The 50576-nt window shown below is 37.1% G+C and overlaps 1 protein-coding gene and 1 long non-coding RNA gene across 2 annotated transcripts; both read right to left on the bottom strand.

Moving 5' to 3' along the window:
• Positions 1-14253: 14253 nt before the first annotated feature.
• Positions 14254-28587, bottom strand: cd82b (CD82 molecule b). Its single transcript, XM_044124712.1, has 8 exons — positions 28573-28587; positions 26026-26119; positions 25572-25696; positions 23182-23256; positions 17064-17162; positions 16146-16319; positions 15744-15827; positions 14254-14450 (listed from the first exon to the last, which is right to left on the bottom strand). The coding sequence occupies exons 1-8, from the start codon at positions 28585-28587 to the stop codon at positions 14373-14375; spliced, it is 744 nt and encodes a 247-aa protein (XP_043980647.1). The 3' UTR covers positions 14254-14372.
• Positions 28588-33345: 4758 nt separating this feature from the next.
• LOC122836222 lies at positions 33346-50126 on the bottom strand. Its single transcript, XR_006371426.1, has 3 exons — positions 49926-50126; positions 37492-37595; positions 33346-33355 (listed from the first exon to the last, which is right to left on the bottom strand). It is a non-coding gene; the product is annotated as an uncharacterized LOC122836222 (long non-coding RNA).
• Between the last annotated feature and the right edge of the window lie 450 nt (positions 50127-50576).

Here is a 50576-nt window from a genome sequence, read left to right as displayed (position 1 = left end):
TCCTTACAAAGTTTTCTAAATTAGCGCCACAAAATCTGTTATTTTGTTAGAAAAAAAAAACACAAATATGATCATAAAATCCTGGATGGACTGATCAGTGTGAAAAAATGTTCAATATTTTATTTGACAAAACACTTACTGAATGCTGAAACAGCTGTTTGTTGATATTTTAACAATTTAATGGGTGTTTAATTTATGTGTACTAATATATTTGAACAAGAAACTACATAAAAATACTTGATTTTTGTGTTTTTGCAGTGTGATTCTACATATGCTTAATGCTACCAGCTGACCGACAAACCTTGACTAAATAATTTTTACATTTCTTTGAGGTCTTCAGATCACAAGGAAGTTGGTTTGTAGGTCTAATGGTTGACGCATTCCTTCTCGGTGTTTTAGTCAGAAGAAAGCTTTCCATTTTCGGTTACAACCTAAGCCACTGACCACAGGGAGAGATTATGAATTTACCAGCCAACAAATGAGACTCTCAAAAGGCTTATGTTGTCTGAAAGCGCACACAGTTGCCACCACATTTATATTCCACACACAAACACAGCCATGAAGGCTGGAACAGTTGATCCAGTATCAACCCTGGTCCCAGTAGGTTAGCCGGAGAAAGATCCTATTAAACCGTGTAACTGCTGCAGCAGCGAGCAGAGGAGGGGGAATACACCGCTGACCTCCATCTGCTGTGGTCAGCGGAGTCGGAGCTTATCCAGTGTCTGATAAAGAACCTGAGTTCAGAACAAATTGAGAGAGAAAAGGGAAAAGAAGAAGTGGACGGTGAGCGGCGAGAACAGCCGTCCGCAACAAATGCGCTGTGAGGCTTTCGTGTCAGGGTGACAGGTGCATTATCACGGGTTAATGAGAAGCCCGGTGCTGCCTGTAGCTGCAATCAGGGGAGCGCTGCCTCCGCTGGCACCGCCATCAATCAGACCAGACAGGAACCCTCACTCAAGTGTACGGAGCCGCAGACCCAGAGGTGGAGGCTGCCCGCACAAACAGCGCGAATATGCCGTCAGAGTACATGCAGTGAGTACGCATGCGCACTAAGAGGTCCGCGGCAGTTAAGAGGAGCTGTCAGTTCAGCATACGCGACAAGATACCAAAAAACACAAGTCAATAAATTGTTTTTAATGATTACTAGATGGATATACATGCATTGTTGTTGTATCAATGCGTATTTAAAGCAGAGTCTAGCTGCTGCTGCACTCAACAACAAAACACGGCTCCGTCTGTCGACGTATGACTGGTTAACTGCAAAGTCATGACGTCATACAGCTATGTGTAATAACAAAGTGTGTGACGTGTTTATTGAACTGAGCGACTGAAATTGTTTTCCCAAGTTGTTTTTGCCAGAATATTCATGGCTTCTACTTGTTCCAGACTAATTAGTCTGTGAATGTAACACATGGTTGGGGCTCATGGACGGCGGTATATACAAAAGGTGGAAACAGCTAGCTTAGAAACCGACCCATACCTCCTCCCTCCTGATCAAATTACCACTTTGCCTGAATTCAAAACACAATTTATATCACCATGCCATAAACAATGTTTCTCCAGAGCAGCTTTAAAAACGTACAAAAGACGAGATGCTAACCAGTTTTTTTCCATACATGCTAGGCTACATGACGGCGCGGCACTGTTTCCATGGTTACTAATGGTTAGACCGTACCTTCTCCAGGTATCTTTCTAATCACATTTACTCAAAGCATATTAACGTTCTTACAAATGGTTACCTTCTCCATAATGCAATATTTGATTGCATATTTCTAATCACACTTATAAAGTATATGAACCTTAATCTTCTTACCTTGTAGAAAGTGTTCGCTGCAAATCCGTGATTACACCGAGGGCTGACAGTCATTACGATGACTGTCATAACTTGTCATTAAATAAAATGACAAGTTTGGTTTCTATCCTTGTCTGTTTCTGCAACCGACTGCGCAGCAACCTATTACTATTCTTAAAGTGAAATCAACTAAATAAAAGCGATATTAGCTTACAGATGTCTGTCTTTAGACTAGCGCACTAGTCCGTCATGGCGGAGTTTCGAAGTGACGTCACATGCAAACGGTCGATAGCCGTCAGGTTTTCTGTGTGTATGTCAGTCTGACAATGTTTGCTGACCTGACAGAACACCGGCCCGCATATGAGCTCAGCATCGGCTCATTTCAGCCCAAAGTGCTCTGATGGAGCAGCATTACCGCGTTAATTTGGTACGAAGATTGCGGAGTGATTATGAGGTATTTACGGACACAATGAGGGATAATTAGCACTTCAAGCACAGATCTCAGGTGTGATCATCAAACCGGGTTAACTGTACCGCAGCACATAATACAGTGCTGGATGTATTCAGAGTTTAACTAGAGGCCTTGAAAGGCTTTTTTTTTTTCTCCCTCCAGCTGGAGATCTTATTATAAATAATAACACAATACATTGTGCTGAGCCAAATAACAGCTTTTCACTACAAGGATTTTGGCTTTTCTGGTTTGTTTGTCCTTTTTCCCTCTTTAAGGTTTACTCTGATGAGAAAGGTTATGCAGAATTTGCTTTTACTTTCATTGCTATGGAGACAACAAACCTGACCAAACCACTCCTACTCAATAATAAATGTTAGAATCCCAAAGTTAATTTGCACAATACAAATTATACAGCTTGTTTAAAAAGTATTTGCACTCTTGGATGTTTTACACTTTTTACTACTTTTACAAATCAAACATGATCAAAAATATGGACTCGCTTTAAAGTGACTGTAGTCGAGGTCTGGAAGGTTGCTATGACAACAGCAGATCTTTAATGTGATGTGGTGCTACTAAACCATTCAGTGATTTATAAACTAACAGTATTTTAAAGTTCATTCTCTGAGCTACAGGGAGCCAGTGGAAGGACTTTAGAACTGGATGATATGCTCCGTCTTCCTGGTTTTAGTCAGAACACCAGCAGCAGCGTTCTGGATCAGCTGCAGGTGGAGGATTTTTTAGGTTGACCTGTGAAGACACTGTTGCAGTTATTGATGCGACTAAAGATAAATGTATGGATGAGTTTCTCTAGATCTTGCTGAAACATTAATCCTTGAAATGAAATTTGTAATAGAAATCTACAAATAGAAAATAAAATGAAATCATCAGAATCTCAAATCCTGAGGACAATTTGTTTCCATCGGCAAGGGAACATTTATTATCCTGCAAGATAACGACCTGGAGTATCCAGCTAATGCAGAAATGGTTTGAAGACAAGAAGGTGCCCGTTCTGGAGTGGCCTAGTCAAAGTCCAGACCTGTTCACACAACTTGACAGAGCTGGAACAGTTTAGCAGGAAGAATAGAAGAAAACCGCAGCGTGTAGACTCCCTCCTGTGACTGAATTCAAAGATGCATCTTCTAAATACTGGCTGGGAGGAGATGAATATTTATGCAAATATTCATTTTATGTCACTATGTAGTTGACATTTAGATTTTTTTTTTAATTTTTTTGTCAACAAAGTCAAAACTGTAGCTTTAAAGGGTGAAACATCAAAGGGCATGTATATGCTTCATAAGCACTGTAAACAAAAGTCAATTTTTTCAAGAAATGCTTCAATTCTAAACAAAAATAAACATTTTAAAGGAAACCTCAGCTAAATATTCACATTTTAACCTCAGGATTATTTGTTCATTATGACTTAATGTGAAACATTTGGCTGCCAACTATTATCAGATTCAAATACTAGGAAGAGCTAATTAAACAAGCCATCAAGACAAATGATTCATCTGGTTGAAGCTAATTTGGTTTCATGGGCGGATAAACAAGCTGCAGGGCCTGAGGGCAGTGATTTGTTGTAGCCCCCCCCCAACTATTTTTGACCTGGCAACCAGTGAACAACCAGCAACTGAAGGCTAAATTAATTTAAAAAATAATAATAATATTATGAATGAAACAGGGCTGCACAGTAGCGCAGTTGGTAGAGCTGTTGCCTTGCAGCAAGAAGGTCCTGGGTTCGATTCCCGGCCGGGGGTCTTTCTGCATGGAGTTTGCATGTTCTCCCTGTGCATGCGTGGGTTCTCTCCGGGTTCTCCGGCTTCCTCCCACAGTCCAAAAACATGACTGTCAGGTTAATTGGTTTCTCTAAATTCTCCCTAGGTGTGAGTCTGTGTGTGAATGGTTGTTTGTCTTGTATGTCTTTGTGTTGCCCTGCGACAGACTGGCGACCTGTCCAGGGTGTACCCACCTCTCGCCCGGGACGCAGCTGGAGAGGAACCAGCAACCCTCCCGACCCCTTTTAGGGAAGAAGGGTGTAAAGAAAATGGATGGATGGATGGATGAATGAAACAGCAAAAATATTTAAAAATATGGGAATACCCTAGACAAATATTCATAGTTCTTGTATATTTTGTATGAGGGAATATTAAGGCGATACTAAGAACAAGTTTTAAAAAAAAGAAAAAAAAGAGAATGAAGTTATAATAATTTGAGAAATCAATATTATGAGAACAAAATTGCAATATTGTGGTTTTTGTAAAACACAGACATAAATGAAAACAATGTGGAGGAAAAAGTAACAATGCAATAATGAAAAAAAGCTGAAAGTCATAAGAATTCAAGAATTAAGTCACAATTTCAAGGATAATGTTGTAATATTACCAGAATAAAATCATAATATTATGAAAAATAAAGTCATAACATTCTGACTTTATTCTCATATAATTTTCATATGACTTTATTCTCGTAATCTTATTTAATTGTATTTTTTCTTAGCATGGTCTTATTAAATGTAATATTGACAAAAATATTTGCTTTCTAGTTATAGTTCCATTAACAGTAAGCTTTTCCCATTGTGGATTATGCTTTTGCCAGAATCCCCTCTGACGTCCAGACCCGTAATTTATACAGTAAGCACAGTGTGCAAAAACCAAATATAGCAGATATTTAAATAAAAATCAGTGTGCTGGCAAACAGACTGCAGATGGCAGGGAGAAAACTGCTTAAATACACGTTATTGTTGATTTCATGCATAATTTATGAAACAAAAATTACATTTTATCCACTGAAATCACAAAAAATTTAAGAGGAGTTTGTGTCTTAGTAAAAATACAGCCTCAGCGTGAGAAGGGAAGGCTGGACCAGCTTTATGCTCTGTTTTATACACTCACTGCTTTAAATAAAAAGTATTTGCCCAGGGCGTGCTGTGGTGGCGTAGGGGGTAGCACAACCCACATTTGGAGGCCTTCAGTCCTCGACGCGGCCGTCGCGGGTTCGAATCCCAGACCCGGCGACATTTGCCGCATGTATTCCCCTCTCTCCTTCCCCCTTTCCTGTCAGCCTACTTTCGAATAAGGGACACTAGAGCCCACAAAAGACCCCTGGTGGGGGAAAAAAAATAAAAAATAAAGTATTTGCCCACCTTCACATTTCAGGTGTTAAGGCACACGTGTCAAACTCGGCATCCGGGGGCCAAATCTGGCCCACCGTAGCTGTATATGTGGCCCTCTAGACTCCAAATTACATCAATAAGTCCCTCCAGTTTTACATAAATCCGCAACATTCACACAGAATCAACAAATTCTGATTTCTGTGGGCCGACTCGTCCTGGAAAGAATCCCCGTTCCAACTTTTCATCACTTTGAATTTTCACTGTGGTTCACTGCAATCCTGAAGGTTTATGAAATGGCTTCATAAACTTTTCCAGACTGGAAATCAGTGACTTTGTTTTCATCTGTTCCTAAATTTCTTCAGATTGGGTCATGATGTGTTGCTTTTTGAGATCTTCTAGCCAACTTAGCGCTGAAGATTAAGTTCTATTTAGTCATTTCTTGGTTGGTACTGATGTGACTAGTGGAAATTACCTTATCTATCCAAAACAAATATGGTTAATTAACAGAAAACATGTGATTTAAGAAGTGGAGCATCTGACATGCTGTCGGCTCTGCCGCCATGCAGAAGTAGTTTATAAAATGGGAAAAATGTCTTGTTATAAAGTGACATAATCTGCCAATGAAACTAGTATTTTTCATCAATATTAAGGAATTATTTAGTAAAACAAGTCTCTGTCTTGCTAAAAAGTTACTTGTCAGTTAGTTTTGTCTTATTTAAAGTGTACTAGGATATATTCACCAGAAACTAGACCATAAATACTTGTTAAGGTTTTGTGTTTTTGCAGTGTGTGCATAAGGAAGATAACTGCACTATCAGGCAATATTTTCTTTTCTTTCTTCATCACTCGTCACTTTATGGCGTTTCTTTCATACCCAACCCTCCTCCTCTTCCTCTCACCTCGGTCTCACTGGACTTTAGTGGAAACCATGAGTTTTCACAGACTCTGCTGATGCTCCCTGGTGTTTGGTGAGGTAGTGGAGCAACACCAGAGTGATCTCAGCAGCCTTTCTTCTGCAGAGGTCAAAGAGGCCACGTGAAAACGAGAGCTTGCCCTTATCGAGCTGTATTTACCCACAAGGGGAAGCGTGGAAATATAAAGAGCTGGGGACAGGAGGAAAGGAAGAAAGGAAAGAGGATCTGTCCATCATCCTCCTGGATCCTCCAAGCCAGTGGGCAGGAAATGAGGCGGAGGACACCCACTGACCTGAAGCCACTTGCCGGCTCTCCGCCTATCTCCGAAACAATTTAAACTGCTAATGGAACTGGACTGATCCTCTTTCTGTGGCACACACAGGGCCGCTGTGACTCACACTGCTCATTTCTGATTAGAGCTCCTCGGGCTTCAGGGGTAATCTGCACCAGACTCCGGATAGAGCCAGACGGTTATGTTATTATACATATCTGCCAGACAGACGGATACGTGGAGCAGACCGAGTGCACTTTGTTTGTGTATGAGGGATAGGAAAGGTTGTGAACAGGAAAGGACCAACCAGAGGGAGGTCAGCCTGCAGGTGGAAGCTGCGGGTGATGACTGAACACATGCAGCCGGGGACAGGATGCTGGGGGCGGGGGCTGCTGCAGCTGCAGCGAGACCGCCACCATCATCAGATCGCCACCGCAGGAGCAGAAAATATTACGAGTACACCGAATGCAGTTTTCTGGTTGATCGTCGATTACCAATATTTAAAAAGCCTGACCTGCTGACTCCGATTTTGGCCGGTACTAATTTTTTTTTTTTTCAGAAATGTTGCTAATTTTAGGGATGCTCCCATCAGGATTGTTGCTGCCGATTCCAATACCGATCATCCATGAGGCCGATCTCTGCCGATCGCCTGGAATGGCTGTTAATTTTTCGCTTTGAGTATAAATAAAACTATGTTATCTAGGAAAATGGAAAAATTATCTGGCAATAGATCCACCTAATTTAGACATAATAGAAATTTTAATACATATGTAAAAAATGTTTAAGTTATATGCTGCAGCTTCAAGCAGCTGTTCAGTGTGAGAGTTCAGTCTGGTGGAGGTTGAGTGGCGCTCCGTCTGTGAATATTACTACCAGTAGCACGTAGTGACGGTGCAAGAGCAGAACCAGCCTCTGACACCGCCAGCTCGAAGACTTGAATTATTTATCGGTTATTTGGTTAGCTTTCTGACCGTCATGCTAATCCAGGTGAGAGTTTGTATTTGTGCGCTGCTTAGAGGTCAGTGGATGATTTTTAGACCTTTGCTGAGGTAGATAAGATCAGCTTCACATGTCAGTATTGGCCGATCACCGATCTCCCAAAATTAAGAAAACTGGTGCCAATAAATTGGTGCAGCCCCAGAGAACACATTTTAATTAGCAGTAAAACGCAGGATAGCAGCTCTTTTAAATTCCTTCCACAATTAGAAAGTGGAAGGAAAATATATTGCTGTTTTCTTTTTTTTGTTGTATAGAAATATAAATCTAGAAGATACTTAAAAAAATTAAAAGTTGATTAAAAGTGCTTTTTAGCATGTCTTTTGCGGTTTGTATCTAGCATCTGTTTTCAAGTTTCTTCACTGATTATCAAGGTTTGGGCTTTGACTAGGCTCTTCAAACATGAATGTCAACAGCTTTGATTGGAACCATTTCATTGCAGCTCTAGTTTTATATTTGGGGTTGTTTTTGCTCAACGGAGAAACTTCACCAAGTCTTTTGAAGCCTCTAAAATGTGTCCAGGCTCAGGGGCCAAATTTGGCCCGCCATAACATTTTAGAATCTGGAGAGACATAAACCTTCAAGTTTTTATCAATCATATTAAAGTAGTTTTGATTTGCATTCTGTCAAATTACACTAATGTGTAAAAGAGTTTCATGTTATTTAACTTTAAGGAAAACTCGTTAAATGCAGACACCTATTTATTCTTAGTCTAACAGCTTAATCTGTAGTTTTATTGATAAATCTTTGCATTCCTCAAGCAAAAAAATCTGTTCTGATTAAATACTTGCAGGCAAACGTCTATAAAATATAAACATCAACTCAACATCTTCATCACTCATCTGTCATTGTATTTGGTCTCAGTGGGACCATTGCAAAACTCACTTCCCCTGCCTTGAACTGGCCGACCGACAGATGGAGCATCCTTCCTCATGTTGTTTGACCTCAGCGATTTATTTCAGTTTGTCAGCTGTCAGGTCAGTCTACACCAGCAGCAGAAAAATATCCTGCATTACAGAGAAAAACATCAAACTACCTGTAAACAGTTGCTTTATGAATCTGTTAATCTCCTACTTACTCCTTGAATTGATGCATTTTTTTCTCTTTAGATTTGGTTTTACATATCAATCTGATATGATGAAAAATAACATTTTAAAAAATTGCAAATATTAGAATTAATTCTTTAGACTCCTATTTTTTTTATCACGATAACATCAAAAACAATTTAGTAATTAATCAGAATCATCAAACCGAATAAAATTCATCAATATGCTGAAAGCAGCAGCTAATTAACAGCAGACATGTTTGATGCGGAAGTACCGGCCCATTACTGATCCGAATCATTTATGAAGACACAGTTATTGGTACCAAGTGGCTGTTTTTGGTAAAGCAACATGAAACCCTTCTATTTCCTGTAATGCACTGGAAGAAAAAAGGGAATCTTTTCAATGCGGTTGGCGCTAAAAACACCTGGAAACCTGAGCTGAATTAGCTAATGAGTTTATTTTTACGTTTTTCAATTTTTTGATTCGTGAAATGATTAATTTACTGGTAAAACAATAATAAAAAGTGAATCTGCTGCAAAAGGGACAGACTTACTGTTTCTAGGGATGTCGCCTGTCGGATTTGTTGTCAAAGAACCCAGGAGGTTCTGAGAAGTCGCTAAATATAGGCAACGTTGCCAATAATGCCCCCGCTTTCAGCTAATGCCGTGTTCTGCTTCGTTTTACGGCAATCACTGCTGCAAAATGCCGCGCATATGTTGTTTCGTGGAGTCTCTGTACTGCCGCATAATGGCAGATGGTAAATTAGAATAAAAACACATATCCGAGTCCTGATCGGGATGTAACGCCAGATTCCGATCGATTCTGAAATCACGTAACTGGCCCGATTTCCGATCACGTGATCACATTGTTCGCCTTCAGTAAACAGAAGGCGAACTTCGGAATGTCCCAATCCGACATTCTGTACTTTGACCGTACGGTCAAAGTACAGAATGTCATTCTGAACTATGAGTTCTGAACATTATGGTTAAAATTAATTGACAAGCATAAAATAACACCATATGTCGTCCACATTAAATGGTTCAAATTAGTATTGTAATTGTCTCCTTCTTATTAACTAAGAACGTTCTAGAAACTGGAGTATTGTTTGTTTTCTTACAGTGACAAACATTTTGACACAATTTAGCAAGTTTCAGCAGGACTTGATTTTGTTATTAAAAGATATAACTGACAAACTCATAGCGTACGGCTAAAACTTGCAAAGTTTTCTTCCTGTTTTGATGTTACTCATTGAATATACGTCTTGCATCGTATTTCAGTATATTTCTAGTTAATTATGAAGGGACAAACCGTCTCGAAAATTTAGCATTTTGCTCTAAATTTGTAATAAATTAAGTTTTAGCATAGGGGCTAAGCAGCCAGTACAGTTTCTCTACTGCTTTGAGTGTCTTTGTAAATGATTAAAAACACTAAAGTTGTTGGGTTAACGCCAAAATCTGTTAGAGCACATCATACAATATGAAGACAGTGAACACCAAAAACATGTTACATCTTTAATTAACTGGTGTGTAAAGTATAGACATCTTGTCCAGATGACATAAAACAAGACATAAGTAAAATTGAGACTTTACTGGAACCCCAGTCTGATTCCTGGGACTGGATCAGGACATTATTATATTGTCAAGAGTTTTTCTCTTTAAATTAAAGCGAGAAGCTAACTCCACATCTTTCCTTGTTTATCCCATCACTCATGCTAACTGGTTTAAGCGGTTCAATCCGTCTGCATCCTTTCTTATTCACAAGATCAGACTTGTGATCTTAATCAGAGGCTGACATCTCTAAGCTCTGTGTTGCAACAGCCAGCTCCTGCTACTGAATACAATTGTTTGGTTTTATATTAAAATATGTGTTAACAAGTGCTTCGTAAAAGTTATGACAGTGTTACTAAATTTGCCAGGAGAAGCAAATAACAGGGTCGTAACTGAACATGTTCTCACAACGCCGCAGTGGATCAGTGTGAGGTTCAGTGGGAGTTTGTTGTTTGGTTTAAGAGCAGCAGCCTGCGCCGAGGAATTTGCTTCTGGCACGACACCATGCGATTCCCTGTTTCCTGTAAAAACAGTCAGGCACTCAGGATATCTGGAGATCTTTTCTGCACTACTACAGAGGAACAATCTCATAATACGGGGAGCTTTTTGTTCAGTTGAGCCACAGGAGCAGTTAGTTTCAATCTGCAGAAAGCATCACTTAGACAACAGGAAGAGAAACGGAAAAGCTCAGATGCTGAAATGTTGTAAAATCACTGATTTTCTACGCAGGATTACAAAACATAATTTTTCCTCTTGCACTTTAAAGAGCCACGGTGCAAACAGTAATGGGTGCATACTGCCATCTACTGGCTGTTTAGGTGCAAAACCCACAAAAGAATACAAATACAGATAGAAAACTGGCAATTAATCTAAGTATTGTATATACAGCTAAGGAAAAAAATATAGATACTACTTAAAATGATCAGTTTCTCTGATTTTAGTCTTTATAGGTATATGTTTGAGTAAAATGAATATCGTTATTTTACTCTATGAACTACTGACATGTCTCGGAAATTCCAAGCAAATATTTATTATTTATTAGCAGAAAATGAGAAATTATCAAAATAACGAAAAAGATGCAGAGCTTTCAGACCTCAAATCAAGTAAAGAAAATAAGTTAATATCCATTTAAAAACAACAATGCTAATGTTTTAACTCAGGAAGAGTTCAGAAATCAATATTTGGTGGAATAACCGGGAGGTTTTTAATGGGTTCAGTGCAGAGGGCTCTTCATTTTTTCCCCCGCAGCTGGATATTTTATTTCCTTTATTTAACTGGATAAAACCCCCACTGAGATCCACATCTGCACAGGTCGAAAGGGACCTGTGCAGAAATCTGCAACACACATCATCCTGGTTACACACAAGTAAATATTTGGCTAATCTAATGTTCAGAAATGTACATTTTCATAATTTTTCACCCTTTTCTAGTTTTGGTTCAGGAAATCGAACTATATTTATCAACTATATGCAAAAGTACAAACATAAAATGCTGTTAACACATAAATGTTGTAAATCTTTTTTTTTTATTTATCTTTATATCTGTTTTCTGTTTTGTTTTTATACCAATGTATTTACTGTGAAAACATAGAAACCATTGGCATGTTTATTTCATATTCAGTGTTTTGTTAGTTTTTTATTTGATTTCTCAATTAAAAAATAAATTGATTCTTAAAAGTAGAAAACAACTTTCAATATGTTCCAAAGAAAAACATCTACATCTCCGTTCTTCCTCATTTCTGCTCCTGGAGTTTCAGCCAATCAGCACCAGGGAAAATAAACGGTGCGCCTGGATTGGCTGCTTGGCAAACACCAGCCTATAATGTGTCAAGTTGTATTTTTCTGAGCTTGCAGAGCTGCATTTTCTTTAAATGTTTTAGATAAACTATGATATAAATCTGTTTAAAGAAAAACATGTTTAATAAAATTATTACCTGTAAAACATCAAAATGAGAGAAAGAAACAGATTCAAAATTCATAATAGTTTAGGTTTATTCATCATAATAATAAAAAAAACATAGAAACGTTCTAATGGCTTTCCAATCCACATTTTTTCCCTCTACCAAATGAAATCCTTACACAAAACACTTTATACAAAAAGCCTTCATTTTCCATCAAGTTAAATTAATGTGGATGTTTACAGGGCTAAAAAAATGAAAATAACTGTTTCATGTTGATGAGCTTAATAAAAAAAAATAAAAATGCAGTCTGGTCACTTATGTACCCTAAAAACCTTATTATTTAATTTTAAATGAAATGGATTAATCAAAGCAACATTTTTCAGTCAGTGATGCTCTAAGAAATTTGAAATCACCTTTATTTTAAGTTTTTTCTTTCCCCCGTGTTTCTGGGTGTGTCTAAGTAAAGTTGAATCAAATTTATAAAGGTTTATTTAGATTTATTTCACATATAATGATATATTTTAAATAGTTATTTCTGTTCATTTACATAATTCAAGGGAAACCTGAAATTCAGTTTATCAGAATATTTCAATATTTCATTCAAACAAATAAGAAAAGAATTTTTATTACAGAATGTAGTTGTAACATTCAAAACAAAAACTCTCCACATGGTGAGTAACCCATAAAAGAGTTTTAGTGGAAGGTTAAGTGGAAAGAAAAAGTGCTTCTCAAGCAAAACTAATTCAAAGGTTTGTGGGACCACCAGATACTTTTCAGAGCTGTGTGAAACGAATTCATAAATTTTACTGATTTAATTTTTGACATAATTCATTGTCATGTATAATCTAGGCCAGACTGAACAACAATGGCTGTCCTATTAAAAATAAAAAAGAGCTTAAAAAAATACTTCCAACAGATTCAACATTAAAGAAATAACAGTGTGGGTTCATGAGTGAAGACAGATTAACTTCAGGGACTCCAATTTCTCAGATTCAGACTGAATAAATGCTGACGAGGCGCAACGGGAGCCACATCCTGAACAACAGAGAGGAAACAAGAACAGTAGGACTCTTAAAACAAGAGCATGTGGGTGAAAAACCTTCCCATATGAAATGCTGACCAAGCACCAACGTGCCTTAATCCCTTAGTGAACATATTTACAAGATGACATGAAAACATATAAAATATAAAACAGAAAGTCACACACACAGCTGAGAGGAAGATTCAGAGGATGATGAATGACACTGCACTGTAAAACATTTATAGGTGGTTTAACCTGAAAATGAAAGTCCACCTGCTGCCTCACTTACTGCTGTAAGTTTTTATCTTTCACAAACTCACATTTAGGTTCAAAATCTAAAACTGGATAAATTTATTTGACTTAGACATTTGAGGCACATTTAGTTGTCTACTGTTCTTTACAGTGTAGGGAGTAGGATGAAGTGGAGGCAGGGTCAGCAGGGGTCAGCAGGGGTCAGCGGGTGTCAGGGTTACCGGGTCAGAGCTGATTTTCAACCAAACCAAAAACTTCCACCACTGCAGCGCCGAGCAGAACGCTTACTCAGCATTGAAGCACCAGGTGCAGGATCAGAGGGTGACGGTAATCCTTAAGACGAACACACACGCGCACACACACACACACACACACACACACACACACACGCACGCACACACACGCACACACTGGTTTCCCTCCCATCTGCCAGCCTAGAAATCTACTGATCTGTTTCTCAGATCGCTAAATCTCACTAAAGTGCTCGCTCTAACGCCGCGCCGCGTTTGCCGAGGTCGGCTGAGAAACGACTAAAATCTAAATGGACATTTGCACAGAAGCAAATTATTATGACAGAGTATTAGGGCCGCAATTAGAAAATAAAAACAATTAAATTACAAGATTTATAGTGATAAGCCAACACTTATCATAACGCTTATATTTATAGTATTGTAAGCCTGGGGGGCAAATGAAGCCTGGCAGACTGCCAGGCTTATAATACACAGGGGGAAGCCTGAATTTGGCCCCAATACTCCGTCATAAATAATAAATTCTTAACCTTAAAAAAAAAAATCCCATCAAACGAGTCCATCGTGTGTGTCGAGGATGATTGACAGCTGAGTGTGAATTAGTGAGTGTGGGACATGTTGGGTGAGTGTGTGAGAAATCTGCACAGCTGTCGAGACACGAGAACCTCAAATGGTGAAGACAGCTGTCTTAATTTCTTCGTGTGTGTGTGTGTGTGTGTGTGTGTGTGTGTGTGTGTGTGTGTGTGTGTGTGTGTGTGTGTGTGTGGAGGAGAGGCGGAGGGGAGTCGGTCCATCTGTGTTGAACTGGCTGGCTTCGTGCTCGGCTCAGTACTTCGGTACTTTGGTGTAATCCTCCTGGACGACGCTCTTGCACAGACACATGGAGAGGATCATCCCCAGGAGCTGCAGCAAACAGAGTCATCAGAAATTAAACTCACCAACAAATTATCGAAAAGTCACTGAAAAGTCACCCGAAACTGGGAATATTTCCTCAGAAGTGAAAAAACTTCATTTTAAATATTTGTATTCAAATAATTCACATTTTTCCATGTTTTCTGTAAATAATATCCACTGTGAAACCAGGAGCTGTGAGAATAATCTGACATGTTCTCCACCTCGGTTAGGTTGAATGGGGAGCATCTGTTTTGCCACAGAATATTAAATGCACTTTAACTAGACCATTGTAACACACGAATCTGTTTTGCAGCTCTAGCTTTATGTTTGGGGTCAATAACCTGCCATCGTCCTAAACACACTGTAAAAAATGTCTCTCATTCCAGTAAATACCACCAGCTGTGGTTGCCAGAATTTATACAGTGAAATCTGTATAAACATTCTGTAAAATCTGCATTTATATAATCCATAAATGTAATATACAAATTTTACAGTAAAATCCATATAAATACAGTAAAATTCTCTGGTTACCAGAATTTTACCATACAGGTACAGTAAAATTTAGAGATTTTAGAAATACAATTTTTTTTTAATGGTAAAATCTGTACAAATATACAATAAAATCCATATAAATAGATTTTACCGAATTTATATGGATTTTAATGTATTTATTTAAATGGTAAAACTCTGTGGTTGCCAGAATTTTATCATATTAATAAGAGATTTTACCATATTTATTTACAGTAAAATCCAGATAAATACAGATTTTACCGTATATTTCTAAATCTATAAATCATGCTGTATTTATACAGCAAAATGTAACTTTCACTTCCAATAAAATTTTGGCAATTCTACCGTATAAATAAGTATGTAATTATATGGTAAAATTCTGTTGTTGCCAGAATTTTACCATATAAATGTGGCAAAATCTGCATAAATACAAATTTCATCGCATTTGTACGGTAAAATCTGTATTTATACGGTAATATTCTGGCGACCACAGCTGTCAGTATTTTACTGTAAATTAGAGATGTTTATTTTTACAGTGCACTCAGCAGCTTCCCTGTTCCTGCTAAAGAAAAGTATCCCCACAGCATGATTCTGCCACCACCTCCACTATGTTTTACCATGGAGATAAGCAGGGTGGCATTTAACCAAAACAGAAAACAATGCTTACATTTCTTTGTGTTGAATACAGTGATGTTTGTTTCTGTTACATAAACAATGTGGGAATGCTCACTGGGTCAGAACATTTTCACATCTTTACAGAACATGACAGGAAGTTAGAAATGAACATCCTACCTCCACAACAGCCACCCCAACACAGATCCCCAGGATAATCCCACAGTTATCCAGCAGCCATTTTTCCACGCTGTTTATACAGCCCTGAGAGAGAAAAGCAGAAGTGTAAGAGGAGGAGGGGGTGAGAGGCTGAGAGACCGCAGCAGGACGAGCTCAGAGGCTTTTAACGGCAGAACTGTTGGCTTTGGGTCGGCTCTGTTGGGGGAAAGGAAAACAGGAGAAGCTGCCTGTGACCTTCCTGAAGCACGCAGACCAAACAGCAAACAGCAGAAGCTTCCTGGAGCTCAACAAATGGCGCAGAATAAACAGTGGTCAGTGAGTCCAGCTCTGATTGTGTTCTGCAGAAATGTCACGCTGGAGTCACGCAGCAAACCAAGAGAGGTGAAGAGTTGAGGCACGTACCATTTGAAAGACAGGTGGCTGTGCTGACAGGTGCTCACACAGGCCAAACTCCTTCACGTCGGTTCCCGGGATGGTGTCGTTACGACAGGAGCAGGAGTACAGGTTCTGCGTGCTGTTCTTGATCAAAGTGTTCTCGGACCAGTTACCTGGACCAGTCCACCCACAGCATTTCATCTGGTGACACGGAAGACAAGGAGGTCGAGAGCAATGAGGAGATGGAATTTAAAAAAAGACATGAGAGAGAAGAGAAACGTTTTAAACAGAGTTACTAAACTCCTCATTGATATGATTCTTACCAGACAGAAATTATACACTGTAAAACATTTACAGGTGGTTTAACCTGAAAATGAAATCCACCTGCTGACCTGAAAATGCAATTTAAGTCAAACGAGAAAATAGTTTTGGTTTTAACTCAGAAATTAAAGTTTATGAAGTTGATTTAACAACAAGAGACAAGTTGTCTAAACATTGTTTTTTAACTTCATTAATCTTGAATTGTGAGTTTTAACTTAATGCTGCAATTTAAACAAATAATTAATTCACAATATGCAAGAAAAAAAACTGGATAAATTTATTTGACTTGAAGAGTAAAAGATAATAGACAACTAAATGCAGCTTTAATGTTTTACAGTGTGGGAGATAAATTCAATCTGAGGTACCTGGGAAGCAGATAACAAGTTTTGTTTTCTATGAGATTAAAAAAGGTTTTTAATACTAAAATTTGCCTCTATAATATTAAAGCTTGTTGCAGCTGAGCCATAGATAAATGTATTATCAGTATAAAAATGTATATTTGCATTTACTGAATCAATGTTTTTTTGCTTTTTCATCCTGTATAAAGACACACCTGTATTGTTCCTTTCCCATCAAATGAAGCGTGTTTTATTTATTTTGATCCGGTTGGACTCATTGACTCACCGTCCTCTGAACGAAGTCCCAGGCGTGCTCTGTGGTTTTGTTCTGACCCGTGTAGTTCACTATCAATCCTCTAATGATGACGGACATCTCATGTTTCAGCTGGAGAAAAACAGTCAACAGTTATAGAAAACAGTCAGCATGAGATGAGATAAAACCACACGGGTTCATGTTTACTAACACTGAAATAATGAACAAAGTCAATCATTTCTGTTCATTACCAACCAGAAAAGGATCCATAAGTCTAGATTTTCAGCCTAATTTTTACATTGTATTCAAGTAAGAGTAGCACTACTTCAACATGTTTCACTCAAATAAAAGTAAAAAGTAGCCATCCAAGAAATTACTCAAGTAAAGAGTAAAAACGTTTTAGGTAAAAAGTCAACTTGAGTATTGAGTAACTCAACAAATTATCATTTAACATTTAAAAATGACAACCAGATGGACTACATGTCAAGTTTTAGTAGAAATTTTGGTATTTTAAGGATAGAAATTACAATAATTCATTTGATTAACAAAAAATAACAAAATTAGGAAAAAAGAAAATGTTTCCAAATCAGTGTCTTTTAATAAAAAACTTAAAAACTTTAACAAAAACTGCGGATGTGTGTGTGTGTCTGGTGAATTTTTGATTAAAATTAGGGATGCACCGATTTATCGCCTAGCCAATTTATCGCCCAGCCGATTTCCCTAATTTTGGGAAATTGTTGATAAGACGATTTTTAACCACCAATTTTATATAATATAATTCAACTGCCATCTTCTTCTGCTCTGCTGTGAGACAGGTTTGGCTAGCAGACCGGCCCAGCAGATCAAGTCTATCTGTTTGCTGTTAACAATAGTCATCTCTCTGTTGGCTACTCATCAACTTTATATTTTTTATAAACAAAGAAAATTGGTATCGGACAAAATCGGCAGGTCAGGTTTCTTCTAATATATCGGTAATCGGTTACTGGACAGAAAACTGCAATTGGTGCACCCCTAGTTAAAATATGTTTGTTTTTTATTCAGTGGGTATAAAATCCAGAAATTTTGCTCAGTAAAGAATAGTGATACTTTCAGTGACGTGCGGTGAGGTTCATAGCTGGTGAGGCACTGACGTCATCAGAATCAGATTTGCAAATAGATGCATAGATTGACAGCAGTTTACAGGTTATGTTTCACTTCTGCATCCTTACACATACAAACTGTAGCTCATAAAACACACATTTCGACATGGATGACTACATTACAACAGTTGTAATCGTTTAGCCTAGCTCGCTGTCACTTACTCGGCAGTTGAGGAGTGAACAAGACGAACGTCTGGGATCTTGAGCGCCCCCTGCCATGAGGCAAGAGAACTGCCTGCCTCACCTCGAACCTGTTCTCTGCCGTTTATAATCGCTCATTACACGAAACACGTTACACAAACACAGTTGGTGACAAAAAGCACTGTACATTATATACATAAGCTAAATTATTGGAAATAAGTTCACATATTAAATTTGTTTAAACCAGGGGTTTTCAAAGTATGAAAGGGTGAGCCCCCCTCCAAGGAGCACAATGCCTGCTGCGCCTCCCAAAAAAAAACGTGAAGGTGGAGTTGTAAAAACTCCACCTTCAGCCCCGCTCTGGCCAAAACCAGTGATGGCATAGTTACTTTGAAAAAGTAACTTTAATCGGACTACTGATTACTCCTTGAAAAAGTAACTTAGTTATATTACTGACTACTTGACTTGGAAAGTAACTAAGTTACATTAAAAGTAACTGTTTAGTTACTTTCAGCAGCTGCTAACAACAACGCTCTGCCTCCTGTGAAAATTACATTGAGCTTTGTACTTGTACTTAATTGTAAGCTATTTTATAATGGTAACATCAACAATGTGTCTCCACTGATAAGGTTGAACTGAAGAGGAGATTGTACAAAAAATAAAAAACGTGAATAATTTGTGTGGTCCTCTGTTGTCTGGAAAACTCTAAGAAGGATTTTAAAGCCCCCCCTCCCCCAGCCTCCAGATTCTGCGTTACGGCCCTGCGTTTGGTGTCACAGCACAGAGCTCCTCCTGCAGCTCCACAGCTCAGATGGCTGCACAGATTTGTGACACTTACAGTAATATTAATAATTATAATGATGTTAAGTTGCCATTATAACTATTGGAAACTACGGACACGTTCATTCGTGGCTGTTTTCCCGTTTATTGCGCTGTTCATATTGGTCTCGATGTTTGCAGTTTTCTGGAGCGCAACGCGAAACTCGACGTCATTCAGGGGTAATATATTAACTTGACATCAACAAAGACACAGCGGGACGAATCCTCCGGGAAATGATGGACAGGGAGAGACTGACTAAAACTACCTTAATGACGGACAAATTCTGGGATTTATTATGAGTCTCTGCTTATTTCCAAGCCCAAATGAGTAACTTCACGTTCAAAAACGAGCCCAAAAAGGAGCAACCAGCAACTCGTAAAATTTTCAAACGACTTTAAAAAAAAATGAAGCCCAAAGCCGTTTATAATAATCGGACTTGGCGACAGAAACTCAAAATAGTTCCAGTTTTTCCACCAACAAAATGCGCATCTCCCTCCATTGTTTACATTTCTGTCGCATAGAGACGTCGGTCACTCGACAAGACGAGTAGAGGAAATACGATTAAATAACAAAAGAAGATAGTAACGCAAAAATGATTTTGATAAGTAACTGTAGTCTGACTACTGGATTTGAAATAGCAACGCGTTAGATTACTCGTTACTGAAAAAAGTGGTCCGACGTCAGTAACGTTACTGACATCACTGGCCAAAACATCCTCTAAGGGGGGAAACATTTCCACTGATCCCCGCTCCACACGCGCACCCCACAGTACCAACTTTTTCCTAAATCCACAGAGTTGATCGTGCGTAAAAGACGTTTCTCTCACATCAGTAGACAGCAAGCAGATAGCTTTTCCGGTTTATTTTTTCCCTCGCACCGCGCCTCCCCTAAAGTGCTCTGGCGCCCCCCAGGGGAGGCGCGCCTCACACTTTGAAAACCGCCGGTTTAAACCATTTTATTGACGCCGTACAGCAACATGCTCTCTCCGCTTAGCAGCCAGCGCAGAGCCAGGCGTTGCGCAATCCAAGGTGAGGCAGAGCTCGCTGCTGCCTCACCGGCATCGCTTCCAAGCATTTGAATGGGAAAATAAGAAAATTCAGCGATTTTGAACAAATAAAAATCGAAATTGGTGAAGCTACATGAAAAATAAATATTTTTTAGTACAAACCACCGGATGAATATAACAATTTAAATTACTTTATGATTATATATTTTCTTTCTTTCCATGATGGCTGGTGAGGCACTGCCTCACCTGCCTCCCCTGACCGCACGTCACTGGATACTTTATAATAAATTTAGTAAATTTAACTGAGTAAATGTATCTAGTTATTACCAACTCTGCATTTTTTTTTACCGCCTTTTACAGACTAAAGTGTTAATTATTCAAAATCTAGGCCCTGCATGTCAGCAAATCTCTTCCCACAGTGAATCATCAACATTCATGTCTCATGTTTCTCAGCAGAACGCTGCAGTTCACACACATGTAGCTCCATGTTGAAGCTTCGCAGAACTGCAGCTGAGGTCGGGACCGGCTCCATGTTTATGTGTGTGCGACCGCAGAGAGGAGCAGCGGCGATGCAGATTCATGACAAGCGAGAGCCGCGCCCGTTTCTGGGAAGGAGCAGCGCCCTGCCCTGCCCTGCGGCGAGCCCTAAACACAGGGAGTGTGTCGGAGGCTGCAGACCCACATGTGACCAACACACACACACACGCACACGCACACACACACACACACACACACACACACACACACACACACACACACGCACACACACACACACACACACACACACACACACACACACACACACACACACACACACACACACACACACACACACACACACACACACACACACACACACGCACACACACAGCTGGAAGCGCATCCACCTATCCCGCTGTTCAGAGAATAAAACATGGCCGAGACTCTGATGTGGTCAAACAAAACACTCCCCCGGAAACAAACACCAAAGAATGGATCCTGAAATAATCCATTATTTCTGTGTAATCTGATAGGATCAGTTCAGCTTTTTGTCTTCTATTTTATCTCTGCTTTATACAATCGAACATGGAGAAGCAACGTTTAGTTTCATCAGAACAAGAATCCAGAGGAAGTCCTACTAGTTTATAAGTTACAGACTATTTATTCTTAAACATGAGGAACTAACATGTAGTTTTACACTCTTTTGTTTACTTTTTTCCTTTTGCTCTTTCCTTTGGTTTGTTGTTTTTTATTTCCTTCTAATTCACGTAAAGCACTGAAATTGTGCAATATAAATACATCTACAATACCTTAAATAAACTGCCTCAGTTTTAAAGGCACAACCAGTCATGGTGTAATGATAAAATAATAATTATTATTATTATAATTATAACTGAGATATTAATAATAAAGAAATTGCACTGGTTTCTCTAACGTCTGCAGCCGGGTTATGCCACAACATCTGGATACACCAAAATTATTAATATTATAGTTTGGCTTAAGGAACAAAGAACATTTATTAGAATATTTGTGAATTATTTTCCCTTAATTTTTACAGCTTTTTTTTTTTACTGCCTTAAGTTTTTTAAATATTTACTCTTAAATTTGAGTAAAAATCATTTGGAGTTTTTGTTGTTTTCCCCAACAGAATCGGGCAAATTTTATTTAAAAATAAATGTATTTACCACTATATTCAATAACACAAACTCATTCAATAAATTAGAATAACTTTCAAAAGTCTGTTTATTTCAGACGCTCCATTGCATTATATAGATTAATAAGACAAAGAGTGAAGAAAAACATTTTATTATGACAATTATCATGATAATTTTCTGCTAACGAATATAAACACAATGTTTAAATAAAACCTATTTTTAAAGACAAAAATGTGGGCTTAATTAAAAGTATATCAGATACTTTTAATTAAAAGTACTTTTAGTCTGCCAAACATTTCCAGACGTATTTTCTTATTTATTGAAAAAGACTTTAGTTAATCCTATGGCACTTTACAAGAGAAATGGGTCTAATTCAGAAAGAAATATAGGATACATCTATTTATTTAACTCTGCGTCCTAATTAAAGTAATTCTAAAGTAAATATACTGGAATGTCTGATCATTTTGAGTGCTGTTAATCTAAATCTAAATAGTCCTACAGTTTATTTTTTATTCATAATTCAGCAGAAGTGTTTACTGACCCTAAAGTAATCATTTCTGGGGTAACATTTGTCGTTATTAACATAACAAACCCAAAGACGTCCTGCAGGGGGAACAGAGAGGACAATGAAAACAATCCCTTCTCTACTTCCTGCATTGTTTTTCTTCTACCCGGATCTGAAGTCATTTCAGTTACAAACTGACTTCCTGTGGGTTTCCGTTCGATCATCTGCACCGTGTTTCATCACAGGATGCAGCAGGTTCCCTTGCGGGTTTTAACGCGACACCTACATTGACTGCAAAAACACTCCAATACAAAGTATTTTTCTTCTAGTTTCTAATTTAAATATCTTCGTTGACTTGGAATAATACAAAACTAACTTACAAGTAACTTCTCAGAAAGAAATGTGAGCTTGTTTTGGGTAAATAATTTCTTAATATTGATGACAAAAAGAACATGGGAAAAATGTTTTGTTTTAAGTGAAATAATCTGCCAGTGGAACTAGAACTTGGTTGCTAGGTGACGTCCTTGGCTTGGCTGTGGTTGCTAGGTAACGACAAACTGCCAGTAGATAGTAACAGTCCACTGCCAGTGGAACTAGTATTTTTCATTAATATTTAGGAATTATTAACTTGAAACAAGCTCCTATATCTGCTGAAAATTTACTTGTAAATTACTTTAGTCCTATTTTAAGTAAACTAAGATATTTGCACTAGAAGCTAGAAAAATAAAATACTTGGTAAGACTTTTTGCAGTGTTCAGCCGGTTCCAGCTGTGCCCACAGTAGGAAATGCGGTGAATGAGAAACGCAGGTTTCAGGGTAGCTCTAGGCCCAACAATTCACAGAAATTTTATTTTTTTTTAAATCAAAAGTTTAAGGAGGAGAAGAAGAAAGTGAAGCGTGTCTCACCGGATCTCTCTGTATGTAAATGAGAACAGCAGCAGTGACCTGAGCGATGAGGATGAGCAGAAGGCAGGTGAAGTACTGCGGAAATAAACAGGAAATAATATTTAACAGAAAATACAGAAGGCATTTCAATAGTAACACAAAAGATTTATGCCTCAAACCTGTCACATTTAATAAAAAAAAGAAGTAGCACGGAGTCACGTTTATAAAAAAGCAAAAGCTTTCACTTCCTCTTTTAGCTGGAAGTGAAAGCTTTATCATGTTGGATTTATCATGTTGGATTTACAAAATAAATTGAAGAGATTTCAGAACCCTCCGTAGTTAAGAATGCCTGCACTGTAAAACATTTGAGCCGGATTTAGTTGTGTCTACTATCTTCTACTCTTTAAGTCAAATAAATTTATCCAGTTTCAGATTTTGAACCTAAATGTGAGTTTGTGAAAGATAAACTTACAGCAGTAAGTTGTGTTAACTTTTTATTAATTTAGTCAAACCTCCAAGAGTTGAATAAACCAGAGTTTTTAGGTTAACACTTAAAAAAATTGAAAGAAGAAAAAGACAGCAGTGGGAACTATTTCCCAGAATGCTTAGCGGCATGTTTTTGTCTCCTGAGATGGAAGTGCGTTACATTGATCTGACTCTTGTGTTTTATGAAGGCAAATGTTCATTTTAATGCAATTCTCAGTTAGCAAAGCTTGAGGATAATGTCCTGTTCACACTAAATGTTTCTGAGCTGAATTCATTGGGATGTTTAATAAAATTCATTATCAGATCACAAATTTTGTTCCTGCAGTTTGAAACAAGAATTTAAATTATTGTAAAGTAAAATAAGTATTTATTTTAACTTGATATTGTGAGTAAAATAATAGAGAAATGTGGCTCTTTAACTATTGTTTTCTTGCATATTGTGAAATAATTATTTGGTTTAAATTGCAGCATTAAGTTAAAACTCACAATTCAAGATGAATTATGTTAAAAAACAATGTTTAGACAACTTGTCTCTTGTTGTTAAATCAACTTCATGAACTTTAATTCCATGAAGTTGAAATTAAAACCAAAACAGGTTTTAACACAGTCAAACTTATCAGGGTTTAACTTGTTAAGTCAACAAGTTTTCTTGTTGACATAAATTGCATTTTGAAGGCAGCAGGTGGACTTTCATTCATCTAAATGTTTTACAGTGTGTGGGTTGAGGCGGTTTGTTCGCCGCCAGCTGGTCTCTGTCACTCAGAGAAGTAGGTCACGTCGGTTCTTTAGTTAACCCCCAGCAGGTTTAATGCTGCTGAGGTCACCCACTCCTCCCCACTCTGGTGGAAGCCGCCCCCCACATCCCTGCGTTTATCTCCAGCACCTCCCTCCTCTCAGCCTCACACAGGAGGAGGAGCGTTCAGAGGCTTTGCTGTCAGCAGGAATGCATCACATAATATTAACCAGGCAGGTGGAAATTAAAAATTACAAAATGCCATGAGGGGTTTTGTATTGATATACGAGGATTACAATCTGTAGATCGCCGGTTCGATTCCCGGTCCCTGGACTCTTCACCCACGTTTCCTGCTGGTTTTGGTCAGATGAGCTGATGGTGCAAAATTTGCAACCTCTGCCAATAAATATGTTTTTATTGAAAGAAACTGATTTGGTAAAATTTTATTTTACCTTATTTTGTTGTGAATTCTGAATTATTGTAATTTTTGTGCCTAAAATACCAAAATTTCCACGTAATTTTATGTCATTCTCTGTCTGATTATGCATTTTTTTAATTTTAAAAATTACACTTTTTACATTTCTTTTTACTTTTACCTGAGAAAATTTTTACTATGAAGCATCACAAAATTTATGAATTTTCTACCCACTGAATGAAAAACAAACATGTTCAAACAAAAAATCAAAAGACACAAAGCTGCAGTTTTTATGAAAGTTTCATAAGTCTTTTATTGAAAGAAACAGATTTGGAAAAATTTTCTTTTTGCCCGATTTTATTGTTTGTCATCAATATGAATTATTGTCATTTTTGTTCTTAAAATACCAAAATTTCCACTTAACTTTACATTTTGATTTATTTGATGATGCAATTTTTAAATATTACATAATCGATCATTTGATCAGTTACTTGAGTAGACTTTTTACCAAATACTTTTTTTCTTTTACTTGAATAATATTTTGGGTGCTACTTTTTACTTTCACTTGTGTAAAAATATGTTGAAGTAGTGATTCTCTTACTTGAATATCATTTTCAGATACTCTACCCACCTCTGCAAGTGAGAGTAGCAATAATTCATAATGATATTCTCAAGTAAAAGTAAAAATACTTGCAAAAGTACATTTATTCTTTAGTGCTAGTTAGTGCTGATCTGATCAGCGGTGATGAAACAGGCTCTGTGTGTGTTTCTCCTCACCAGTCCCAGCAGGCAGCGGATTTCATAGATGGCTCCGATGCAGCCGAAGAAGCCCATGGCCATCGTCAGAGATCCGACTCCGATGAGGATATACGAAGCCACCTTCACCGTGTCAGAAGATTCTTCTGCAGAAGACGGAGAAAACGCAGACAACACTAAATAAACAGCAAAATGCAGCTTTAACTCAGCTAACCCTTAATTTGGTCTTGCACTGTTTACCCTGAGTTATAATTGTTCACAGACTAAACACTTTTTTATTCAAATCAAAGCATTTCTCTGTGACAGATTATTTTATTTTGCCACCAGGGGGAGTTGGACTGGGACAACTGGGACTGATTAATTGATTTCAGTTGTTGGTATGTGGAGAGGGAGAGATGCAGGAGGAGCAGGAGTCTAAAAACAGAGATGCAGAGTTGAAGAGGAGATGAACGGGAGCCATTATGTGGCTCTGTACTGTCTGTGCCGGAGGAGGTCCAGAGACGGAAAACTCTGTCTGAAGATGGAGCCAGAATCTGCCTTGCTGAAGAAAACGAGGAGGACTCGTCAATCTGAAATATAAAAACTGTCACAGAATCTCCTCTACAGGAGCTAAAATTCAGAAATGCACCTTTTAAAGGTCAACAACGATCTCTGGGTTTCTTTACGGGTCTGACCTGCTGATTCAAATTGTCGTTCTAAAAAAATAAAGTCCATAATCTGGCACTGCATTGTGGGAGATCTAGACAGAAGAAAGGCTTTAGCTCAGTGGGGCCAAACTCATTTTCCTCTTGGGCCAAATCAAGTCCATGAATGTTCTTAAAGGGCCGGTTGTGCCAGAATGTATTGATAAAATCTGTTAAACTGTTAAAATATAAATAAATTCTTAAAATTAAATAATACTGAACATTTTTTCAGTCCCTCCACGATTTCGAGATTGTTTTTGTGATTTTGTTTTTTTATTTGTAATACAAAAAAAATATCTGGTAGTAATTTAGAAATATTTTTGCTTATTTATGATGTAAATGTGACTTTTTATTACTCATTACGGATCATTATGGATTATAACTTGACATTAAGTGAGGCTGAGGCAGCTGTTTAGTAGAAGTAATAAATACTGCCACCTGCAGGTGGGAGTAAATCATCACTTAGATCCAAAGTTTTTCATCACTTTTGCAAAAAATCTGCAACAAACTAAAGTGCAAGGATTTGGTGACTGAGTGAATTTCCACAATAACTCACAAGAAACTGGAGGGACTAATTGATGCAATTTGGCAGTAAACGGATAAAAACTGCTTTGAATTGAATGATAAAATAATACTTAAACGCAGGTTATCTTGACGGTTTAATTTATGTGTCACTTTAGAGTGCAGAGGGCCACATAACAAAGAGAGAAATGGTCAATTTTGAACCCTGGAACTGATTGATGCATTAATAGTTTTAATATCTATTGAATTTAAAGTAACAAGAACTTGGAATAAGAACTTTTGTGCATCTTTTACTTCTGAATGTGAATAAAGAACAAAAACAATTTGATCAAAGTTGAAATACATTGCAAAAACACAAAATCTTAAGTATTTTTGGTCTAGTTTCTAGAGCAAATATCTTAGTACACTTGAAATAAGACAAAACTAACAAGTAACTTTTCAGCAAGATAAAGGAGCTTGTTTTACGTGAATAATCCTTTATTCTGATGAAAAACACTAGCTCCACTGGTAGATTATTTCACTTCAAATAAGGGAAAAGTGTCTTGTTATAAGTGAAGAAATCTGCCAAATGACAAGCATTTTTTCAAAATTATTGTATTAAAACAAGCTCATATTTCTTGCTGAAATGTTACTTGTTAGTTAGTTTTGTCTTATTTCAAGTCAACTAAGATATTTACACTAAAAACTACACCAAATTTACTCGTTAAGATTTTGTTTTTGCACTGTAGAAAAATAAAAATAATCTCCTCAGTCTTTTTATGTTAGCTTGCCTACTTGTTATCTCAGGATGCAGACTGTATTCTCATGCGAAAGGCAAATAAGCTTTCTGCCTTGCTGCGGGACATTATCCTATCATGTACCAGCTTTTCTATACATCAAAACAGGAAAATCCTGTTTCTTCAAATGTTGTAAAGTGAAACAGTGAAGAAAAAGCTTTTAAAAAATTCATATGATGTTACACCAAAGAAGTGCTGACTTTACACGGGCTACCGCAGCGGCTCATGTTGGGTCGGTTTGAGATGTAATTTAAGGCCGAACACACTCGGGTGAACATATGCTAACCGTTTATGTGGCTGCAGGGTAGCATTCAAAGGAAGGGAGAAATCTTGTATATGAAACACACAGCTGAAACATGTCATTTAGGATCTCCAAACACACACACCGCTTCCCAAACACAACCAGACTGCAAAAGCAACATATGTCCTTATGTTTCTTTAGCAATATAATTACATGAAAGATTTAGGGTGTGAAAGAAAAACATTCAAGAGGAAGCGTCAGAAGAGGCGGTAAAGTGAGATTAATAAAAAAGGGTAATGCTACGTTCACACTGCACACTAATTCAGATTTTTTTTGTTTAATGCGACATGTACATATCAAACTTTATCGAGTGCGACCCAGACAGACTACTTGGATATCTGATCTTTTCAAATGTGACCCGAGTCTGAACGGCTTGAACGGCTCGTCCTAACTGAACGTCATCGATTCTCGACAAACGTCACCATTCTGCGTCCTGATACGAGCAAGCGAGAAGAAAAACAACAACCATGGCGGACGATAATTAGAATTAAGTTGTTATTGTGCTGGTTCCGGTTGGATAATAACTTGAAAATTGTAAACTATGGTCCACCGTTAGCATCCATGTTTACTTCCGCAAACACTGAGCAATACTTCTTCTTCTTTTTTCTTCTTCTTCTTTTTTATGGCAGTTGGCAAGCAACTTTTAGATGTGCATTACCGCCATCCACTACTTCTTCTTCTGCTGCTTTTCTATTATGGCGGCTCGCAACAAACATTCATGTGCATTTACCGCCACCTACCGTGGGCGTCAACATGGAGCGTTACTTCTCAGTGTTGACTTCTACTTTTTTAGGTCGGTTGGCAAAACGCTCTCAATGTGTGACGTGTTGCGCCCTCTACTGCACATGCGGGAACTTTCAGGTCGTTTGCAGTTTACATTGGTGATCCTATATAAGTCGCATATGTGAAATACGAAGCCAAAAAATTTAATATATAAATAAATAATTTCACAAAGAATCGGATTTGCATCACTTCAGGCTGCAGTGTGAACAAAGCCTATGTGAAATTTTGGTTTGTGTCAATTTCCTGTAAACAAGTCCTAATGTAACAGTTTATAAAGTGTAACAAGATATCTGACTGCTGGATTAATCCTTAATCTCAGACCTAATCAGCAAGTTTTTTTTATCTTTTTACTTGTGTAATCTCAAACAAGTCTTGCATCATCTCTGTCAATCTGCTGGCTGAATGACAGCTGCAGGGCACCAGATACTTCCTCTTGCTTTGGTGCATTTCTCTGTGGTAAAACCAAAACAACTAATGCACTCAACACAGAGCATTTGCAAAAATATTCACACCACTGCAGCTCCGTAACACTGAGTCGCAATTAAGAGGATTTTCTGTGGTAGGCCAGCATGAAGTAGTGGATTACAGGGAAGTGGGAAGCTTTAAAAGAATATAATTTTTGAAAAGGCCCAGATCCTAGTGATGGATCGCGCCATTTTTTTCCCCTTCCAATATCGTAGGTTTAATACCTATTTGATATGATACAGAAACCAGGTGCTGAAGTGACTAAAAGTGTTTCTTATTTTAGATACAGACATTAATTAACTAAATTATTCTTACGGTATGTAAGTAATTGTCAATAACAATGACTTGCATACCGTAATAAAAACAATTAATAACTAAAAATTTAAATAATGTTACATTTGAATTCAGCTCCACCAATTTTGAGCTTTTCTTCCTTCCAAATTTGCTCCAGGTCAGTTTTATAAAGTCTGTTCCTGGTCTCCCCACAGCATGATGCCTCCACCTGTATGGCATACTCAGGGTGCTGCGCACGGTTTGTTTTCTGTCGCATAATGTTTTTCACACATGTACCCTCACCTGACCACAGAACTTTCTAAGTGTTTGTTGTGCTCTCATGGCCTACTTTAAGCTGCAAACAGGGACTTCCAGCGCGACGTTGATAATAAACCAAATCTATTTTCCTCCTACAGCAGGTAAATACAGTGGAGGTTTCCTAACAGCTCAAAGCTAAGAGTCAGGCTGACTGGTTAGGAGTCTGTCCGTGGCTTAAACAAAAGTGCTTTTTATGGAAGTTTCCGTTCAAGTTAGAAAAACTTAGGTTGACTTTTCAGCCAGTTTCAGTAGCTCCCACTCAGACCTGAGCTCCCCAGCTGTGGCACAATAAAGGATATTTATATTCTGCCAACCTGAACATGACCAGAGCCACATGTTTAGCTTGCATACAGCCGGTATCAAACCACAGTTCACATTGTGACCAGATTTTAAAAGTAAACACCAGCGAACCGGCGCTGCGCTGAGTTTTAAGTTTATGCTGGGTTTAAACAGTCTGAAGAAGAGCGATTTCAGCCCCCAGCTCCCTGCTGGTCTCTCTAAACGAACTCTACTTTGGAGCACGCCCTGGTTCACATTCCTCCTCTCCAAGGCTGACGTCTGTTTAAGCACATGGCAAGCAGTGTTTTGGCAAACGCCGCTGACACAGATTTATATTACCCCAGCACTGGAGGAAAACATCGACTTCACTGTGTCAATGTAGAAACCTCCACTAAAAAGAGAAGTTCTGTTCGTTGAAAGAGAAATACCACAATATTCACATAGTTTCCCTGCCTGAGGTCAGTCAGACAGCTGCAGAAGACTCTGCTGGTAGAAATCATAAAGAATAGCACATTGAAAACACAGAGATCCTGTTTATGGCCAGGCAGTGGTACAATGTTTGAGGGGAACATTTAGAGTCAATAAACAGAGCTGAGTTCAGCTTTTGCTCCTCCACACAGTGGGAAAGATTTCCAGTGAAGTTAACTAAGGCTAAGTTCTGGAGGAATCAGGCACAAAAATACGTGCTGGAGAGGCGGCCATTACAAGTGGCCTATCTTTAACAGGTTAGGATGGGTCTATGGGCGATACAAAACATGTTCATTACATTATTTTGCACAAAGTCATTCTTAGATAATGAGATTTCAGTCTGCTCAGTTCTGCCTATCTTGATTTCCTTTCAGAATGAGCCATTTTATGACCTCCTGTCACTTTAAATCTAAATAAGCTGCTGCTTAAACTCAACATTTGCACTCGCACATGAAAATGGCAGTAAACAGATGTGCAATTATACAACCGTACATCTTTGAAAAGCAATAGTAGATCCTTCTGCACAACCAACAAGACTGTAGCAAGTGGTTTCTGGATGGTAAAGCAACAACACTTGTCTTTTCCAGCAGCCATTGTACAGTGTATTGACCCTTTGCACATGGCGTCACTCTCTTCAGAAATCTGCCTGCTCTGACACGACGAACATCAAAACAACCACTGTCAAAACTAAACACCCGGTATCCTAAAATCACTTTTATTTAGTTGATTTCACTTTAAAAATGATCATAGGATGCTGCGAGGTCAGCTGCACAAACAGACAAGTATACAAACTTGTCATTTTATTTTATAACTATTAATGAGAAAAGATACGGCAGCGATGTTTAGCAGCCATCAGTCATAATGACTGTCAGCCCTCGGAGTATTAATGACTCAACAATATGAGGTTTTTGAAATGGTTTGTTTTCCAAACACCAAAAACATAATGTCAAAAAATGTCTGGGTGTTTTCTTTTAAGTGCTTGGCTTGTTTATATAAACAGTTGAGACACACAGGGGAATATAAAAATGTGCTAAATGTGAATTTTGCATAATGGGGTCCCTTTAAAACTCCCACAGGAGGAAAATCCAGGGAGCATCAGAGAGCTTCACAATCTGTGGACAAACTGACGTTGCAGCTAACCCAGAGGGGATGATGGATATTTGTTTTCCAAAGGTCTGACTTAAGATTAGCACACTCTGTTCAATAACATCGTGGGTGTGATTTTTCCGTTGTTTCTGACCTCAAGGCCTTAAATAGTCAGTCAGGATACACAATGGCTGCTGGGAGATAACGTCAGCTCTCATGACCTTTGTTAAAACGCTGGCCTTTCCATAAAATATTTTACAACAATAGCAAGAGAATTAGTGACCAAAAATACAATAAATGTACTCTAGAAGACCCTTTCACTGCTTCATCAACATTAAAGAGTTTTATAACACAAATGATTTCCATTCAGAGCTACAAATCTTAAACACAAAGGAAAATAAATAAATTAGTATAACCAGATGGATCATACACAATGGATGGATGGATGAAAAGAAGGATGGAAAGAAAGTTAACAGAATAAAGAGGAAAAGAAGAAAAACGAAAGGAAAAAGGAACAATGACAGAAAGATGGACGGATAGAAAGAAAGAAACAGAGAAAGAGAGATGCAAAAAAAGAAAAATGAAATAACAAAGGAAAAGGAAACAATAAAGAAAGAAAAAAAGCAGATGGATGGATGGATGCATGGAAGGAAAGATAGAAAAATGAGGGATGGAAGGAAAGGAAAAAGAAAGAAAGATGAAAACAAATAAAGAAAGAGAAAATGGGAAAGAAGGATGAATGGAAAGAAACAATTACAAGGCAATAAAGACAAAAGAAATGGATGGATGGATGGATGGATGGATGGATGGATGGATGGATGGATGGATGGATGGATGGATGGATGGATGGTGGAAGTAAATCTTGTCATCCTTTTAAAGTGATTAACTTTCCTCATTTTGTTTCTGGTTGATTCCCATCTCAGCTGTGCTAACAAAAGGTTAATAAAGTGTTAGCAAAGAGTTAACAAAGTGCTAATAAATGTTTAACAAAGGGTTAACACATGGTTAATAAAGGTTAACAAAGGGTTAACACATGGTTAATAAAGGTTAACAAAGGGTTAACACATGGTTAATAAAGGTTAACAAAGGGTTAACACATGGTCAATAAAGGTTAACAAAGGGTTAACTAAGGGTTAATAAAGGGCTAATAAAGGGTTAACAAAGTCCCAAACTAAGCAGCGCTATATTTACTCACACTCACCAAACAGACCAGCAATAAATTACTAAACTCTTAAGGGGGAAGAGAGAGAAAGTTCTCCTGCTGCTGCTGGATTCGCTCCATGTGTGTTGAAAACACGGACAGTTTTTGGAAAAACATTTTCCATTTCTCTGTTACAGAGGCTGGAGCTGGGTTTAATTACACTGCCTGCCTGAAAAAAGCTCTGCACATTTAAAAACAAAAAACAATATAGAGTTGCACATGTTTATCTAAAGATATTGACATAAACAGTAAAAGTGCTATGATCTGTTGCAGAGGGAATTTCCACCTGAGACCCCCTGCTGAGTGGGCAGACTGAAAACCTCTGTGGAGGAAACGAGGAAGTAAAAGTCAGATTTTCCAACTTGAGATGAAACCTTCAGAGACGCCTCACCCACTGGGAAACCTGCGCCGCACAGATGTGAATGTTTGTGTGTCTACAGCCTTTACTCGTTTCATCTGTGAATCTTTTTTTTTTTAAAACAATGTTGAGTTTCCATGGAAACAATTCCCATGGGAACTTCATAAAACGCAGACTCTGGACACAGACTTTTGGGGTTTCCCAGATTTTCCAGTTTCTGTTACAGTGTTTAACATTTTAAAATCCCTCTGGTTAAGAAAGAAACTGGATACTAAAATATCTCTCCAAAGATCTGCGAAAGAAGAAAGTGGAAATATTAGAGATTCACCAATCCCAATATTAAAACCTGTATTAATATTGCTAAAAATAATATATCAGGTATTGGTGACAATGTATCAGATCCATAAAGATACATATCTATTCACAGCAAAAACATAAAATCTCATCAAGTATTTTTGGTTTAGATTATAGTGAAAATATCTTAGTTCACTTGAAATAAGACAAAACTAACTTAAAAGTAACTTTTAAGCAAGATATAGAGGCTTAGTATAACTAATAAAACAATAATATTGATGAAAAAGTGCTAGTTCCAATCGCAGATTATTTCACTTTATACTCTGCAAAAACACAAAATCTTATCCAAGTATAAGTGAAAAAATCTGCTAGTGGAACTATTACTTGGTTGCTAGGTGATGTCCTGAGGTTGCTAAGTAACGGCAAAGTGCCTGTTGGTAGTGAGATAATCTAGCTTTTCTATGTTATTCTTCTGAGTCTTGTCATTTGAAAATCTCAGAGTTAAGGCAAAATCTACAATATCTGAATAATTTTGATCTTAACTGTATAATAGTTCACTATGCTGATATTATCAGCATAACTAGCATTACACATGGAGAATGCTGTTTTGGTAATGCTAGCAAGGCTAGCTGCTAATACAAGATCATGATATTTAGAAATTCTCCAAATGTTTTAGTAACATATTGATCTGCTTTATATAAAGTAAAGAAACATGATCATAAATAGAGATTGTCTCGCTCTTGTTCCATTCTCAGATTATTTCACCTTACAACAAGGCATTTTCACATGTTGTTATAAGTAAATTCATCTGTCAACGGACTTGTACTTTTTCATCAATATTAAGGAATTATTTATTTAAAACAAACCTCTACATCTTCATGAAAAGTTACTTTGTCTCATTCCAAGTGTACTAAGATATTTGAACTATAACTAACCAATTAGAAACTAATGGCTTGTGTTTCTGCAGTTTTCAGTCCAATTCCATGCTTTATAATTTATTTTACAATATATGTAAAACTGCTAATTTCACTCTCTCAACCATTTGAAAGAAGATTTGTTGGAGTTTATTTTTATGTTTGACCAACACATTGTTTTAGTCAGTTTCTGGTTTTTATCGTTTATTTTACATTGGATGTTGTGTGCTATATTGGTGAAGAGTTATCAAATAAATTTGTAATTCAGTTCGTTTAGGTCTATGTTTTAAAAAAATAGAAAAGTTTTAAGGCAATTCAGTGCTGTTCTTCTGTATCGGTAAATCTCAGATATCGGCATCGGAAGTGAAAAAAGTGGATCGGTGCATTTCTGTGTCATATAAGAATGAAACAGACGGGTACGCCTTAAAACATGGGAGAGTTTTCTTATTTTCACATCTGGAAGTCATTAAATCTCAATTGCTGTCTTTCTGTCGTAGCAGCAATGAAGAAAATGCCTCTTCCACATTTTCTCATGATTAACACCCAGCATTTGGGCAACAAATTCAGCGTTGTTGGTTTATGATTATTTCATTCACTTCCTGGCTCGCCTGGCCTCACTGTGCATAATTTGTGCACATGGACAAACACTTGACTCAGACACACACACGCTTCCTATTAGACCCCAGTTGACTTCAAAAGGCTGTGTCAGGTTTATAGATGCAGACTCATTGGAAAGGTCTGGACAGCCTCGCAGAGTCAGTGTTGGAAGCCAGAACTGGACTTTAATGGAAGAGAGGAGGAAGCAAACTGGAACCATCTGCTGTTACTCAGACCTGGCTGGTCTGTAAAGTCTCTTTCCTCAGGCATCATTTCCTTATGCAGCATTGAGTATTTGAATAGAGATAATTATTCAAATAAAAAGCTGAAAGGCAGAAAACATCTCTAAAGATTACCGGTACACAGTTTTCCAGGTTAGCTGTGAGGCACCAGTAATGGTTTCACTGGCCAGTATAGAAGTTCCTTTGAGAGAAGTTAGCTAGCTTCTCTGTGTTAGCCAACTTCCCAGCTAACACAGAGAACCTAGCTGGTGATTTTAACCTGAAGATTTTCCTCTTAGTTGGTCCTGAAACTCAATAATAACATGACACAACACAACACCTGTCGAAACATGACACAACACCTGTCAAACATGACACAAAACCTGCATAAACATGACACAAAACCTGTCGAACATGACACAACACCTGTCGTAAAGCATGACACAACACTGTCGAAACATGACACGACACACCAGTCGTAAACATGACACAACACCTGTCGTAAACATGACACAACACCTGTCGTAAACATGACACACCTGTCGTAAACATGACACAACACCTGTCGTAAACATGACACAACACCTGTCGTAAACATGACACAAAACCTGTCATAAACATGACACAAAACCTGTCGTAAACATGACACAACACCTGTCGTAAACATGACACAACACCAGTCGTAAACATGACACAACACCAGTCGTAAACATGACACAACACCTGTCGTAAACATGACACAAAACCTGTCGTAAACATGACAACACCTGTCGTAAACATGACACAACACCAGTCGAAACATGACACAACACCTGTCAAACATGACACAACACATAACATGACACACCTGTCGTAAACATGACACAACACCTGTCGTAAAACATGACACAACACCTGTCGGTACACATGACACAACCAGTAATGGTTTCAAACATGACACAAAACCTGTCTAAACATGACACAACACCTGTGTAAACATGACACAACACCAGTCGAAACATGACACAACACCAGTAAACATGACACAACACCAGTCAAAACATGACACAACACCTGGTTAAGAAACATGACACACAACACCTGTCGTAAACATGACACAACACCTGTCGTAAACATGACACAACACCTGTCGTAAACATGACACAAAACCTGTCGTAAACATGACACAACACCTGTCGTAAACATGACACAACACCAGTCGTAAACATGACACAACACCAGTCGTAAACATGACACAACACCAGTCGTAAACATGACACAACACCTGTCGTAAACATGACACAACACCTGTCGTAAACATGACACAACACCTGTCGTAAACATGACACAACACCTGTCGTAAACATGACACAACACCTGTCGTAAACATGACACAACACCTGTCGTAAACATGACACAACACCTGTCGTAAACATGACACAACACCTGTCGTAAACATGACATAAAACCTGTCATAAACATGACATAAAACCTGTCTTAAACATGACACAACACCTGTCGTAAACATGACACAACACCTGTCATAAACGTGACATAAAACCTGTCGTAAACATGACACAACATCTGTCGTAAACGTGACACAACACCTGTCATAAACGTGACATAAAACCTGTCGTAAACATGACATAAAACCTGTCGTAAACATGACACAACACCTGTCGTAAACATGACACAACACCTGTCGTAAACATGACACAACACCTGTCGTAAACATGACACAACACCTGTCGTAAACATGACATAACACCTGTCAGAAACATGACATAACACCTGTCGTAAACATGACATAACACCTGTCGTAAACATGACATAACACCTGTCGTAAACATGACATAACACCTGTCGTAAACATGACATAACACCTGTCGTAAACATGACATAACACCTGTCGTAAACATGACATAACACCTGTCAGAAACATGACATAACACCTGTCATAAACATGACATAACACCTGTCATAAACATGACATAACACCTTTCGTAAACATGACATTACACCTGTCATGAACATGAAAACACGATGTTATGTCATAACCATGTTATGTCATGTTCGTGACGGTGTCATGACAGTCTTATTCACCACCCGTCAAAGAAAGTGTTACTGTTAATTTTTTAAGTGTCATTTCAAGAATGATTGGGTTATTTTAACACCAATCATTTTTAACACCAAAAATACTTGGTAAAATTTCGTGTTTTTGCAGTGTACAGTATTTAAGAGTTTTATTTGTGCAGATGTTGCACTGATTCTATTTGCGTTCCATTTCATTTTTCCAACTTGGAAATTCTGACTTCTGATTGTAAACACAGTGGAGAAAAATGTTGCTCTGCTTTTTTAATTACACAAAGCTGCTGATGAGGAAGTCAAAACCAACAAACTGATAAAGAAATGGCATTACTTACAAAAAAGAGGAGGTTGAAGAGGAATAAGAAGTACTTCGTGACTGTGATGCATCCTTTCGACATGGCTGTGGCTAGGCCGTGCTACTTTGCTGTGAGTTGTGAGCCTGAAACATAAAAACATCCATAGTCTATATAAACATAGTCTCACCTCAGTAGGAGAACTTCAGAGCAGATTGTAGGGAAAATATGCACAGCTGGATTTCTTATTAAACACAGCCATAATCTTCAAAGATTAAACGTTGCAATCATTAATGGGTTTTCACAATTTCATACTTTTCCAGGCTACAATTTCTAGATTTCCATGTAATAACGAAATATTCACTATTATTCTGATTAAACAGTAGTCCGATTTGTAGGTTTCAGAAATCATAAAACATCATATGCGGTACACTTGTTCAGCTGCGTTTCAATCGTTAACTGGTGGATTTCTCAAATTAGGTTTAAAATATTCAATTAAAAAAATTAAAAAAAAATGAATTGTGGCTAAAAAAAAAAAAGTGGTAATTTTACTGGACTTTTTAATAACTGAAAAAAATAAAAATAAAATATTTTTAAATTTAAAACAATAAATAATAATAATAATAATAATAATAATAATAATAATAATAAAACTTCATAGAAGATTTATTATTTTTTATTAAAGTTTTATTAACAGTCAAATAAAATGAACCATTTATTTCACTCACACTCACTTTAAAGACTGGAGGTTGAACTCAACCTGATTTGAAGTTGTCTAAAAGTAGCAACAATAATTAGTGAATAATGTGTGCATTCAGTCAGTCATGAGTCAAAACCTCAAAATGTTGGATGAAATGTTAAAAATCAAGGCGTGATTTGTTATAAATCTGGAAAATAAAACACTTTTCCATGCTCTGTTGTATTTCTTTCCATATCTTGGCCTGGAAAATGGTCAACTAGACTTTTCAAGACTCTGAATTCATTCACAAAACCTTCTTAAAACACTAACCCTCCTCTCATTTACACTTATATCAGCAAACCACTGACCTCAGAAGGTTAAAAGTGGCCTTGTTTACCATTACAGCATAAAATTTCATATGAAAAGGAAGCAAAGTTTCTCTGAAGTGTTGGGTCTGGCAGGCCGTTTGGTTTCAGTCTGGGGAAAGATTCACCGCTGTGTTTGCTAGCAACAACAGTCCTGGTTGCAAACATTGTTTTCTGGGCTATTTTTAAACGGCGCCACATTCAATGACTTTATCTGGTGTCATAGGAAACATATAAACAGAAACCATCATGTAAATCTGATCTGACTTAAACATTTGGTATTTCTATCATATCTGAAAGTGTCAGGAAAACCAACTCAGTCAGAGGATAATTTCCTACAACTCATCAAGCCAGCAACAGCAACAGCCTGAACTTCACAAAATGCAAAGAAAATATACCCGCTACAAGATGTTATTCTGCACTCTATGGAGCAAAAATACACCCGTCCATTGTGGTTATTCGAGGGGTCTGAAAATATCCCAAAAAGACGACTCCCTCCCTGCAGATCAGATTACAAGCTGCTTCCGTCTCTCCCTTCACTTCTACTCAAAGCTCCAGTTTAGACTCTGTCTGTTTGATTAAGTCCTTTTAAAGAGTAAAGTACACCATTTCAAAGTCAATAAATGCGTCAATATCAACAAAAATTCAAAATACTTTGTTAAAAGGATTCGACAGAAGCTTCCTAGATGTAAATATGAGAATAATTTGATGCCATTTCACAAACTTGAGTAGGAAGATGCCGCCACTGTCAGATCAAAACCTCACATCTGTAAAATAAACTGTAACAGTGAAAACAAACATCCTTTTTCTAAACATGAATCCATCCTGTTTGGTCAGAGTCACATGGTGATTCTGATACATTTACAGATCGTTATCGATTAAACCACAGACAGATGCGCCACAGTGGCATCAGGTGTAACAGCAGCAAAACAAAAGTAACTGTAAAAAAAAATATAAAAATGAGAACAAGTGACTGAACAGCAAGAGGAAATTTATAAAAAAAATTATAAGACTGTACAATAATTGATAGTCAGCTCTAAGTTATGATGTCACCAGGTATTTCAGAATCCGCCCAATCACTGAACAGATGCTGAGAACTGATAAATGTGTCAAAACTTTCTCCAGCTGAACAGAAACTAAACTGAAAATATTATCTTTGGACCGAAAGAGGAATGATGTATAGTCAACACACAGCTTCAGTTATTACAGCTGGAAACCAGAGATCAGACAGAACTCTGACCTGAACATTCAGAGTCACATAAAGATAGTTACAAAGTCGGCCTTCTATCACCTGGAGAACATTTCCAGGATTAGAGGACTAATGTCTCAGCGAGATCTCATCCCTGGGTTTAGATTTAGTCACATTGATGACTGCAACAGTGTCTTCACAGGTCTGCCTAAAAAAATCAAACAGATCCAGAATGCTGCTGCTGGAGTTCTGACTAAAACCAGGAAGATAGAGAACATCACCCAGTTCTAAAGTCCTTCCACTGGCTCCCTGTAGCTCAGAGGATAGACTTTAAAATTCTGTTCTGAGTTTATAAATCACTGAACGGCTCAGCACAACACATTAAAAATCTGCTGCTGTTGTCATAGCAACCTTCCAGCCCTCTTCTGGTTCTGTTCTACATCCAGAACCAGAACCAAACATAGAGAAGCAGCATTCAGCTTCTATGCTCCACAAATCTGCAGCAAACTTCCAGAAACTGTAAAACATCTGAAACACTGATTTCCTTTAAATCTAGACTAAAAACCCACCTGGTTACAGTTAGTTTTGAATCATAATCAATGAAACATTGACCAATAATCTGATTGTGTTTTCTATGATTTTTGTGTTTCTATGATGTGAAGAATTTTGAGCTGCCTCGTTGCTGAAATGTATTTACAAGAAGTGAAAACAACATGGCCGTTATCTGAAATTAGAAACAGTTCAGCAGTGAAAACACTGAATGTTTTGTGAGAAATGATGATGACAAAGTCATAAACCTAATGGGAGGAAGGATCTGCGATAACGCTCCTTTGTGCATTTCGGATGCAGCGCTCTGTCACTGAACAATTGATTTTTGAATTTTATTTTTTTCAGATGTCTGCACAGCCATTTTGTAGCTTTGTATCATCACACTGTCACGCAAAAATATTCACACCCCTTCAACTTTTTATAATTTAGTTTTTTTTTAAATACACAACTTTCAACACTAAAAATGCTCACAACAGTGACAACCAATTATTCCTGCCTTCAGAGACACAAAATTAGAAACAGAATCCATCTGAATAAATCCAGCTGTCCTATAAAGGTTTGTTAGAGAACCTCAGTAAACAAACAGAACCATTAAGAACCAGAAGAAAGCAGTTCAAAGATGAAGTCATGCTGAGATTTAAAGAATGGCTTCACCATAAAACATCCTCAGCGTTGAGCTTCTCTGCTGATTCATCATCCCAAGAAGAAAGTCAGAGTAGGACACAGAAAACGTGTTAAAAAAAAGACCAAAATTATACATTTTCCACTGTGTGTGTTTGGAAATGCATCAATCTGGATACACAACCTCCAAATAGCAAGCATAGTGGTGGCAGCGTCATGCTCTGGGGATGATTTTTCCTCGACAGGGACAGAGAACGGGTCTGAATGCAATGAAATTATGGGAGAAAATCTTTCTGAAAAATTTCTCTCTGGAACAGAGGAGCACAAATGTAAGCCACACGTTTTACATTTGTATTTGTAAAAATAAATAAATACGTTCAGCATTCATTCTGTTTTCTGTGAATGAACGTGCTCCAATAAAGTTTACCACTGAGAAGACATTTTTTTAAATATCCAAAGTAAAACATGACAACCAAAAAGAATAAATAATATTAAAACAAAAACCACTAAATAAAATGGATTCAAAATGGCCTTCAAAAGTAAAATGTTTTATAAAAGTTACTGTAATTTTGACCCTAATTTGATAAAATGTAAAATAAAAAGCCATATGTGTCTGACTCCATGTTCACATATTTTCCAACACAGCTGCATTAATATCACTGAAACTCTCCATCAACATCATTAACTTATTGGCCAGAAAATACCAAGAGAGCTTCCTGTTTGCAAAACTGGAACGAGTCCAAACGCCAAAGCACTCAGCAGCAAAGCAGATAATCCTCAAAGGAGATTGTTGTCTCGATGTTGAGCAGCAATGCAGATTAAAAAAGGCTTAGTTATGATACCGTCTGCTCACATCGCTACAGCTTTAAGCAACATCTCTATTGCACGTTCCTGTCTTTCAGGAAATTAAATGATCACCACAATGGTTGCGAGTAACCTTTGGCTTAAAGTGGCGACACTCTGGAACTAGTTCCAAAAACTTTTTTTAGAATTTCCATTTTTATCTTACGTTACAAGAAGAAGCCAAACAGTGAAGCGAGTTTAAAAATAAAGCTGTTTCCCACTTCTGAAATAAGAGCAAACGTTTTCTTCGACTTGCACATTTGCTCACTGCAGCCGTTTTATAGTTGCCACTGATATTGGCTGAAACAAACCAGTGAGGGTGTGAGGAGATCTCTCTGAAACAAAGCCTCATGAAGCGCTGTCTCATTCAGCATGCGGCTTTGTCTCCAAGTCTCTGCTACTGCTGTGAATCCCAGATATGGATGTGAATATTCTGAGCTTAAGATCCAAATAAAGACTTTTTGACACAATGGTGACTAAAGTTTGGACGGAAAAGTTTTAAAGAACCTTCTGCCACTGTTAAATTGTTTATGATTTAAGGCTCTTTGAAAATGACGCAACTGGCTAATTTTTAGCTAAAGTTAGCATTTTGTATCCATGTTGGAGACTCTTATTTTGAAGGGAATTCTTACATTATTATGTTGACATTGTTGACCAACCTGCTTCTGACTAAAAACCCTTAGTTATAAAAAACAAACAAACAATGAGGCAGAATCCTGTGAGGCTACATGTTAGCTGCTAATAACGCTAAAGTTAGCATCTATTTCATAGCTTCACCCAAATCCTGTTGGATCTGTTGGATAAGAAAGGAAGTGGTTTTAGAGTTTCCCTGTTAAGCTGACCGAATTGAACAAAGATTTTCATGTATGGTTCTCTGTATGGTGTTACATTCCTGCCAAAAACCTTGCATCAAGCAATCATAGCAGCGTATTTTTTGACTGAGAGCACATAACTTTCATTGTGGGTATTTTCATTTATTCTCTCTTCAACACTACAGCTGAGCGGTAAAACACGGCATTTCCTATCCATATTAATTTGAAGGGAGGAAGGAATTAGTTGAGTTGCTTCGTTATGTCGACATTATTGACCAATCTTCTTGTGATTGGGCTGACTAAAAACCCTCGATCACAAAAACCGACGAAGAAGTGTTTGTGTGGCAACATTTTTGTACATTAAAGATGTAGATGTGAGAATCCTGTTAGGCTACATATTAGCTGCTAACAACGCTAAAGCTAACATCTATTTTTTAGCTTCAGCATCTACTGTATGGATGACTCTTATTTTGAAGAAAGAAATGAAGTAGGTTTAGAGTTGCCCTGTGAAGCTGACAGAAATTAACAAAGATTTTCGTTCTCTGTACGGCGTAACATTCCTGCCAAAAATCTTGTATCAAAGAACCATAGCAGCATATTTTTTTACTCTAAATGTGAGTATTTCCTGTACGCTCTCCTCAGAAAATGTAGCTTGCACTGTGTATGTAGAGGGCGGTAACTCTTTTTCTATATTTTAATTCAACATCGCAGTCTCTGTTTCCCTTCTTCTTTTACAGTTCAACAGTGTTTCAGCACCTGTTGACTTCATAATTCAACAATCAATAAAGAAAGTTTAAGTCTAAGAGTTAGAAGTTTATGAAATCTTTATTTTATTAATCAAAACATAAAAAAGTGTTTCTAATGCATTTTATAACATTATTCTACAACAATTACAAATTCATTACAAAAATCTAATTTTTGTCTCATTAATGAAGTGATTTTCTTTAAAATGAAGTAAAAGCGACAAGAAACTGAAAGCAGAACTAAAAGCACCATTTACAACATAAATACTGCACAACGCAGCTGAAATTAAAAGACTGTGGGGAAGTCTATCTTTATATGCTGCATGCAGCACCAAAATTACTCAGAGTGAAAAAAAATCTGGACCAGTTACCAGAACTTTCCGGCTCTCTGGCCTTACTGACATAGATTTTCCCTCTGCAACATAAGATCAGCGCCGTGGTTCACTTTAAAATGTTATTGCCGAGAAACAGTTTGGGAAATAACAGAACAACGGCTGAGCTCAGCGGTGTCAAACTCCTTTTCATTTTGGGCCAAATCAAAAATCTGAATGTTCTTAAAGGGAATGTATCGATAAAACCCATTAAACTGACAAAATAACAATAAACAGCTGTTTGTTTTAGCATTCAATAAGTGTTTTATACAGTAAATCATTATTGAACATCTTTTCCATTCAGGAATTTTTTATTTATTTTTTTGCATTAAAACTCACTGATTTTGTGGTGCTAATTTAGAAATAGTTGGAAGGAATTTTTACACTATTTGCAGTAATAATCTATGATAATAAATGTGGCTATTTATTAATCCCCGTATAGATCACAGAATATAAACTGACATCAAGGAAGGCTGAGGCAACAGTCACTTAAACCCAAAGTTTTTTGGCCAATTTTGAGAAAAAAATTTCAGTAAAATCAGAAAGACTGTGGGGATCTGTTGATTTTGTGTGAATTTTGTGAAGTTGTGAAAAACTGGAGGGACTTTCTGATGTAATTTGGAGTCTAGAGGGCCACATAGAAAGCTACAGTGGGCCAGATTTGGCCCCTGGGCCTCGAGTTTGACACGTGTAGCTTAGCAGAAACAGAAAAATAGCTGGTTCTGAACCTCTCAGTTAAATACTAAAACAGATGCAACGTCTCTCCACTGCTTCATGCCGACGTTGATACCATGCAACAAAATAAAAGTAAAACATTAGAGCCACATTTAGTTGTGTCTACTATCTTCTACTCTTTAAGTTAAATAAATTTATCCAGTTTCAGATTTTGAACCTAAATGTGAGTTTGTGAAAGATAAACTTACAGCAGTAAGTTGTGTTAACTTTTTATTAATTTAGTCAAACCTCCAAGAGTTGAATAAACCAGAGTTTTTAGGTTAACACTTAAAAAAACTGAAAGAAGAAAAAGACAGCAGTGGGAACTATTTCCCAGAATGCTTAGCAGCATGTTTTTGTCTCCTGAGATGGAAGTGCGTTACATTGATCTGACTCTTGTGTTTTATGAAGGCAAATGTTCATTTTAATGCAATTTTCAATTAGCAAAGCTTGAGGATAATGTCCTGTTCACACTAAATGTTTCTGAGCTGAATTCATTGGGATGTTTAATAAAATTCATTATCAGATCACAAATTTTGTTCCTGCAGTTTGAAACAAGAATTTAAATTATTATAAAGTAAAATAAGTATTTATTTTAACTTGATATTGTGAGTAAAATAATAGAAAAATGTGGCTCTTTATTTTTTTTTATTGCACGTTGTGAATTAATTATTTGGTTTAAATTGCAGCATTAAGTTAAAACTCACAATTCAAGATTAGTGAAGCTAAAAAACAATATTTAGACAACTTGTCTCTTGTTGTTAAATGAACTTCATAAACTTTAATTTCTGAGTTAAAATCAAACTATTTTCTTGTTCGACTTAAATTTAATTTTCAGGCCAGCTGGTGGACTTTAATTTTCAAGTTAAATCAAATATTTTACAGTGTAAAACAGCTGTGATGACGCATCTTCGCGTCTCTGAAAGGTTTGGGATAAGTTTTAGAAGATAAGGAGGGGGCTTTCCTGTTTAGCATCGCTATGACGACGCTGTGACAGAAACGTGTGAAACCCCCTCAGGTGACTTCCCTCTTTCTGTGGAAATTATCAAGCGTCTGTGCCAACAACTAAAACCTACAGCTGAATTTTGCTCATAAGAGCAGTGAGGTAACAGGAAGCTACATATAAGGAGTGCTGCTTTCACTCTTTCAGATTAAAAACAAAAAGATACCATTCATGTTCTCCAATCTAACAAAACACATTAATAAAAGAAACAGCTTTAAATATCTTGTAAGAACTGAACAATTGGCAGACCTTTGCTGACTCTGTCGTCCCAGTTTGGAAACCCGGCCTATCATTAGCTGGCAGCGTTGTTAAATCTGAGGAGGATCAGCCAAAGCCTAAATTAAAACACTGCTTTCTAATCTGTGTTTATGAGGCGCCTCCCTTCTCTGAAATGTGTCGATTGTTTATTTGAAAAAGCCTTTCCAACTGCAGCAGCGACGTGTGACACGATTCAGAAAACGACCATGTGGAGGTCAGGAAGCAGCTGACCGAACGTCTGACAGCAATAAAAGGAAAGAAAGATATTTTACAATGGGATGGAGTTAGAAATGTTAAACTATTGATGGCTTACATGGCTGAGATTACAGATTGAACAACAGCAGCTACATATAATATTATTGGCACTTATAAGTGGAGCTTAAAAACCATTTCAAATTTTGCAATTTCACCACTCAATTCTAAATCTTACAAACTATTTTTTTGTTTAAATCAGCGGTGTAAAACTCATTTCCGTTGCTCTTAAAGGGCCGGTTGTGTCAGAATGCATTGATAAAATATCAAATATCAATGAATTCTTAAATTCAAATAATATTATTGAACGTCTTTTCAGTCCCTCCAGGATGTTGTGATTCTTTTTGTGAGTTTTTACAATAAAAATCAAAGTGTTTGTGGTACTAATTTTGAAATATTTGCACTTATTTAAGACAGTAAATGACACTTTTTATTACTCACTGTAATGATCACGGACTATAATCTGAAATCAATTAAAGCTGAGGCAGCTGTTTAGCACAAGTAAGAAAGTTTTTGACAATATTTGAGAAAAATCTGCAATAAAATCCCAATTGTTAGCGCAGTTTGCTGATTTTGTGTAAACAGCCACGATAATTCTGAAGAAACTGGAGGAATTGATTGTTACAATATGACAGTAAACAGATAAAAACTGCACTGATTTGATTGAAAACAGAATATTTAAACACACTTTAATGTTTAGAGTCAAGAGGGCCACATAAAAAACTATAGCGGGCCAGATTTGGCCCATGCGCCTTGAGTTTGACACCTGTGATTTAGTACATCACAGATGTGCTTTTTACTGATTCAGCAAATTTCTACATATGTGTACTAAATTAATCAAAGTGATATTTTGTTGTTTTGTCCATATTTAGAATTAAATTGAGTCAATTTGTCTTTTTCTGAGTCATTTATTTGCTTCTTTGTTGGATTTCATAAAGTTTTAAACCAGTAAACAAATGATTGTATATCAACTTATTTATTTTGGTTCTTCAGAGTTTTAAAGTAATTATGGAGGTCAATGAACATAAAAAGCTACAATCTCAGAAATAATTTCTTGAAAAAGGGGTAATGCCTTTAGGTAGCTAAAGTTTTGTTTGTGCTTTTACTGTCGTGGTGTTACAATTACAGTACTCAAGTAAGAGTATCACTACTAGCAGGAAATTACTCAAGTGAGATTTAAAAAGGTATTTGGTAAAAAGTCTACTTAACTACTGAGTAACTGATCAAATTATAAATAATTTAATATTTAAAAACAGACCAAAATATAAACGTCTAAATATAAGATTAAAGAATTGTTGGTGTTTTAAGGACGAAAATAACAGTAACCAAAAAATTTAACAAAATCAGAAAAAAGAAAAATTTTCCAAATCAGTGTATTTTAAGAAAATAAAAAAAACTTTAAAACTTTATCAAAAACTGCAGGTGTGTGTCTGTGCCTGGTAGAAAATTCAGTTGGTAGAAAATCCAGAAATTTTACTCTAGTAAGAGTAAAAAAATACCTCATAATAAAATAACTCAAGTGAAAGTAATTGAGTAAATGTAACCAGTTACTACCCAACTGTGAGCACTACACGAGATGTGCTAGTTGGAGTGTTTCAGAAACTACTATGAATACAGATAATGATCAAACAAAGAGAGAAACTTAATTATCAACGAGCAGCAGCTGAACGAACGAAACGCCACGTTGATGTAACCGGGACAAAGTAAAAAAACACCCAAAACAAACAGCTACAGCTCAAAACAACAACAACAACAAACAAACGCTACGTAAAGCCTGGAAGGGTTAGCCGTTAGCAGGTAGCACTTCTGCCAGGGAAACAGAAGAAACTGAAGTGAATTCACTCATCAAACCTGGAAACGATTCATTTCAGCTGAAATATTCAAACGGTTGGATCAGAATCTGGTGCTAACATTAAAGAAAGCTTCCATATTTAAATGGTTCAAACTGGTTACATGGAGGTACAAAGATGGGGATATTTCACTGGTGGGTCCTTTATTCCAGAAAACCATTATTTATTCCAGAAAACCATTATTTATTCCTTTACAACCAGAATTTACACATTTTCTTATGAGTGACTGTATTTGTCCAATTTTAGGTATATACCTACTTTGTTGTGGAGAATTGGTTTTCTCCAATATGCATTATGCATTTCTTGTTAATAGTTGCAGTAATTCAGTGTGTGTGTGTGTGTGTGTGTGTGTGCGTGTGTGCGCGTGTGCGTGTGTGTGTTTTGACAGGAAACTTTCTTTTTAATTTCGCTGGCTTTTAAAAAATGTCCAACCAAGGACCAGGTTTGCAAATTAGCACGTGGCTGGAAAACCTGTTGCTTTGTTTTGAACATGTAACAATGTTTACTGTGGTGTTCTTCATGAAATTCAATTGAAATGAATGATATATCTTTATATTTCTTTTAAATTAGTAGGTATAAACAGGATACTTACCAGTAGACTATACAAGTTTTCACAAATTATGGTTTTAAAACTGCTAACCTTAATATGAAGAGCATATGCTAAAAGCAAAAAAAATAACAGTATTACCTGGCTACCTGAAAAATGCTGCAACACTTTTTCTTTGCATACAAGAAAGAAAATTATGGTTTTTTTAAAAATATCTGGTGAAAACTAAACTAACTCCACTTTGATGAAGGTATTGGCATCTTAAAGCAATTAAGCTAGCTGCTAGCCCTGTTACTCCACAAGTTGTTAGCTCATTTGCACATTTGCTAAAAGAAATACTTCCAGGATTAACTTTTTTTATTTTTTGTATCTCATTGTAATGAAATAAATGTATGATTTAAAAAGAATAACAAAAAATACTTTTAAAAAGAGCGTGACTGTAGTTTGCTATTTTCAGTGCCTGTGTATTAAACGTGTGGAAAGATGGAGAAATAACTTTGTGTTTCCCTTGAACACATGGGATATAATCTTGTACAGTGTGATAATAACTAGTTAATTTAATAAAATATGAGATTATTATAAAAACAAAACTCTTCTCTTGTCCGTGATGTGTCCACCAGAGGGCGCACTACTGTCCAGTGAGTCCAATACATTTCTATAGATTTAAAATCTTCAAACTAAATTCTGACAGTTATTATTATTCATTATATTGTTAAACTAGATCACTTCATAGCAAGTATTATTTTAACTAATATTATAAATAAGTGAATATGTTACGCTTTGTAGAACTATAACGGTGAACTGGATGTATTTCTTTTAACAAATGCACAAATGAGCTAATGGAACCAGTATTAGCCAGAACTAGCTTATTTAGCTAGTCCTTATTTAGAGTTTAGAGTCTGTTTACTTTTATCAACTCCAGTTGGAATGTGTACTGTTTTTTTATTTGAGTAAAAGTAACTTGACTAAATTAAATATTTTTCTTTTCCTATTTTGCTAAAAACACCATAAACCTTTGTTGTTGTTCATTTTTAGCAAGTATCTACGTACTACGTTTGGCCAAACCTGGGAAAAAGAAAAACAAATTTCCTAACAGGCACCAGGACAGGATACTCACAGTCCCCAGATTTCAGAGTTACGCCACTGCCCACAACATTTAGCAACCAACTTGAGCGAAAAGTCCCAAACTCACGCAGTCATCTGACAACTGGCTGCTGTTTATTTTCAGTATTCAAGCAATGAAACTCAACCGAAGGCACTTGTTTATCCCGTAATAACATAATAAACTTTACTATTGCTAAACACCAAACTTTGTGTAGGACACTTGGTGATGCTAGCTATAATAGATTTAATAGTAAATGAGTAATGAAAGGCAGATTTTGTACTAATTTGAAACAGATGCAACTCTTCCAGTGAGACAGCTCTCTCGGAAAAACTGAATATTTTCATACCGTCAAACCACACAAAGATTAGTTTAAAGTCTGCTCGGAAAATCTTAACGATGGTTCAAGATTTATTCATTTCATTTCTAGGTCAGTTTAGCGAAACCCTGTTTTCTTTTAAGGACAAAACCCAGAGTCCGGGTCGCTGCGGACTGATCTGGACTAATTTTCAAAGTGTCATAATCAAAGTTTTCTTTTTTAGCTTGGCGTTAGCTTAGCAAACATGAACGGGACTTACTGTGAGTTGGTCTGCAGACGTCCTCAGCGGATCCGCGCTCCTGCTGAATGTGGGACGCAAAAAGTCCGTGAGAAAGAAAACTGGATGTTTGTCTCTGCCTCTTTTTCTGTGGGGTGAGTGTGTGTGTGTGGGTGTATTTGTGTGCGTGAACGGACGTGTTCACACCCCCACCATGCGGCGGCAGACATAACATATTCCCATCGACCCCTACGTGTCACCTACGTCATCAGAGAGTGAGTCTCCTCATTTAATACAGAACATAAACACAGAAATGTACTGAAATATATTGTTATATATGCTATTGTCTTATAATTAAAGAATAAAAAAACTGTATCCAGTATCTATCTGATGTTTTCTGTTTTCAAGCATGAGCTATTTCGAAATGAATTTCAAATGTAAATATTTATTTATTGTCTAGATATTTAGGATTTAACAGAAAAAATAGTCTTTAACAGATATATGTTCAAACACTAACTCATTTATTTCCCTACGACATTTGGACATAAATATGTTTCTTAGTAATGTAAAAATCTAAATGTTTATCTATATCATCCAAGTACTTTCAAAGATGTCGATGGTAAAGCTGGGGCTGCAGTTTTTAGATGTGCCGAATGCCAGTAACATTAATGCTTTTCACAATGTTGCTAATGA

The sequence above is a fragment of the Gambusia affinis genome, linkage group LG08 (genome assembly GCF_019740435.1).
Source record: "Gambusia affinis linkage group LG08, SWU_Gaff_1.0, whole genome shotgun sequence".
In the NCBI taxonomy this organism is placed as follows: domain Eukaryota; kingdom Metazoa; phylum Chordata; class Actinopteri; order Cyprinodontiformes; family Poeciliidae; genus Gambusia; species Gambusia affinis.
Note: the sequence above shows the minus strand (reverse complement) of the source record. Positions and strands in the feature narration are given on the sequence as shown.

Excerpts from the sequence above, each read along its gene's own strand:
- cd82b (XM_044124712.1), bottom strand. Across the intron at positions 23,257-25,571 it reads TCCGCTGCCTGCTGGGACTG|TACTTCACCTGCCTTCTGCT; the intron begins GTGAGGAGAAAC and ends TTATTTCCGCAG. Across the intron at positions 17,163-23,181 it reads TTTACATACAGAGAGATCCG|CTGAAACATGAGATGTCCGT; the intron begins GTGAGACACGCT and ends GTTTTTCTCCAG.